At 36.2% G+C, this 72,089-nt stretch overlaps 2 protein-coding genes across 2 annotated transcripts; both read left to right on the plus strand.

Annotated features, from left to right (window-relative positions):
• Positions 1-7,751: 7,751 nt before the first annotated feature.
• Positions 7,752-14,395, plus strand: LOC129870604 (guanosine nucleotide diphosphate dissociation inhibitor 1). The gene is made up of 13 exons (XM_055945423.1): positions 7,752-7,950; positions 8,821-8,883; positions 8,960-9,043; positions 9,128-9,235; positions 9,334-9,506; positions 10,290-10,401; positions 10,496-10,576; positions 10,726-10,788; positions 10,878-10,979; positions 11,331-11,455; positions 13,035-13,245; positions 13,329-13,403; positions 14,124-14,395. Exons 1-13 carry the CDS (start codon positions 7,864-7,866, stop codon positions 14,172-14,174), a joined length of 1,335 nt encoding a protein of 444 aa, XP_055801398.1. The 5' UTR covers positions 7,752-7,863; the 3' UTR covers positions 14,175-14,395.
• Positions 14,396-22,180: 7,785 nt separating this feature from the next.
• Positions 22,181-22,738, plus strand: LOC129869698 (secreted RxLR effector protein 161-like). Its single transcript, XM_055944342.1, has one exon. It carries the CDS (start codon positions 22,181-22,183, stop codon positions 22,736-22,738), a length of 558 nt encoding a protein of 185 aa, XP_055800317.1.
• The last annotated feature ends 49,351 nt before the right edge of the window (positions 22,739-72,089 follow it).

Genomic DNA, 72,089 nt, shown 5'->3' on the forward strand with positions numbered 1-72,089 from the left:
AGAGGGATGAAGGCCGCCAGAGCAGGCTTCATCCGAGAAGAACACTAAGCGCATTCATGGCACCTCCCCACCCCCAAATCCCGAATTTCTTCAAAATTTTTGCAGATCAGAAATCCTAAGTATCATAACACCCTTATTTACAAAGGAAGTTGATTCAAAAACTCCAAATAGTTAGCATAATCAAGGTGTGGTCCAAGAAAACCTTTCAACTTCCTCCTCCATATTCTAGTCCGATTTGGATGAAATCCGTTGCTAACCTTACGCCCAAGACATCAGGAAGACATTATGGACATAAAGGAAGGGTCTATCATACATTAATTTAACAATGCAAGCAAGGTATTTCAAGAAGAGTTGAAAACTACCCTATGGGCCTTTGATTCTACTGATTCTTAGCATGTTATCACTAGAATGTAAGTAATAGCAATAATCTAAAGTTAAGAATAAGATTCTTACCGTATAGTAGAGAATTAGAATGAGGAATTTGAGAGAGTTTTGGGAGAATTTGAATAAGGGAATGTGAAGTATGGAGAGAAACCATTCTTCTCCACATCCTTTACTGATCACGTCCATCCCGCCAGAGCGGCCGTATCCCCACTCCAGTGGAAAGAATCTCGCTAGAGCGGGATGAGGTGGGGCAGTGTGGTTTGAAAAGGGGGTCGGCCTCATTTAAGTAATCCCTGTCGGGTGTGCATTCATGGTAATTACATTCGCATCGTAATTAGAAGTAGGTAAATTTTCCTTAGATTATGGGCAGTGGTCATTTCTTCATGCGCGCCCTAAATCGGCTCATGTCTTTCCTCATATGTCATTCGGAGATGAATGAGGGGTAAATTGGTATCTATTGTAACAACCCGGCTCGTCATTAATTAAGATTAAAAGAAATGGCAAGAAATTTTACTCAACTGAGTCCCACCATCCCACAGAGTGAGATGGTCTTGCTTTAGAGGCACCGCCAGAGCAGGAATGTCGCCGCCAGAGTCAGAGGACGTGGGTTAGATCTTAAGTCAATATTTTTGTATTTCCCCCCACTTTCCCAAGTGTAAGTAGAGGCCAGGGTTACTGCAAAAACCCTCCAAAGGTTGCTCCTAACTTGGAAAGAAGAGGGGAAGGAATCTCAGCATGGAAGACTTTCAACTGGTGAAATTCAATTCTGTCTTATCCGTAAAACATTTGGAACCAAGGATTTCAGCAGCATTGCCCCTCCACAATTGCTTGGCACTAGGTAGGCTAGGCTTCTCTTTTCTGAGTAGTAAATCTATACCTATTATATAGTATAGAAGAAAATTTAATGAGAAATCATATAATTAAGTTGTGGTCATGGGTCACGGGCAGAAATTCGATTGTGTTAGGGTTTAATTCGAATATGACTTAGGTAAAAAGGTGTTGTAGCGATTGGGGAAGTTTATTAGTTATGATATTATTGCATACAAACGGTTAAATTACAACGGGCATAGATTGTGTACAAAAATATAAAACATGTAGATATTGAAGATAGCCTTAAAGGTTTGGTAGTGTATGTGATGGTTTTGTTTCCCGTATGTGTTTCGTTTACTTGTTAAATTACTTCATGATGTGCATATATGTATGTGAGTAGGGAAACATGCTAGATTATATGTGAAATGATCACTTGTTGGCCTGTTGTGTGATGAACCTGTTTTTGGTGATATAAAGTGGTCTATTGTTGATAGCTTGTGGTTGGTTTGCATTCTTGGATAGGGTGTCACATTCCGACACGTATTTGGATCCAGTGTCATATTCTGATGCGTATTTGAATCGGGTGTCACATTCCGACATATTCTTGAATCGGGTGTCATGTTTCCACATGAATCTGACAGAATTAGGTCCCCCGAGATGGCCAAGTATGTGTGTGTGATGGTCCCATGAGAGGACCTGATGATATCTGTATTTTTCATGTAATAATAATGTTAGGGGTAATTAACCATAGATTAGGGATCTGTAAGGGATCCCTTGAGCTGAGGGGTGTTATTTATAAAGAATTGTGAGCAGGTATAAACTTATTGGTGGCTAAAAGGATGGACTGTATTAGGCCTTGATGTGACATATGAGTTAGATGAAGTATTCGATATTCGTAGACTTAAAGGTGGAGCTAGCTTGTTGACCGGGAGTGTTATCATTGAAGTTCCCACGAGTAACTGTGGGAGTAGTAGTGGTTGTCTAAAACCGGGTTCAGTTAGGAAGTGCAGTTGTGAGATGGATAGTCCTTATGTTGTGAGACAATTGGACCAAATCAATGAAGGTTGGGTTAAATCATTGAGAGGTTAAGGTTGTTAGGTGGAGACTGTTTAGTGAATGAGCAATAGTAAGGTGGGTCCATAACCCACGAGTCTTAAATTATAACTATAGTGGGTAGTGAATCTCTGGAGTGTAGAGTGGTAAAGACATTAAGGGTGAGGGTAAGGAGTGTAACTATTGGTTGGGGTGGACAAGTTAATAAAGTTTAATTATTATGGTCTCTCTTATTTTTCTGTTTATCTCCTATGCGGTAGGTATTCGATTGAACGATGATTCCTACCAGTACATGTTGTTTATAGTAATACTACTCTTGCTATGTCACTTGGCTTAGTCTGGTTGCAGGGTCAGTGGAGTTTCCTAGGTGAAGGCGAAGATGATCTTCCGACAGCTCCTACTTTTCCTTTCCTGTGGTTGGAGCTGTGTCTTTCATTTGTATTATATCTTGTTTTTGTAGAGCTCTTGTACTTGTTTATACTAGTATCCTTGGAGCTTTTGTATAATTGTATATGCTAGTTTTAAAAATAACTTTCTTTAGAATCTTGGCTTAAATACTCAAGTTTGACTTTAAATTCCGCAATGTTTTCTTAGAATGGTTAAGGATTATCCCACTTAGGATGTAGAGTGGGTGCCCGAACGGCCCGGTGGGTTGGATCGTGACATGCTGGGTCACACTCCACTCTCTCTTCGCGACACTCGCCTTTCCTCTTTTCTTTTATGTAAGTGCAAAATTATGTTGTACTTTCACCTTAAGTTTTATGTTGGACTCTACTTCAGACCTCTCTAGTTTTCCGTATGGGATGATCATCACTCGCATATGAAAGCAAATAATATTTGCCTATATGATTTTCCTCCCTTACTTATCAAACAATGTTATAATTCTAGGGCATTTGTTAGTATGGAGTACATTCGCTCCAATGATTCGTGGTCTCTCAAAATTGATGCTGAAAGAACCAGTGCCCCTTTATCTTTCAAATCAAAGTCCTCTTCTTTGTCTAGTTCCAAACTGTTAATGGACATTATAGCAAAGCTCTCAAAGATGGATGGAAAATTGAAATCTCTCTAAGATCTTCTTGTTGCCACTCACTTTAAGATGGACAAAATCAAGGATGCTACAAAAGAGACAGACACTGACATTACCAAAATGTGCCTCAAGCTTGATTAAATCATCAAAAAAAGGTGTCAAACTAGCACGTCGAGTTTAGACAAGCACTAAAGCAATCGCTACCTCCATGTCCACTCAATTTGTTGCCCTGAAGACTATCTCCATTAACACCCTGACATACTTTCTTCGTAATCAGTGTTGATTTACTTTTTTAAGACTGTTCGTTTGCTACAATATTTTGCTACTATTTGTAACTAGTGATAAGCTCATCTGATGTTTACTTTATTTTACTCATATTGTGTCTACTATATCACGTGAATGTTTGGTACACTTACTTAATTATCTTGCTCTTAAATTCTGTTAACATCATGTGTGTGGTCTAGTACAATTGTGTGTTTACTTTGCTCTATGTATACTCTTTCCTTTTTTGCTGATGTTAAAGGGGGAGAATATTCAATGACAGTTAGCTCATTCATAATTATGGGAAAGTCAACTGATTTACAAACTAATGGGGAGTCAACTAGTTCAGTGATTCGGATGAAGTCAACTGATTCACAAATTCACGGGGAGTCATCTGTCTCACAACTAGTTAATGCTAATTTTAATGATGTATGTGCAGGAAAAAAAATCCCAAAAGGATGAATCCAAGAAGGATACAAGCAAGACAACATAAAAGGAAAGAAAAAATCACCCTCAATTTAGTGAGCTATGAATGAATGTTATATACAAAAAATCAAAGAAAAGATCATGAAAATTACCAAATAAGGAAGATATTAAGCTGATTGATATCAACATTAATTTAGAAGATCTCGAAAAAGAGAAGCTGTTAAAGAACTTTGAATTCCTCAAATCACGCCTGGAAAGAATCAAGATCAACAATGATTCCAAAGTCAATCAAGAACTTTACCTTATTCTTGGAAACATGATTTCTTTTCCTTTTCCAAGGATCAAATTTTTTGGATTGCTGATACGCCCAAACATACCTCCAAAAAGAATTATAAAGCAATCGCTGCTCAAATATAAAATCCAACCAAGATTAGGATCGATTCCATAAGGAATATAGCTTGGACCTGCATTAATTATGGTTATTTATTCTCTTAGTCATTTTATTTTCAAAAGAGATATGTCGTGCAACAAGTAATCTTTGCATGTTGTAATTAAACTAGCTACCGAGTGTCAGTTTAAATTGTTATCAGTCAGTGAGAGAAGTGGTTAGGATTGTGTTTCCCACAAGTTCATAATGCAGTAGACTTTGTATTAACAATCTATTATGGTGCTTGACATGTAATATTGGTAAGTTAAACTCAACTAAATAATTGGCTCTATTGATGGATGAATATAACCACGTAACTTGATTGTCTATGGGTATTTGCTTTGTTAACCTTTACCTTTAATCCCAAATTAGCTATTTTCGGACAAGATCAAGCTATTAGATAAGGGTTGACAGCCTCAAATCTCTATTGTATAATTCTTTTTTCCATTCATTACCTCTTTGGTCCTGCTAATCAGGCGAGTTCTAAGATTTGCAAATCATTAAAAATAGTTAATCCGAAGGGAGAAGCAATGCATGTATGAACACCAATTAAGAATTACTAAGTACTTTGCCCTTTTTGCCAATTCTTCATAGTTTCTACAACCCTAGTTATGAATTTAGCTATTCATAATTGTATGAAAACAATTACGAAATAATAGAGAAATCATGATCATACACTTACAAGATGGATAGGAGAAATTTGAAATCTTGATTTATCAACTTGAAACTAATAGTCAAGAATCAACGTAGTATTCCCTCACAAAAAAAAATTGAGAACAAAGATAGAGTAATAGAGCGTAAAAACATAAAAGAGATCTAGAAAAAATATTTATAAACATTACAAAATCTATACTAATTAAACTAAGAAAACAAACTCGGTAACTTGCATGAACAAAATTGACTGGCCGTGGATGGTTTCATGATCTGTAGAAGTGGTCGTGGATCTCAGACCTTTTGTCATATTTTCAGATTTTTTTCACGGACAGGATCCACGATGATTCTACGGCTCGTGGAACTCAACATTTTTACCCTCTTGCAATATACTTCACCTTTAAGAAGTCCATTAGAGTCTATTTAAATACTGAAGAAGAACTGAAGAAACACGCAACATGTCTGAACCTTGTTATAATTTTTGTTCTACCCTTAGCAAGCATTATTTTTCTGAGTGAATCACTGTGTAATAAAAATAAAGAAGTGAAAGTTAGTGTGGTGAGGCTTCGTATCAAAAGATTGAAAACAAAGAAAAACAATTAAGTGTAGATTTTGGATCTATACTTGTTAGCACTGTACAACTTCAACTACTTAAAAGCTAGAAGAGAATACATTTGCAACCCAACGGGACTGAACTAAGATTTATTATAAATTCCAACCAGAATAAAAACATTGTTAAATTTCTTTTATGCATTTTATTTGTTGTCTTAATTGTTTACTGCTTTTCTGTTTAACTAGTTGACTGCTAAAAACAGTTAGCTGATTAAGAAAATTATAAACATCAATTCAGTCCATCTATTGCACTTTTAGGGTCTGTCCTGACTATGAGATATGATGTTTATTTGTAAAGGCTTGTAGATGTATGCTATATATTATGTTAGGAATGACCTTATCGACCTTGATATTAGTTGTCTACTCTGATGCTCTCTACGTATTGTCGGCTGCTTTATATTTTTACTATTTCTGAGCTTGACATTGTCGACTTTCTAATTTATTAAGTACTTTCTGAGCTCGTCCTTATCGGGTTCAGTTATTTATATGTTGTTGTGTTGTTAATGTTCTGATTGCTATACTTACGGACCTCGTTGGCCTCATACATCCAATAAGTTTATTAGAAATAAACTCAATTTCGACTCACTCGGCCTTTCGGGGCTCTGGATGTTGGGTGTGCCTCCCTTGATTTGGTCATGACAATTAAACTCCACTTGCAAGTAAAATCGATTAAAGTTTTGTGTTGATAACATGTTGTAAAACTAAATTAAAAGTAACAATATGAAACAAGAAAATAGACAAAACACGTGAAGAGCAAGATAGAGTTTTCTTTCATATGTTTCAAGAATATCCCAAATGCACTCTTCAAGTATTCAACTCCATACAATATAATCCTCAAGATCTCTATTTATAGCGATACATTGAGTAACTCAAAAAATGTCATAAACGTGACATTAACCTTTGAGAATATGAAAAGATTATGGGGTCGTAGAATATCAATGAAGAGGTAGAGAAGTTGCAGATATAACTATATCATAAAAGTGAAAATCACATCTAGGAGTTATGATCATCCACAATTACATAATACTCCATTCATTTCAAAATAATTGAATTATCGGGCCGTTTTTAATAGTTCAAAATAAGTGAATTGTTCAAAGTTCAAAAGAGTTATTGAAAATTTCTTTCATTTTTGCCCCTCATTTACATTTCCTAAATGATAATTTCAAGAGAGTTTATTGTTTATATTGTGATTTTACTTTGAATTATTTATATTTTCAAAAATAGTTTGAGAATAATTAAAAGAATAAAAGTGGAAAGTGGTATTCAAATTATGTCTTAATTTTTTTAATGTATGTATATTACCTCAATAATTCATTTATTTTAAAATGGAGAGAACAACAACAATAACAAGAACATTTCTTTTGTGATTTTTTTTAAATTTAATAATAATGGTCAAGAGCATCTTGGTTGCTTCAGCCACAATCCTTTATGTCTTGCTGAAGAATACTCTTTTGAATTATTAGCACTTTAACGCAATTTTTTTTAAAAAATAAAACAAAAATGAATTATAAAAACTAAAAAAAAGAAAAACTACACAAAATAGACAAAGAAAGAAATAAATTGAACCTACCCCAATTTATTTATTTTGATTGGATCAAAAGTTCAAAGTAATTACCGTACTGCCCGTTTCTTCTTCTGCCCATGTTTGTTTTCGAGTGCCATTCATGATACTGTCAGAGTATATATATAAATAATTGAGCAGTATTTTTACTGCAGTGTTTTCTCTTCATGATATTATCAAGGAGAGTTAAACATTTTATACTGCAGTGTTATTCAGATCTTGATACCTTCATGATATTGTCAGAGTGTATATATATACTATAATAGGATCAAGAAATAATTGAACTATGTTTTTTCCTTCATAATACTATCAGAGAATATATATACTCTGATGATATCAAGAAGATGCGCAAACTTTTTTTTTTAGGACATGAAAATAATAGAATATTCAATAATAAATAATTTCCTTTTTAAAAAAAATATAACAATAATTATCCCGTAAAAAAAATCACTTTCAATGGGTAAACAAATTTTTTTTTGACTAAATAAATAAAAGAGCCTTTGCTGGCGTTTCCGTGTCCCATCATCATCAAAGCAATACTTGTCTTCTCCTCCTGGGGAGGTAATACACTATATAATTTGTCATAAAAAATAGAGTACTCTCTTTGGCCCTGATTAAGAACCCTAATCAGAATATCGATCCATTCTCAACATGGATGAAGAGTACGATGTGATTGTGCTTGGCACTGGCCTCAAGGAATGTATCCTCAGTGGTCTTCTCTCTGTTGATGGTCTTAAGGTTTTTTTCTTCTTCTTGAGTTAGCTTTAAATAGGACGTTTGATTTCTTCGAGATCGGATTACTTGCTTTCATGTCTATCTGGTGCAATTTTGTGTTAATCGTATTGACTTGTAGTTTGCTTGATCACTTGCCATAAGTAGAATCACATCTTCTTACTTGAAACCCATATTTAAGTAAGTCTATGCAAGGTAAAAGTTCTTTTAAAACTTTCTTTTGAGAAATGTTGCAAATTTGTCTTAATTGTTTGTGTCTGAGGTACAAATAATAAAATAACAACAACATATCTAATGAAATCCCACAAGTTGGGGGAGGGGAGGGGAGGGGAGGGGAGGGGAGGGGAGGGGAGGGGAGGGGAGGGGAGAGTAGAGTATACACAGACCTTATTACTACCTCGTGGAGGCAGATTGGCTGTTTCTGAAAGATTCTTGGCTGAAGGGCAACAAATCCAAGTAAAGGAAGAAGAAAACAGTGCAGAAAAAAGCATAGAGATTAGTAAGGAAAGTTGTGCAGAGCCTACACGGAAGGAACAATCACAACAGCAAAATAATGTGATAATTGGAACACAATAAACACAACATATAATTTCACCTCATCGGCATCCATTGCGGTTTCCTCGAACTATTCACAAAGTTGTCGTTTAAGGTTTTCCAGAGGGAAAACCATACAAATAATAAAACAGCAGGGCAAATCAAATGTACACGTGAATGCCACATTATGTCAGTATAAAGAAAGAATGGGGGATAATCTCCATTAGAGCAGTTTATCTTTTTCTCTCGATGTCTTTTATTTGTTTCTTTACTAAGATATATGCTTCACGTTCCATTTAACTTGAGTTGCCTAATAATTACCGCTCCTTTCTTGTATAATAGGTACTGCACATGGACAGGAACGACTACTATGGAGGAGAATCAACATCTCTCAATCTTGTACAGGTAAGGTTCCTCGAATAGTTGAGAATTGTTACTTTCTGTTTCTGACATTTGTCTGATTGAGTTTTCTGCTTTCCAGCTCTGGAAGAGGTTTAGAGGAAGTGACAAGCCTCCAGCTCAATTGGGTTCTAGCAGGGATTATAATGTTGACATGATACCTAAGGTTTTCCTTTTACCCCTTTTGACTATCTGCTTCATGGAAAGCCTATGATTATGTACTGGTGTTCTAACTTATTGGCTGGAGCAGTTCATTATGGCTAATGGTGCTCTTGTACGAGTTCTAATTCACACGGATGTCACAAAATATTTGTACTTCAAAGCTGTTGATGGCAGCTTTGTGTATAATAAAGGAAAGGTACACTTCTCTCTTTCGGTGCTGTTGCAAGGTGTCAGCTTTTATTTCAAGATTATTCTTTGCTCTATCCTAAAGTTCTCATTTACTTGATGAAATAGGTCCACAAGGTGCCTGCCACTGATATGGAGGCACTTAAATCTCCTTTAATGGGCATTTTTGAGAAACGCCGTGCTCGGAAGTTCTTTATCTATGTTCAGGATTATAAGGAGAGTGATCCAAAGACACATGAGGGGATGGATCTAACAAGAGTGACAGCAAGAGAGCTTATATCGTATGCTCCTCACCTGAACTTCCTATTCCTCTTATTTCTTTCCATATGTTAGTTGTGGCTTTTCATATCAGAGATAATCATTGTTAAATTCTCTATTTGTCTTTTCTACCTGTTAGTAAGAGTTATGTTAGAAGAATCAAGTGAGTAAAATTTGGTATCAAAAATAGAAAAAGAGAAACTACTGAGTAAAATCAATGGAAGGTGCCTATGAAATATGTGGTTTGTCTTATGCTTTCTTAGCATGTGTCCCACATTAGTTGAGGGAATTGGTTGTTGTTTCTTTAATATGGTTTTGGCAATCCTTACATCATGAGCTAGTTTTTGTGGTTGAGTTAGGTTTGAGGTTCATTTTTCTTAACATGCTTCTTGTTACAAAATGTATATAGACGTCATTCTTAGTAATGTACATAGGCATAACTAGCTAGCAGATCTGTAGGAATCCCTCATAATTAGCTAGCAAGTTTGTAGGAATCTCTCTTTATTTTCTTTCCTAAATTAGCACCTTATGTATTGTATTTATATCTTGCTTACCTATTGGAATAAGACATCAACTTCTATTCGACTACACTTCTATAGTGGTGAGAGGATCTGATGGTTAGAAGATAAGAAATTGTTGAAGATGTAATATTTGATCTTCCTATGTGATCTCTTAATGATTTTTATGTTTGGAAATTATCAGTTGGTAGAAGTTGGCGTCAAAAAGTGTTGGTCAGCATTGCCTATTATGATAAGTTGTAATCTATTTATAGAACCAGGGCTTATGATAATTCTTCTTTTTATCAGAAAATATGGTCTTGATGACAACACTGTGGACTTCATTGGTCATGCATTGGCATTACACAGAGATGACCGCTACTTAGACAAACCTGCGCTGGATACGGTGAAGAGAATGAAGGTGAACCAAATTGTTTTGCTTTTAAATTCTCCAGCCAATGGTACTTAAAGTTCCATGTGCTTATCTCTAACTTTTGTTTCATGTAATGTGATAGCTGTATGCTGAATCTCTTGCACGTTTTCAAGGAGGATCACCATATATCTACCCTTTATATGGATTAGGAGAGCTTCCCCAGGTACCACCTTGAGTTCCTCATTGCATTTTGTATCTTCTGCTTTTGTTATTATTAATCATCCTCCATCATCTTGAAAGGTTCTTGAACTTATTAGGTTTTCTTTTTTAGATTGAATCATTTCGATTTGATATATGTTTTGCTTAACTTAGGCATTTGCTCGACTTAGTGCTGTGTATGGTGGGACGTATATGTTGAACAAACCTGAATGCAAGGTAAAGTTTATATTTCTGTTTTGGCTGAGTGCAAAAGGTATCTTTAATTTCATGTTATGTCCTCAAAACAATGTCTCCTCAAATTGCAGGTAGTGTTTGATGAAGAAGGAAAGGTCACTGGTGTCACTTCAGAAGGAGAGACAGCTAAGTGCAAGAAAGTTGTATGTGATCCTTCTTACTTATCCAACAAGGTAATAAATGCTCTAGCTGATAGTTTAATGACTTCTTAAATGTAACATAGCCAGCTTGCCTTATTTCGCTTTGCATTTGGTCATTATTAGCACAAGGAGAAAATACCACGTGATACGGGAGGTTTGTTATAACTTGGTGGAAGACAACAGATAACTCAAGTAGAGTCACATACACATCTTCTGCATAATTTTTACACTAATTTGGTGTTAAAATGAAAGGCCATTCTCCGTGTAAATCACAGTCATGGAGCATGTTGCTTAGGAGATGTCAAACTGCCTACTATTGGAATGTTTGACTTAATTGTTTAACTGGTATTGATTAATTAATAAACCCAGAGCATATTATTGCAGGTTAGAAAGGTTGGAAAAGTTGCAAGAGCTATTGCAATTATGAGCCACCCAATTCCAAATACCAATGATTCTCACTCAGTGCAAATTATTTTACCCCAAAAACAATTGGGCCGTAACTCTGATTTGTAAGTTCTCCTCCTGTATGCTGCAATTTTTTGTTTTGCAACTCATTTTAGAGCTAAATGCTAACCAAACGACTTGAAAACAAAGCTCGCTCTTGAGATAAAATTTATCTGTCATTAGAATTGTTTGAACCTTCTTTCTTGCTGGTGTATTATTACATGGTTAAGATTTATTTAACTAGGTAAAATTTATTCAGTTTCAAAGTCATCACTTTTTAGTTTTTACCTTACCCCCGGTTGCAAGAACACTTATTATGAAATAACAAAAAGAGAGTTTTTAAAATATTAACTAGACCAGAATTTTTTAATTAAATTTTCCTTGGAGTGGATGAAAGACTACCTTTCTAGTTACATTTTAAATTTCTCTATCCTAACTACAATGATCTCATATTCTAAGTTCTAAACATATGTGCTACATTTGCCATGTCTTTTGCTCCTCACTCTCTATCTGATATATCATGTTATGTTACTTGTAGTTTTTGATAGTTGATTTTAAAAATTTAAAAACAAAAAGTTTTTGAAATTTGAAAGATTTTCAGTCTTATAATGATGCACTCCAAGTTTCCATAACGAACTTCTCTAAGTTCATTCTCTTACATTCTGATACCGTTTTACTTCAGCATCTGAAAGCTCATATCATTTTTTTGATGACTGATTCCGTTGACTTGATGTCTTCTTTCGTCTGCTTTATTTATTATCAAGTGTGGGGGTGGGTGGCTTGATTTTTCTTATCGCATTTATTTGGATAACTAGCTCAAGTTTTCCAAAAAAAGAAGGGTGGGAGTTCGTTGGCTTCGGCACATTCCTTTTCTTGATAGATCTGACCATGTAACCCATCCCATCTTTTGCATATATTGTTGTGGAATTGGATAAGATTTTTCTGTGCCATTATAGGTAAAATGGTATTTGGCTGAGCTTGACATGGTTGATTTATTTATGAGTGGATCCTAAACAATGAATACTTGGCTGGGAATGGCCGGGTTTCAGCTTTCTTAGGTTTCAAATTTCAATACAAAGCTACAAATTTATTCTATCTACTATTGGGTTCACATCGTTAGGTCCTAGTGGGGGAAATTGGTTGGGGCTGACACTTGTTGGTAAATGGAACATTACTAGTGTTTTATTAAGTTGATTTCAAGTATTTATTGTATTTTTATTCAGGATCCAGAACTAGACTTCGACTGTGAAAAAGATCTGCTTTTGTGCATTGTTGAGCTATACCAACTGTAATCAGCTTTCTTGAGTATTAGAAACATGGATTATAAATACATGGCTGCTAACTAGTTATTGTATTAACAGATATTCTACAAGTAATGAATCATTGCTTGGAGTTCTGGTTTACCATTGAACTAACAACTAATGCCAAGAATTATGAGCATTATACTAAACAATTTGTAGATCTGAGAGATGGTCTTATTGCTGATTGCCATTAGTATTAATACTATTTCTACTTTATATGCTCCTAGAGAAGCTATTCATCCTTGAAAATGTTATTTGTGCTGACTTGGTTTTGCAAAGAACTCTTAACATTGTGGATATTAGAGGGGTATCACTTCTTACTAGGTTGTGTTTGGATTTTCAGGTACCTGTTCTGTTGTTCTTACACTCATAATGTTGCTCCAAAGGGCAAATTTATTGCATTTGTCTCAACAGAGGCAGAAACTGATAATCCGGAGAGTGAACTGAAGCCTGGCATTGATCTTCTAGGACAAGTGGATGAGATCTTCTTTGAAGCATATGACAGATTTGAACCTGTCAATGAGCCCTCTTTAGATAACTGTTTTATTTCGACTGTGAGTCTCTCTCTCAGTCACTTTGGAATCTGATTCTCATAAAGTCTACCTAGCATGACATGGCGAGCTTTTTTCTTGAACAGAGCTATGATGCTACAACTCACTTTGAGTCGACTGTGGATGATGTCCTCAATATGTATACCTTGATAACTGGAAAGGTATGTTTTCATTTTGGTCCTTGTTTGCATATTCTGGAAGACGTTGAACTTGCTAAAGAGGAGTTAGATGGGAATGCGGTTGGTTGAACACTCTAGCTGAATCCTTGATAAATAGTTTCTTTCTGACAGTGATATAACAAATTGCTATCTCAAGTGAGGACACAAGGCTCACTTCTGATAATAGAGTTGTAGATTGAAGGTTTACAATGGCATTGCTAATTTCTTGGAAATGCCCCCCAACCCCCTCCCCACCCACCTACCCACACACACATATCTCAATCATGAGTAGCATACACTCTATGATGGTGTATAGTTAGTTATTTCTTTGATTAATCTTAATAACTTATCGCTGATGGCTTATTAAATCCTGTCCATTTCAATGTCTCTGTTTATGAGGTGAGATGCGAGTCTAGGTAGAGAGGTTATTGTACCAGCTGTATATTTAGAAGAAAGTAGGATGCTGGAGGATATTGTAGGCACGATACTTTTACTTTTTGAAGGCGGTTATAATTGGAGTACCCTGCTCAAGACATCGGATATTGTAGTTTTGCCTCTTCTCATCGAACTTTCAATTAGTATACATTGTGACCTTCAACTCTTTTTCTCCCCACCCTTCCTTGAAAAGGGGAAGGGTGTAAGGAATGAAATGTGTACTATGTAAAGGATGTAGTTTTTGAATCTAGAGTACCTAACAGAGATGACTCAATTGTCTTCCTTCAGGTTCTGGACCTCAATGTGGATCTAAGTGCTGCGAGTGCCGCTGAAGAATGAGATGCTCTCGACTCCCGTATACTATGTACTTTTCTTTGGTCTATCCTTCATGTGTTACAAAATTGTTGTAGGATTTAATGAAGAAATGGACTCATTGTATTGTTCTCTCTGTTCTGAGTTAAAAGAGTTGTTGCCCTTTCTTATAAAAAATATGCTTTGTAATGCACGATGAGAAAATGGTTGTTGAAGTTGTTGATATGTTTACTGTTGGTTATCTTGCACTTTTGACTCCTTTTTCCCTTGTTGGCTATCCGAGTTTGATTTCCTCTTTGTAGTCGACTGTCATATCACTTTTCATATTTGATGTGATAGAACCGTGTGCCCACCTGCTTTCTGGGATTTCTTAGTTATTAAAAAATAAAATAAAAAAAAGAGATGGTTCCAACTTGGGAATTACTGTTTTAAGGTGAAAATAATATCCATTAATCAAGAAAACATTTGCCTTTTGAGTTCTATTTGCGATTTCTTGATCATATCAAGAAATAATCTTTTGCTTTTTTATATCTCAGTTTTACATCCATATACTTTGCAGGCTTATAAGATTAAGTTTAAAAGGAAAAATTACATAGCAAGGCAAACATGTACGATGTGTTTACTATACACAACTATAGTTTTAAAAAATTATATTACGTAGCTATATTTGGGATTTTATATCAAATATTTTTCTCTCAAACTTGGGCGCCTCTCTCCTTTCGCCTGAATTGAAATCCAATAAGTAACAAAGGACCTGGGGGTTCAGATGTGATATTAATGATATTTGTATTAGGTGAGAGATGGGAGACCTCTCTTCTTCCTCTTCCCCTCTTCTATTTCATACTCAAGGCTCTTAGGTTGAACAAGGAAGAGATACAATATTGTATCGATCGTATTTTGAAAGAGTACAATATATGATACAAATATATAATAAGAACAAAATACAGTTAAATATATTGAACAAATTAATGGTTAGTTGCGGATACACTCAAATACATTGAAACAAAATGAATACATAAGGAACGGATACACTTGATATAAGTGTATTTATTAATACAATTATATTCACATACACTTGATACAGAGTGCATACACAAGGAACAAATACAATATCAAATACACTAAAATACATTGATACAGAGTGAATACACGAGAAATAAATACACTTGATACAATTGTATTCATTGGTATGATTTGATACAATTATATTTATTGATAAACTTGATACAATGGTATTCGCTGATATACTTCGTGTAGAGTGAATACATAATGAACATATACACTTGACATAATTGTATTCGTTGATACAACCTAATACAACTTGATACAATTGTATTTATTGATACAAATCAATTGTATTCGCGATATAACCTAATACAACATGTATTCATCCCTTCTTTCCTAAATCTCACTTGCTTCTCTCCTCTCTCTCAATATTCGGCTTGCCTCTCTCCTCCTTACATGTAAGTACGAATTGTAATTAATCAAGCTATATTTATAAATCTTTAATTAAGTCCATACTATAGTCATTTTTGAAAGTTCCTAATAAGTTAATTCATTCTTTGTCCATTTGAATTACAAAACTCTCCGCTCGAGTTTTTCCCCCTGATTTGATCGATCAATAGCAAATCTTTCTTTTCTTGCTCACTTGCTTTTAGCAAATCTTTCTTTTAAAAGGTGAGGGTCGTAATATCATAAACAATGAATTGAGATGGGCTTGACATACTATACAAATTCTTCAATACTCTCAATTACATGAAAATAACTAGCAACAATATTATTTAGGGAAATTTTCAGATATGATAAATTTTTAAAGCATAATTACTTCATATGGGTATAGTTTTTCTAATTACTTATAATGACAAACATAAATTTTGCCATTATATAAATGTTGTATCGAATTATACAATTGCTATCCACGAATTATTTGTATACAGAAATATAAAAACACTGGTATACATATGTATTTGTATATCTGGCAAGCGAGATTGAGAGAGCAGGAGAGAGGCGAGCGAGATCGAGAGATGGAGGAGAGAAGCGAGCGAGAGGCGAATTGTATATGTATATCTATCTAACTATATATGTATATTTGTCAAAAAATGTATATATGTAACTGATATACATATGTATTTGTATATCTGGCAAGCGAGATCGAGAGAGGGAGGAGAGAGACGGATTGTATATGTATATTTGTCGAATTGTATATGTATATTTGTCAAAAAATTATATAATGGTAACTGACATACATACTATATATTGTATATCTGGCAGCGAGATTTGCCATACCGAGTAAATATGTTTGCTGCGAGCCGTAATTATTTTAAACTATATCCATACTGTGTAATATAGTAGTAAGGTTTGCCATACCACGTAATTTTTTCTATTATTTATAATAGTACATGACTTACTTCAGAGATGGTGACAGAAATCAAAACAGCCTTACAGGACAAACAACATACATTCCAACACATTCTCAGGGAAGGAAATCAACTAGCAGACTACTTGACAAATATTGCAATCGATAAATGAGGGTACAACTACCAAGATTTCAGTAGTTTGGAAGTAGCAGGAAGAAAGATCATTAACAGTGATAAATTAAAATGTTCCTATTTGAGAATAACTCTAGCGAAGGGATAGATGGATATGGAGGTTCAAAGTGTTAGGTGTTTTGTTTTTGGTTGTTTGTTTATTTTTTTCCTAATCGATTGGGCCATGTAGGGAATGAGCTTTGTCCGAGGTGGTGTAAGGTAGTGTTTATACTCATTACTTTATTAATAAAATATCAAAATTTAATCAAAAAAAAAAGGGCTAAATATTGACTAACACATTCTTGCATAGAATTCGATTACAAATCTTCTCTTAGATAAATAAATATCAAATTTCAAATTCTAAATAAATTTAATTTCCTATTTCAGTTCTGAATTCTAATATTCTCCCATACCTCAAATTTGTGTAAGCTTGCCTTTTTTTCTTTTTTCTTTTTTCCTTTTTAGTTGTTGTTCATGTTGTATTGGAACACTTCGCTCTAATTTTTCATTTTTTTTATTGTTGTGTTGAATCACTTTTCTTTCACTTTCAATTATTAATGCACTTCTCATCTACTTTTAATGTTAAAGAGAAGTGCTCTAAAACAAAAATTATTGAATGGGGATGAATTTGCTTTTGATATCATGGTAAAAAATAAATCTTTAAGCTTAGATTATTTTCAAAAGCTAATTTATGAAAAAAGAATTCTCGAAGATTATTTAAAAAATTCATGTTCCTATCCCTAAAATATGTAGGACTCCATTACCACTAGAAAATTAAGTAATTAAAACTTGCTGACTCCGTTTTGATACTTAAAATTCCCTTGAAATATCAACTAATAAGAAAATTGTCAGACAACATATATAATAGAGCAACTTTGAAGGAATTTTTTTAAAGAAAATCTCTTCAATAAAAAGCATTAAAAAGAATTAGTTCGAGACTGGAAGTTTTCTTTTTTTTTTTTAAAAAAGGGAAAGGGGTAAATATATTTTTTAATTTTGTGATTTAGAGTTAATATATTCTTCATTAAAAAATAAGCACAAGTATACATTCATCATCTAACAAATAGAGCATGCTTATCCTTTTCGTTAACAAATTAATATTTTACTAAATTAAAAAAATTAAAAAAAAATCCTAAAATTCATTTTATAATTTCAAAAATGTTACATCACTTTAAAAAAAATTACCTTCACCCATTTTTTAATGGGCCAAAAATCTAATTATACAAAATAAGCACCTAAATAACCACTATATAACAATAGTTTTAATTTTCACCAACATAACAATAGAATTTTTACAAAACACAAAACAAATATATGAAAAAATGGAAAATAAAAAAAGGACAACCCATGATTCCACATTTAATGATTTTCTAATCCCTTAATTTTCTTCCGTTATTTTCCTTCCACAAATATCTCAAACATTAGTTAATGCTTCTCTTCTCTCTCATAATCTAAAAAGAACGTATTGTATCAAAATCTATTGACATATTCTCCTAATCAGTTAGTAGTTAGTCCTAATCAGTTAGTGATTAGTGGTGTATTGTGTATATTGTGTAGTTGGTTGTGTAAGTGTATAATTAGTTAGTTGTTAGTGTAGGCCCTACTAATTTTGTGTGGCTGTTAGTAGAGTAAGTATATGTATTAATAATGTGAAGTAGGTGAAGAACACACTTCACTTTACTCTTTCTTCCTCACAGATGAAATGAAAAATTCCCAATCTTCTCTCTAAATCTCTTAGGTCATTTTCCAAAGTCATCCATATCTTTCAACCTCCATTCCAACATGGTATCAGAGTGGGTCATCGATTGAAGAACTTGCCGTTGAAGCTGAAGCTCTGCCATTGCCTACGAAGCTGAAGCCCGGTGCTGAAAATCATGGGTGACCGTTCACAGTCACAAACATCGAGTGGGAAGATAGTCATAGAACATGGCCATCCTTTGTATGTTCACCCATCGGACACATCAGGATGTGTATTGGCACCGGTGAAACTCACCAGATCTGAAAATTATGGAGTGTGGAGTCGAGCCATGAGGATCTCCCTTCTAGCTAAGAAGAAGCTAGGGTTCGTGACTGGTACATGCATGAAGGAATCATTCGAAAAATCGCTTCATGAACAGTGGGAGACGGTGAATGCGATTGTGCTTTCATGGATTATGAACACAGTATCAGAGAATCTATTGAGCGAAATCGTATATGCGTCAAATGCACATTTAGTCTGGGAGGATCTGAAGGAAAGTTTTGACAAGGTAAATCGAGTACGAATCTTTCAAGTACACACAACCATTACAAATCTCAAATAGGGAACAAGTCCAGTGTCAGTGTATTTCTCCAAATTGAAGGAGTTGTAGAGTGAATCTGATTTAATAGCTCATTCTCTGAACTATGGCTGTCCAAAGTCTAGGGACTATATTGAGTATCTACAGGAGAAGAGGTTAATGCAATTCTTGAGCGGATTGAATGAAACATACGACCAAGCTAAGCGACAGATCTTGATGAAGTCAAATGCACCATCTGTGAATCAAGCCTATGCTCTAATTGTGCAGGATGAAAGTCAAAAAATAAATTTTGAAAGGTCCAATACCATAGCAATGCAAGCCAAAAGAAATGATAACTATAAGGGAAACAATTCAATGTATTGTGAGAATTGTCATATGCAAAACCATACAAAGAAGGAGTGTTACAAGCTTGTTGGCTATCCTTCAGAAAGGGATGGCAGAGCCAACAGAAAAGGGGAAGGTACCTATGATAGCTACAAGAAGGATAACAACCATTGTGATGGATGGAGGAAGGATAGATACAGAGAAAGGTACAAGAGGGATAATAGTGAATGATGGAGAAAAGAAACACATATTGCAATGGCTAGTAATGCAGATTGCTTCCAAGGGAAATATGCAGGTAAGGATGATCAGTATGCTGATGAAAACAACAGAAGAGGCGATGGCAAGCTCAATCATCATGATTCAGAGAATCAATACAAGCATCAGGATATCAACTCTGAGGAGTATCAAGCACATATGACAGGTATTGTGACTTGTTTGATGTCCCAACTAGAAGGATGTGACTGGATAGTTGATTCCGGAGCCTCTCATCATGTTACTGCAAATGAAAAAATGCTCAAGAATATTCATAGCCTGCATAATAGTAAAGGAGTAAGAATGCACCTGCCAAATGGAAGCACAGTGCCAATTACACACACAGGAAGTGTAGAACTATTTGGCCAGGAGAGAATCACAAATGTGTTATTTGTGCCTGATTTTAAATACAATCTATTATCAGTATCACAATTAACCAAAGAGCTATGTTGCTCAGTCAATTTTTTCCCTGATCACTGCATCTTTCAGGATCTATATAGTGGCAGGGTAAAGGGGATTGGTAGATTGCAGGGAGGACTGTACATTTTCCAAGGGACAGCTGAAGACTCTAATGAACAAAGCATAGAAGATATGAGGCAAGTCTATCTAGCAGATGCTGATGAAAGGTGCAGCTTGTGGCATAGAAGACTGGGCCACCCTTCCATATCCACTATGAAGACTATGGAAGAATTCCAAAATAAGATTGGCAGAAATGTACATAACAAGTATAGAATATGTCCATTAGCAAAGCAAATCAGACTACAATTTTCTATAAGCATCTCTAGAGCAAATCAGCCTTTTGAACTATTGCACCTAGATTTGTGGGGTCATTATAAAACTCCCACTTTTGACAAAAAGAATTATTTTCTCACTATTGTTGATGATCATACCAGATATACTTGGATTCATTTATTGCAGCTGAAGGCTGAAGTAATTGTAGTTTTGAAGCAATTTCTTGTCTTTGTGAATACTCAATTTAATTGCAAAGTTAAGACCATTAGGTCTGACAATGGTACTGAGTTCTTTAACTCTCAAAGTTATGAGTTGTTGCAGAGTCTAGGGATAATTCATCAGAGCAGCTGTCCTTATACACCTCAACAAAATGGGGTGGTTGAGAGGAAACACAGGCAAATCTTAGAGATGGCAAGAGCCATTAAATTTCAAGCAGCATTTCCAACAAAGTATTGTTTTTTTTGTGTTAAAACTGCAGTTTACCTTATGAACATGTTTTCATCCAGTGTGCTGAAGGGATGTACTCCTTATGAATTGCTGTATCACAGCAAGACATCCCTTGATCATCTAAGGGTACCTGGCTGCTTATGTTTTATATCTACACTGCCCAGGTCTGGCAAATTTGCTCATAGAGCCAAGGAGACTGTATTCATGGGATTTTCAGAAACACAAAAGGGCTACATTATGCTTGACTTATCTACTAACAAATTTTTTGTTAGTAGGTATGTGGTGTTTCATGAGACTAACTTTTCTTTTAGCAAACTTGCAGACTCAGAGGAGAGCACATTCCTTCAACTGAGCCATGTTGATCCTCTATATGATTCCCCTACTCCTGCTCATATTTGCCAGCCTCCACCAGTAGCAGCAAGGGAGGCACACTCAGCTGACAATGATGATGGTGATGCTACTGCAGATACAGACATCTGTTGAAGCTGAACCATTGCAAGCAGCTGAACATCCATTGCAGCATGTCAATGCTACTCCTACTGTCACTGGCAACAGACCAATCAGATTAACCAAGCAACCTGGATGGTTGAATGATTATGTTGTCAACACTAGTCAGGATCACATCTATTCTATCAGCAAGTATTTGACATATGCAGGAACATCAGAAAACTATAAAAGTTATTTAGCAAAATTCTCTGCCTTAACTGAACCAAAAAATTTCAAGGAGGCTTCAAGGGATGCAAGATGGTTGGAAGCTATGCAACAGGAGATCAAAGCCCTTGAGGATAATCATACTTGGAAGGTTGTTGATCTTCCAAGTGGTAAAAATGTAGTTAGCTCTAAATGGGTATACAAGATCAAATATAAGGCAAATGGAGAAGTAGAAAGATTCAAGGCAAGGTTGGTGGCAAAATGATACAGTCAAAAGGAATGTCTTGATTATCATGAAACCTTCTCCCTAGTGGAAAAGATGGTCACTGTAAGATCACTGATTTCACTAGCAGCCTCAAAAGGATGGAAACTTCATCAAATGGATGTATACAATGCTTTCTTGCAAGGAGATCTTTATAAAAAAGTGTATATGGAGCTACCAGAAGGGTTCAAGAGACATGGGGAGACCAAAGTGTGCAGGTTGTTGAAATCCCTATATGGCCTCAAACAGGCATCAAGACAATGGAACATCAAGTTGACTGATGCACTGATATCTAGAGGGTTCACACAAAGCCTTCATGACTACCCACTCTTCATAAGGAAGTCAGGTAACAACATTGTCATAATACTTGTATATGTAGATGATCTTCTCATCACTGGAGATAGCAGTAGCCTCATAGAAGCAGCAAAATAGATTCTGCAACATGACTTCAGAGTGAAGGACTTGTGGGAACTCAAATATTTTCTTGGCATAGAAGTTCTGAGATCACAATGTGGCATCATCCTTAATCAAAGGAAGTACACACTAGAGCTAATATCAAAAATGGGCCTAGGAGGTGTAAAACCAACTGCTACACCACTAGAATCTAGAAGCAAGTTGACCACTGTGGAATATGACAAGGCTGTTGGAGCTGAAAGAGATGAAGCTTTGGAAGAAGTTTCAAAATATCAAAGGCTGATAGGAAGACTGTTGTATGTCACCATAACTAGGCCAGACATCAGCTTTTCAGTCCAAACACTAAGTCAATTCATGCAAGAGCCTAAGACATCACACTGGGAAGCAACTATTAGAGTAGTCAGATACCTGAAAAATGCACCAGTACAAGGCCTTATTTTCAGAGAAAAACCTACACAAGAGATAACTTATTGGTGTGATTCAGATTGGGTAGCTTGCCCCAATATAATAAGATCTATCACAGGCTATGCTATTAAGTTTGGAGAGTCACTTATCTCTTGGAAGTCGAAGAAGCAGCAAACAATATCCAAGAGCTCAGCTGAAGCTGAATATAGAAGCATGACAGCTGTTGTTGCAGAGATTACTTGGCTGCTGGGCCTGTTCAGTGAGCTTGGAGTGGAAGTTCATCAGCCAGTAGTTGTTTAGAGTGATAGCAAGGCAGCAATTTAACTAGTAGCTAATCCAGTTTACCATGAGAGAACAAAGCATATTGAAATCGATTGTCACTTCATAAGGGACAAGATAAAAGAAGGTTGTAACACCCCTCAAGATTTTTCCCTAAGATTCAGACCCTTCTTGTATTCGGGTAGGGTCAAACTTGAGTATTGTAGAGCATTTGCAGGATTTAAGACGAGTCCTTGAGAAATTGAGAAGTGCTAGAGGTGATGTGGGGTCACGAAGGACCTCTAGGACCAAGCTAAGTCCAAAAGATTCATCGTGGCTAAGCTTTAGGATGAGTTCATATGAGGGGTCGACTTCTAACAATCATATCTTTTGAAAGACAACAATCTGGGTGGCCCACGACCTATCAAATTAAAGGTCGTCGAGTCTTTTTTCCAACGCCACCAAGAATGTAATTTTTGGAGTTTGGAGTCAAAAGATATGACGATCCTAAGATGAACTAGCACAATAGATATTTTCAGGCCTAGGTTGCAATTGCTGGAAAACTGGGCTTGGCGCCGCAGTGGCGCGATGCACCACTATCGCGCCAGAAATATGCCTCAGTAGTTTGGGCTCTGGCGCGGTGCGTCACTAAAAGGTGTGTAGGGTTTTTTAAGCCAATTTCCATAACCCAGAAAATACTGGCCGTGGCGTTGTAAGGGCGCGATGCGCCACTATCGCGCTAGAAACATGCCTCAGTAGTTTGGTCCTTGGCGCGGCGTGCCACTACAAGATGTGCAGGTTTTAGGCGTAATCAGCCTGGCGCTTCAAGGGCGCGACGTGCCACTATCGCGCCAGGAACATTTTTGCCTATTTTTCAGAACTTTTGAGAAGGGATAATTTGGGAATTCCCCCAAATTATACATGTATCAACCTTAGCTCATTTTGGGATCATTTTTCAATCCCTCACTCTCTCTCTAAAAAGACCTAGGAGTTTCTCTCTCTCTCTCTTCTTCTTCTTCTCCATTTCCAACAAGAAGAGTTCCAAGAGCTTCAAGGTTTGAGTTCTCCATTGAAGACCCAACCACAAAGTTTTCTTCAAGTCTTCACTAAGGTATGTAAGGCTATCCAAAATATAGGTTGAGTCCACCCATGTGCCCTACTCTTGCTTTGAGGTTAGATGTCCATGAAAAATGAAGTTTCTTGGTGTGGTTTATGTTTGAATGAGTTTTGTTCCCTATTTAATTAATGCTATATGTGTTGATTTTGTTGAGCTAAGAAGTTCCTAAAACTTTCATGTTAGTAGGAGTTGATGGAGATGACTTGTTGTTATGTTTTGTTGAACTCTTTAACCATGTGATTATGTTGCATAGAGTTGAATTATTGAGCTAAAGCCATAGAGTTGTGATGAGTCTTGAGGAAATGTCATAAATGCTTATCTAAATGAGGCTTGATTGAGTTAATTGGAGGATAGAATTGATGAGTGGACGAGGTCCTAAGTGGAACTTGCCATTATGACTTAATTGAGTTGAAATAAGAATAGAGTTGATGAGTTGGCAATGTCCCACATGAAACTAGCCATGAGGGCTTGTTTGAGATGATTGGAAGGAGTCTTATGAGCATAGAGTCATGGGAAGAGTATTGAGCACTGAGGCGGACGAGAGTATAGTCCATACTCGAACCCCAGGAACTACGCTGCCAACATAGGTAGGGATGGAACCGTTAAAGTCGGATGCTTCCCATGGGATCGAACCGTTAAAGTCGGATGTTTCCCATTTATTAGTCCTAAAATGATAGAACTTGACTAATCAATGGTATCCATGATTAGGTAGGCATTCATGCCCTGGCAAGGTATGGACGGACCTGGCAACAACGTCTGATTGTTGTACTATCACCGGTTCATAGGTGATGGTTGTCGAATAAGAGAAACTCCCATTTACGTCTTGATAGTGCTCAGAGTCAGTTGAGTCTAGTGGCTTATGAGTTAGTCCCGTCTAAACTATTCTTGTTAGACTTAGGACACTTGAGTGAGTTGTCATGTATGTATGAGTTGAGACCCTGAGTTGATGTTGATGTTTCCTTGATATTTGTTTCATCCGGCCATTTTACATACTCGTACATTCTATGTACTGACGCCATTTGGCCTACATCGTTTCATGATACAGAGATAGGTACCAGAGATCATCAACTGACACTTCGTTGAAGATCCACATACACTCCCGGCTAGTTGGTGAGTCCTCATAGCTTCCGGAGGATGTTGAGCTTCCTTGTATGGTTTTGTTGTTGTTGTTTCCTTCATCTTGATTGTTGGTAGCCATGGGCTTGTCATTGACACCTCCCAGACTTTGATAGAGGCTTCATATACTAGAGTGTGGAGAGTTTGGACTGTTATTTTGGGGAGTTCTATTATACTTATTTTGTTGAGTTAAACATATTTGGCCTTCAGCCCCCATATTGTAAATATCATGTTATAATTGAGCCTTTCGTTGAGCATATATGACTAAATGATGGAGTGATTGAGCTAGGTGGTTCGCTTGAAGGTCAGAAATGACTTTCAAGTGTCGGTCACGTCTAGGGTACCCTTCCGGGGTGTGACAAAGGTATTATCAAAGCGGCATTTGTGAAGACAAATGATCAACAAGAAGACCTTATGACAAAGGGACTGAGCAGACAACAACATGTATATTTGATGGACAAGTTGGAAGTGTTGGACATCATGCACCCTCCAACTTGAGGGGGAGTATTGACATATTCTCCTAATCAGTTAGTAGTTAGTCCTAATCAGTTAGTGGTTAGTGGTGTATTGTGTATATTGTGTAGTTGGTTGTGTAAGTGTATAATTAGTTAGTTGTTAGTGTGAGCCCTACTAATTTTGTGTGGTTGTTAGTAGAGTAAGTATATGTATTAACAATGTGAAGTAGGTGAAGAACACACTTCACTTTACTCTTTCTTCCTCACAGATGAAATGAAAAATTCCCAATCTTCTCTTAAATCTCTTAGGTCATTTTCCAAAGTCATCCATATCTTTGAGCCTCCATTCCAACAAAATCAAACTTTCTACCTACTCTGTTCTGAAAGTTGGTTCAATGCAGATATGAACATTGTGTCAATTTTAATTTAGCACGACATAAGACGGGATGTAACATGTATGTAATAGAATTTATGATTCGATTATGACAATTTTGAAGTATTTTGTTGGTTTAATTGATTGATCTTTTTTTTATAAACATATGTTGTTAATGATGAAAAATAAAATCTATTTATAATATGATTATGGTAATATATCGTTAACTAATATTTCTTAATCTGACTATGGTAAAATGAATTACATAATTTTTAACGTACAAGTCAGTTTTTTTTTTGTTGGATTACAGAGTCATTTAACGATTTTTTGATTTTTTAAAAAGTTCATTTGATATTTTTTTGATTAAATTATGATTTATATGATAGATAATTGGTGTTTGGTGTTTTTGCCGTGATCTATACAAAATAGATTAACTTATAAAGTTCGTAATTCATGTCTACCGTATATATGTACTTAAAACGTTTGATATTTTTTTGTTTATTTAAATTATTTATTTTGTATCATAGTGTAATGTACGCCAAAGTTTAATCATAATGTAAACCGCCATTTAATTAAATTGACTATCTAACATATTTAGTGGTCGTTGGTAAGATTGTGGTGTATATCTTGGTGTAGGTCATATATTATTGATCATGTTGAACTGTACATTATTGTTTAACCATAATATGCATTATTTTGTATATAGTTTTTTGGTGATATAAAAAAGCTCAATCATCTATTTCGAATTTGTTTGTTAAAATTTGTGTTTAATATATTTTTTAAACTTTTCGTTGAAATTTATCACAGGAAGATATGTGGATTTCAAGATTGAAGGAGTCATTTATGATGCACACATTAATTACGATGGCGTAATTAAAATTGCGGAAAAAAAAGATTTCAATTGAATATGTTTTTGTGGTGTAAAATTATAATTTGTGTATGTATTTTAATATAATTGTTTGGTATGTTGGTATTGCTTTGTTTAAGTGTAATGATTTATAGCAGGTATGCAATTTGATTATATTTAGGTGTAAGTTATTCATTATGAATTATGATTAAAAGTGGACACCAATATTAATTCTTTCCTTTTTATAACTAAAATATATAAAATTGTAGAGAGGGAAGTAAAAAAATATTTGTCCAAAAAAATTAAAACAGAATCGAAGAGAGAGAGAGAAAGAGTGAGAGATAAATCTTTTTCCAAATAATAAGAGAGATTAAAAAAGGATAGAATTGAAGAGAAAGAGAGAGAATTTTTTTTTTTCAAAAAATAAGAAAGAAAAAAGGACGGAATTGAAGAGAGAGAGAGAGAGAGATAGATCTTTTTCCAAAAATAAGAGAGAGAAAAAAAATAATATTTTCAAAAAAAAATGTATCCAATAATAAGTGCAATTGGGATTCCAAAAGAAAAACACAATAAATCAATAAATTACGAGTCCCAAAAAATCAGCACACTATCCAAAAAAATAGTTAGTAAAAATGTGTAGACTTTAATATATTGTCATATTTGTAATAAAAAACTTAATGTTGTAAATAAAAAGGAGTATATTTTTATTTTGTAAATAAGATCTTAAACACAACATTTCATAATTTTTCCTTTTTTAGTTGAATCAGGTCTAGGTTTGAGTCGAATTAGGGTCGGATCTAGAGGGGTAAAATGAGTGAGGTGAGTTTTAAAAGGGAAAACTGTCACACCCCAAATCTATGCCCTGGATGTGGCCGTCACTTGGAAATCATTTCTGGTCCTAAGTGAACCACTTCGCCTGGCTAACTCACTCAGCGGAAGACTCAAACTCAACAAGGAATAACATCGAGTGGGAAATTCAAATGCGTCCTCATCAAACTCTAAATCAAGTTAAATACTCATTTAAAAGATAAAGTCAACTATCATAACTCAAATACTGAACATCATAGTTTTTAAAACAGACTTTGGGAAGACTAAAATGGACTCCACTCTACTCTGTCTATTAAGCCTCTACTAACTACTATGAAGGTGCCGACACAAGCCCACGTCTACCTCAATAAGGAAATAAGATGTCATAAAGCTGGGAATAAAGGAGCTTCTTGGATGCAAAGAGGTCTTACCAAAGCTATGAAACATAGATCCTCAATGGTGCGCCTGTTATTGATCTCTAACACCTGTATCTGCATCATATAACGATGCAGGTCGAATAATGTCAGTACATGAAATGCACGAGTATGTAAAACGGCGAAAGAAAACTTACATCAATACACTCAACTCAAAGAACTCAACACTGGAAATAACTCAACTCAATAAAGCATGCACTGAAGTGAATCAGTGTTTTAAAGGACATGCAACAGTAAACGCAACTCAGTATAATGAAAATATTGTACTTTTACTTCATTAGGGAGTTTCTCTAACTGAGAATCATCACTTACGAGTTATTGACGATACAACGAAGAGATGTCGTTGCCACATCCATCGATTACCTTGCCAGGGTAAAGGACATCACATCTCTGGATCATCAAAAGTCCTCTTATTTGGGACAAGATCAGAGGCTTTGCCTCTATCCTACGCTTTCTACGTAGTTTATGAGTTTGAGTTGCCTCTACTCTTATCCAAATCAGTGCTCAATACTACTCCCAAATTAGTTTATTATGCTTATATATGTCAAGTGAGTACAATAGTCAAAATACATCTCGTCTGGTCTTATTGGACTTTAAATCAATTAACTCAACTCCTCTTAAAATAGATGTTTTAAAATATATGAGTATTTATTCTCAAAATAATAATTAAGAAACTTCTCAAACTCATGTTCAAAATAATAATTAAGAGGCTTCTCAAACTCATTTAAACTCAATGCTCATCCTTTTTCAAAACTCAATAAATCTGCATAGACTTAGTTTAAATCATACTTCATTTAATGCATGAAACCATTCTCATCAACTCAAACTAAGTACATGTTAATATAATGATTATCGACTCAACTAGGATTTATGTGAATGAAACCATGAACAGAATCTCAAGAATTCAAGGTGTAGAATCAATAATAATCTCGATGTATAATTATATAGAACTTAATGATCGAAGAAACTACTCATCTAGAACTCAACTCAACTCTTTAATAATAGAATTTAGATGTAGGGCGCGTGGATGAACTCAATCCAACATTATGACTAGCCTTACATACCTGGAAATTGAAGAACAAACAAAACTTGACGAACGGAAGTTGAACGCTTGAACCCTAGCCTTTTTCTCCTCTCTAACCCTTGCTTTTAATTACTTCTAAGTGTTAAATAAGAGTTTTAATGTATAGGGTACTGATAAGGGACTCAAAATAGTCCCAAAACATCAAGGTTTTGGTTTGAAAAGGGTGAAAAAAGACCAAACTACCCTTCATTAAAGTCTGATCGGAGGGACCTATAAATAGACTTTTACGAATCTTCAATACCTCTACGGGTCGTAGACCCAACTCGTAAACCCTTGGTGCACAAAACACAAGCTACTGGAAATTGCACTTATCCCCTACGAGTCAAGTCTACGGGTTGTAAACATGTCTACGGCTCGTAGAAATGATTCGTATAAGACCTTCACACTTGGTCAAATATCAGACCTCATGACCTATCCTACGAGTCCATTCTACGATTCGTCAATATTCCTACGACTCATCATGTCGAGTTGTAACAAAAGTATTGAGTCTTTGTTATTCTTCATAAATCAGACATTGACCCTACGTCTCATTTCTACGAGTAGTCAAATTTCTTACGGGTCGTATATTGACTCGTAGACCCTCTCACACTTAGTTAAATTTTTCCTTCCTCAGTGCCAACCTTACGAATCCATCCTACGATTCGTAGAATCCTCTATGAGTCATAGGTCAACTCATTTAAACTAGCATAGTCTAAAAATCCTCAAATTTCCCTCGTTTTGAATTTTCAACTTTCGGGGTCTTACAATATCTTTTTCGTGGGAACATTCATCCCCATATGAAGACCAAGCTAAGGGTTTACTCAAGTCACGAATGCAATCAAGAACTCAAATACTCAGACACTCAAACATTCAAATAATCAAAATACTCAAACTCAAGAATACTCATCATACACTCAAAATCGGAATGAATATCGACTCAGAGATAGGAAAGTAAATATTACTATCAATATCGTTATTAGGAGTCACGAATAGATGGGGGTATATAGCTTTCATATCATCTTCATCTTCCCATGTAGTCTCTTCAACAAACTGATTTCTCCATAAAACTTTGACGAATGCAACCTCTTTGGTTCTCAACTTACGAACCTGGTGATCAAGGATCTAGATCGGAATCTCTTCATAAGTCAAACTCTCCCAATATTCTCAGTCGGAACAACAAGTGAAGGATCTCCCTAAATCTTCTTAAGCATAGATATGTGAAACACAAGATGAATAACTGCTAACTCTGATGGCAACTCCAACTCATAGGCTACATTACTAACCCTCTTCATAATCTGATAAGGACCAATGTAGCGGGGACTAAGCTTCCCTTTCCTCCCAAATCTCATCACACCTTTCATGGGTAAAACCTTCAAGTATACCCAATCATGCACTTTGAACTGCAAATCTCTCCTCCTAATATCAGTGTAGGATTTCTGGCGACTCTGAGCAGTTCTCAACCTCTCTTGGATGATTTTCACCTTCTCCATGGCCTGGTGAACTAAGTCTGGTCCAATCAACTCAGCTTTACAAACTTCAAACCAACCAATTGGTGATCTACATCTCCTCTCATACAGAGCTTCATACTGAGATATTTGAATACTCAAATGGAAGCTATTATTATACTCAAACTCACTAAGAGGTAAATGATCGTCCCAATTACCTTTGAAGTCAATGACACAAACTCTCAATATATCCTCTAAAGTTTGAATTGCACGCTCTGCTTGGCCGTCTGTCTGCGGATTGAAAGCAGTGCTAAGGTTCACTCTTGTACTCAAACCTTTCTGGAGCGACTTCCAAAACTGAACTCCCTTATCTGAGATGATAGACAAAGAAACCCCATGTAGTCCGATAATTTCTCAAAGATACAATCTGGCATAGTCCTCTGTGGTGTACGTAGTTTTAACAATTAAGAAATGGGATGATTTGGTCATCCTATCCACAATCACCCAAATAGAGTCATGCTGCCTGTAGGATCATGGTAAACCTGTAATGAAGTCTATATTGATTTTATCCTACTTTTATTCTTGAATCTCAATGTTCTGAGCCACACTACAAGGCCTTTTATGTTTAACTTTAACTTGTTGACATTTTAGGCACTTAGACACGAACTCTGCTATATCTCTCTTCATTCCACTCCACCAATATACTTCTTTCGAGTCATGGTACATCTTTGTAGAACCTTGATGGATGGAATACCTGGAGCTATGGGCCTCTGTCATGATTCTTTCTCGAATGCCATCAACACTTGGAACACACAACCTCCCTTGATACCTCAACACTCCATCTCCCCCTTTGAAAAAAACCATTACCTTTTGCTTGTGAACATCATCTTTCAATTGGAGGAGAATAGGATTTTGATCTTTCTTTTCTTTCACCCCAGCAACTAGAGATGATTCATCCCCATTCTGAACAATAGCACCACCCTAACTAGAGTCAATAAGTTGAAATGTGCAAGCCTATGCACCTCTTTAGCCAACTCTTTATTTCCCTCCTCCACATAGGAAGTGCTCCCCATAGATAACCTTGTAAGAGAATCAACAACCACATTAGCTTTACCTAGGTGGTAGAGGATACTCATGTCATAATCTTTGAACAATTCAAGCCATCTCCTCTGCCTCAGATTCAGCTCTTTCCGACTAAACACATATTGCAGGCTCTTGTGATCAGTAAACACATCAATATTCATGCCATAGAGATAGTGACGCCAAATCTTAAGGGCAAAAACTATGGCTGCCAACTCAAGGTCGTGAGTTAGGTAGTTCCTTTCATGAATCTTAAGCTTCGGGGAAGCATGTGCAATAATCTTACCCTTATGCATCAACACACAACCCAATCCAACTCTGGATGCATCACAATAGATAACAAAACCATTTATTCCCTCGGGTAGTGACAAAACTAGAGTAGTAGTCAACCTTGATTCCAACTCATAAAAACACTTCTCACAAGAATCAAACCATTAAAAATTTGTCTTATTTTAAGTCAATTTAGTCAAAGGCGGTGATATGGATGAGAATCTTTCAACAAATCTCCTATAATAGCAAGCCAAACCCAAGAAACTCCTTATATTAGTAAGGGATGTGGGTCTTGTCCAATTCTTAACCGCTTCAATCTTCTGTGAGTCAACTCGGATACCATCTCCAAAAATAATATAGCCTAAGTATGCCAAAGATGCAAGCCAGAACTCACATTTGGAAAATTTAGCATATAACTCCTTTTTCTCGAGAGTTTGGAGGAAACTTTTGAGCTAGTTAGCATGCTCCTCCTCATTTCTCGAATAGATTAATATGCCATCGATAACTACGATCACAAACATATCCAAATACTATTTGAACACTCGATTCATCAAGTTCATAAATGCTACAGAAGCATTAGTCAAACCAAAAGACATAACAAAAAATTAAAAATGATCATATCAGGTCCGAAAGGCGGTCTTTGGGATGTTACATTCTCTCACTTATAACTGATAATATCCTGATCTGAAGTCTATCTTTGAGAAAAAAGTGGAACCTTAAAGTTGATCAAATAAATTATCTATCTTGGAAAGAGGATACTTATTCTTAATGGTAACTTTGTTCAACTAACGATAGTCAATGCACATTATCAACGATCCATCTTTCTTTCATATGAATAGTATAGAAGCACCCCAAGATGAGACACTTGGCCTAATTTAACCCTTATCTAATAGATATTTCAATGCCGTTTCAACTCATTAGAAGCCATTCTATATGGCAGAATAAAGATAGCTTGTATATCAAGAAGGACATCAATCCCAAAGTCAATCTCACTATCAGGAGGGACTCCGAGAAGATCTTTAGGAAAAACTTTAGAAAACTCATTAACAATCGGGACAGACTTAAGTGATGGAGACTCCACACTATTATCTCTGACTCGAACTATATATTAGGTGCAACCCTTGGAGATTAACTTTCTGGACCTAAGGTATGATATGAACTTACCCTTAGGCACTGCTGGGCCATCCTTCTACTTTATGACAAGCTCTTTCGAAAACTGAAACTTGACTACTTGAGTTTTACAATCACCTGAGGCATAACAGGCATAAATCTAGTACATGCCAAGAATAATATCAAAATCAACTATGTCTAATTTGACTAAATCAACCATGGTTTCTCTATGGTAGATGGATACATGACAATCTCTATAGACCCTCTCAGCTAGAATAGGCTCACCAATAGGGGTAGTAATACTGAAAGGATCAAGAAGATGCTCAGGAAAAATCAAGAAGATGCTTAGGAAGGATCTCAAACTTATTAGCCACATATGGGGTCACAAAAGATAAGGTGGCACCCGGGTCAAGAAAATCATAGACATCAAAAGAAAAGACTCGAATCGTACTAGTGACAATATCTGGCGAGCTCTTTTGATCATGGTGATTGGCCATAGCATACAAATGGTTTGAACCTCCGCCAGTTCCTGAATTAGCACCCCTCTAATTACCTCTCTTTAGCGGTGCTGCCGATAAAGATTGGACTGCTTCCCCCATCACTCTGTCTTCTCATAGGGTATTTCCTATGAAAGGCCATACTTGTAACAATTATTTATGCCAACGCGACACTATCCCAAGTGGACCCTACCACACTTACTACATGGTGGTGCCCGCATAAGACCTTGGGCTAGACTCCCTTAGGACTAAGAACCCTGTGCTCTGAAATTCTGCATCTTCAGTTCATTCCTGTTTCTAGGTGCAGGTGCACTGGCTGATGATGGTGCTGGCCCAGATGACCTTTGCTTAAAAGATGAGCGGTTACCATTGTCGGTTCCTTGTTTGCCGGAATCATGGTTTGATGTTTTAGCCCTCTTGTTGTGAAATTGCTGCACATGAATCATCAATCTAGATATATTTATGTCTCCAATCAACATAGCAACCTTACCCTCTTTGTTCGATAGACGGGAAAGCCCTGACACAAACAAGCTCATTCTGCTCCTTATATCTGCTACCATTTCCAAAGCATAGCGGGACAACTGGGTGAACTTGAGGTCGTATTCATGTTCACTCATAAAATCCTACTTCAAGTTAAGAAATTCTCTTACCTTGGCTTCCCTTAGTTCTTGGAGAAAGAAACGTCCTAAAAAGGCCCCTTCGAACACATCCCAATATAAGAGTGGTGCATCAACTCCCCTTGTCTCCTTTCACTAGTCAAATGACACTCTTGCAATACCCTTGAGGTGATAGGTAACTAATTAAACATGCTCCTCATCAGTAATATGCATAATCCAAAACACATTCTACATCTCATACATGAAGTTCTCAGGATCTTCATTGAGTGTAGACCTAATAAACTCTAGTGGATTCATCCTTAGGAACTCATGAACTGTGGAAGTATCTGGGGCATCTTGTCGACCTGCTCCCTGTTGGCCGACATGTGCTATCATATCTTAGGCCAATATCTGGATGGAATTGCAGAATTCAACATTAGTAACATTATCGTGAGGTGTCTTCTCAATAGGTTCAGCTGGGCCCCTTGGTCCCTCAAGAATTTGGGGCTTTTGTTGGTTTCTATTTTTCCTGGTAGGACGTCAGACTACTCTTCTTAGAGGCATGATTTGAAATCGTTAAACACACGAATTAGAAAAAGATTTCATATAGTTAAACTCTATAGTACAAGGTAAAATATGAAAGAAGTAAATCAGTTCCTAAAAGTCCTGTAGCTTTCCTATAATAGATGTGGTGCACTTCACACCGATAAGAATGACTCTACTAGACCTGTCTTCATAGACACCTTAGGACTCTTGAGCTTTGGGAGCTGATACCAAGTTTACCTTAGATGTGGCTGTCACTCGAAAACCATTTCTAATCCCAAGTGAACCACTTGGCCTGACTAACTCACTCAGCGAAAGACTCAAACTCAACGAGGAGTACAATTAAGTGGGAAATTCAAATACTTACTCATCAAACTCTAAATTAAGTTAAATAATTATTTAAAATATAAGTCAAATATCATGACTCAAATACTGAATGTCATAGTTTTTAAAACAGACTATGGGAAAAATAAAAGGGGCTCCTCTACTCAGTCTATTAAGCCTCAACTAATTAGTATGAATGTGCCGAGACAAGCTCTCTAGGAAGACTAAAAGGGAATCCACTCTTCTCAGTCTATTAAGCCTCTACTAACTGCTATAAAGATGCCGAGACAAGCCCATGACTACCTCAATAAGGAAATAAGACATCATAAATTAGGGAATAAATGATCTCCTTTGGATGCAAAGAGGTTTCACCAAAGCTATGGAAGATAGATCCTTAACGGTCTGCCTATTACTGATATCTATCACCTATATATGCATTATAAAATAATGCAGGTCGAATGACGTCAATAAATGAAATGTACGAGTATGTAAAACAACGAAAGGAAATTTACATCAAGACACTTAACTTTGGAAACAACTCAACTCAATAAAGCAAACAATGAAGTGGATCAGTGTTTTAAAGGACATGCAATGGTAAACGCAACTCAGTATAATGAAAATATAGTACTTTTACTTCATTAGGGAGTTTCTCTAACTAGGAACCATCACTTTTGAACTATTGATGATACAACGAAGCGATGTCATTTTCACTTTCATCCAATGCCTTGCCGGGGTAGAGGACATCATATATCTGGATCCACATCAAAAGTCCTCTTATTTGGGACTAGAGAGGTTTTGCCTCTATCCTATGCTGGCTACGTAGTTTATAGGGTTTGAATTGCCTTTACCCAAATCAGTGCTCAATACTACTCCCAAATTAGTTTATTATGCTCATATACGTCAAGTGAGTACAATACTCAAAATACATCTCATCTAGTCGCATTGGACTTTACATCAATTAACTCAACTCCTCTCAATTCATCTCAAAATAGATGTTTTAAAATATATTAATATTTATGCTCAAAATAATAATTAAGAAACTTCTCAAACTCATACTCAAAATAATAATTAAGAGACTTCTCAAACTCATTTAAACTCAATGCTCATCCTCTTTCAAAACTCAATAAATATGCATAGACTTTGTTTAAATCATATTTCTTTTAATGCATGAAATCATTCTCATCAACTCAAAGTAAGTACATGTTAATATAATGATTATCAACTCAACTAGGGTTTATGTTAATGAAATCATGAACAGAAATCTCAAGAATTCAAGGTGTAAAATCAATAATAATCTCAATGTATAATTATATAGAACTCAATGAATGAAGAAATTACTCATTCAGAACTCAAGAAAAATAGGGCTAAAACTCAACTCAACTCTTTAATAATAGAATTTAGATGTAGGGCGCGTGGATGAACTCAATTCAACAATATGACTAGCCTACATACCTGGAAATCGAAGAACAAATGAAACTTGACGAACGAAAGTTGGACGCTTGAGCCCTAACCTCTTTCTCCTCTCCAACCCTTGCTCTCAATTACTTCTAAGTGTTAATGAGAGTTTTAGCGGATAGGGTACTGATAAGAGAATCAAAATAGTCCCAAAACATCAATATTTTGGTTTGGAAAGGGTGGGAAAAGATCAAACTACTCTTCATTAAAGTCTGTCCAGATTGACCAACAAATAACCTTCTACGAATCGTCAAAACCTCTACGGGTCGTAGACCCAACTCGTAAACCTTGGTGCACAAAACACAAGCTAGTGAAAATTGCACTTCTCTTCTACAAGTCAAGTCTATGAGTCGTATACATGTCTACGTATCATAGAAATGACTCGTAGAATACCTTCACACTTAGTCAAATATCAGACCTCATGACCCATCCTACGAGTCCATTCTACGATTCGTCAATATTCCTACGACTCATCATGTCGAGTTGTAACAAAAGTACTGAAGCTTTGTTATTCTTTAGAGATCAAACATTGATCCTACGTCTCGTTTCTACGAGTTGTCAAATTTCTTATGGGCTGTAAGATGACTCGTAGACCCTCTTACACTTAGTCAAATTTTCCCTTCCTCAGTGCCAACCTTACGAATCTATCCTACGATCTGTAGAATCTTCTACAAGTCGTAGGTCAACTTTCTTAAACTGGCACAGTCTAAAAATTCTCAAAGTTTCCTCATTTTGACTTTTCAACTTCTGGGGTCTTACAAAAACAACACAAATTTGACCAACTAGAAAAATTATTTATCTAAATTGGACTCAAACCCAATATATTTACCTTTGTTGGACCCACTGTCCATATATTTTACCAGCCTACCCGTTCCACCCTAATTATAGCGAAATGAAATTTTTCACCCTGATTTGTGGTCATTAAATTGTGCACCAACAATGCAGTTTCTTAAATTATGCAACCAACTTCTTATCTTATTCTTTTTATTTTCATTCATTGTTTATCTTCTTATTTTGGTAAATTTATGTTGTTTCTCTTTTCATCTATTTTTATTTTTGTTGTTTGATAAGATTTTCTCTTTATTTCATATTCCTTTTCTTTCTTTTTCTCATTTTCCTGATTATTTCTTTATTCTTTGTTATTTTTCTTTCTTTTCCTTTCATTTTCTCAAATCATAATATTCTTTATTTTATTACCACAATTTAATTTCATATTTTCGGTCATTCTATATTTTATTTTTCAAATTTATTTGTGTTTAATTTTTCTCATTTCATTTAAGAAATTAATTTTTTTATTTTTTATTAATGATACCATCATATTATCTATATATTGTCATGCTATGATTTTTATTAGTTGTTTATTTTTGTCCCTTTTTCTCCTTTTTAATAATTTTTCTTGTTTTTAATTTTTCTCTTTTTATATTTTGATTTTTTAACAAAATCAAAAATAAAAACACAAAGACAAAAATATTAGATAACTACTTTAGATTAATAAAATAAAAAACAAGATTAAATTCACTAATTTATGTATAGAACTACTCATTTCTTAATGATATTATGCCAGTGTATGATATGTTGTGATGGTATCATTGAGAAATGAGTAGGTTGTACATGAATGACTATAGGAAACCTTAATGATATCATAGTAGTATATGAATATGATGTTATGATATCATTAAAGAATGAACAACTTTGTAAATACCCCTACATTATGAGATAATGTAGGCAAAAGTATGCATTAGTATGTTGGAATGTACTAAGTATGAGGGTGTGACATACAATGTAAATTATGGAATGCAAGGGTCAAGTAAAACACATGATAAGTTGGAATACGTAAAGTCATGAGGAAATCATAATTGACCAAAGCATTTAAAAATATAAATTCAAGTCATAACATACTTAAGAAATAATACATATGTGGGATAGGAACCGTAATCGATAATAAGACCATGCAAGCTATAACATGAAATTCGATGATCCCCACATCGAGAAAGGGGAGGCTACTTTGCCAAGGTAGACTCCTAATCATGAACATGTGCTATTTGTGGATCCACTAGCTAGGACAAAAAGGCAATCCTATGGTGGCACGTTGTTATGAGACAAGAGACTTTATATAAGGACCCCTTGATTTGAGCCCCTACCTCAAGTCCACATTTGGTGCTAAGTCAAATTCCACGGAATACATACATAACATAAGATCATAATTTCATATAAGAAATATAGTATATCAACAGAAATAACAACTCAAGAGAATGAGACTAAGGGATATAATTAATCTACCAATTCCCAAATGGATTACAACATAATATCGTCTAAACATGCCTCTAGGATAATCTTTGATGGGGTCTTAGGAAAAGCTTCTAGCTCTCCCAAACCAAGAAAAGTTTGTTATGACTAGGCCCTCAGTCGGGTCGTGGTTGGATCGCACCACAAAAAGAGTGAATATGGTCAATCAATGCAAGCATGTCATCACCATCATCGAAATAGGACACATACAATCCAAATAGTAACATCAAGCTAAACCATACTATCAAGGCAAATAAACTAACATGGGATCCAATCACTCCTCAAATATGGCCTCGATCAAAAAAATAGATAATTGGTAAGATGGCATAATAAGCCTACCGCTAAACAAAAGTAAAATAATGAGACATGGCTCAGAATAAGATTGTCACGACCCGAACTACGGCCAAGCCGTGACACAACAATAGGGAACTCGAAGGATCCAAAATAAGCCATGTTAGCATATATCACATACATAGGGTAAAATAAAAATTATAAGATAAAAAGAACTAACAACTCAATGGAATGGGTCTAAGGGATAGAATTACTAAATTAATGTCCGAATAGATTACATCAAAATATCGTCTAATTATGCCTTTATTCTAGAATTTGATGGGGACTTAGGATAAGATCCTAGCTCAGCTGAAACATATGGAGAAGTCATAGTAAATGACATAAAAGAAAATTCGTGTCCTCAATGAATGAGGACTCACAACCTCTTTGATAACTACAACACTCTAGCCACAAATCGGATGAAAGGCGTCTGCCCTTAAATTATGAGACAATGTAGGAAACATATGTGTTAGTACATAAAAGGTATTAAGTATGTGAGATATGCATGAACAAGTAAAGTAATGTGAGAAATATGACATATGATGCATGACCAACATAATGAACATGAAGAAGGCTTAAAAACATTAAAACACATGAAAACTTATAGCGAATGCATCATAAAACTTCATAGTAAATCTTGTATTTTTATGTTCAACTTGTGTGGGATAAGACTTTTAACCAACATCTTAAGACCATGCGATCTATAACATAGAATTCGATGTAACTCCCACATCAAAAAGAGAGAGGCTACTTTGCCAGGGTAGACTCCATGAGAAACAACTTTAACTTTGTGAGCTATATGTGGATCCATTAGCTAGGCCATCAAGGAAACCTATGTGGGCAATGTCATTTGGGACCCTAGGTTTCTACTAGGATTCCCTTGGGTAACTAACTACTTTACCAGACCGAACCCCACCTAGAATTGCTCTTGGTTCTTAGTCAATATCTCAATGAAATTCATTAAAACATGATCATAAATATCATAGGGAAATATATTAACTGACGACATATGTAGGAAATTTCCAATAGACCGTATCTCACTTTTGAAAGAGAGTCTCATCAGAAAGAATTGCTATGCTAAAAGCTCTAAGACAAGCAAATGGAAAAGCAAAAGTGGAAACATCTAGCTTTTTATGCAGAATCAGTCTTTTCTGGTACCAGCGGTTTCTGTACCTTCTTCAATGTCTTCGGCTTTCACGCCGCATCTCTTGATGAAAAGGCCAGTAAATAAAATCAACTTATCAATCCATATTTATAAAAATATTAAGAGTAGCTCATTAACTTTCGTGATTCATAGGAATCCATAAATTCGATGTGAATTGTGCTTATCATAATCTTTATATAGGATTATATGAGAATTGTACTTATCACACCATAATAACTATCTTTGATCATAATTGATCATTTTCATAACTGTCATTATTAAATCATAACCTTAACTTCATTCATAAAAACGTTTTTTTGGAAATCATTAAATTCATAATCAACTCATGAAAATCATCTTTGAACCTCAAAATCATAGTTCAGATAGGATTATGCACGAACATTCATAAATCAACTTAAAAGCATACAATTCATGTAGAAACATGCTTAAAATAATAATTGGTAACAATTAAAAATGTAATTGAAACAACCCAATGCAATTCATCAAAACTAAGTTTAATACTCTATTGAAAATTGAGGAACACATAGAGGAAACTTTGGGAATCCATGGGTGAAAGGAACCCATGGATCAATCCACACATACCTTGATTGAAATCACTTATAACTTGGAGAAGAAACCTTGATGAAAATATAAAACCCTACCTTGAAACTTGGAGAGGAACCATGAGAGAATTTAGTTCTTGCCTTAAGGAAGATTTGGATGAATACTTTTAGAATAAGGGAAAATTCAAGGAATTGGATAGATATAGGATTGAACTTAGCCATAATTGTGACTAGATTTATTGAACCAAACTTGAAAAATAACACAAATACCTTTTATTAAAACTCAAATTTCACCTCATGAGTTGAGTTTGGCAAGGTTTCATGAAAACTTAAAAGGAGAATTTAAAGAACGAACTTCATTGGTCATTGAAGGACATTGTACTAGGCATGTGGAGGGTGGAAGAATCATGTTTTGACAAAGTATGCACGCCAAAACAGCCACCACGGGCCGTGGTGTGCAATAATGGTCATGAAGAAGCTCCTCCATCTGTGAAGAAGGTTCTCAAGAAGGCTGCCAAGAAATTGGCTAAGGCTCACACAAAGGAAGCCTTAACACCAGCCGTGGTCCTCACCACTATCCATATTAGGAATCATGGTGGTGTGGCCAGCCATGAAAATTCCAAGGTAAGAAGTGACAAGGACAAGGAAAGCACCAAGAGGCAAAGCAAGGAGCAACATGGCCAAGGCATCCACCAATGGCCTCACCATGAGCTGTGGTCCTCACACAAGCCGTGGAGGGTGCCGTAGTTGGATGGAAAGTGGTCAAAGGCTAAAAAAATGACCAAGGAAGTCCTCCAATAGTCGTGGTTCCCACCACTGGCCGTTGTGTCTCCCGTCCAACACCATCCGAGTCCACAACCAATTTAGTTTCCTAGTTCGTTTAGTATTAGTTTTAGGTTTCTATAAATACCCTCTTGTGTTATACTTTTTACATGTTTTTCCTAATGTTTAAAGGCCAGAATAGATGAAAAAAACTATAATTTAGATTTTGATTCATTGATCAAAAGTTGCTGGACAGATTTTGGAGAAAGAACACACAACTCGGTTTGTTTGAGTTCTAGTTTTGTGATTTGAATCTAAATCTTGTTATTCAACTGTTAGTTTGATTTATTATTATTTGTAAGCCTTATAATACATGTATTTTTTTATTGACTTTTCCATCAAAATTATGCAAGGCTAAACCTACAACTATGGTTATGGGAACCACGATGACTTAACTAGAATAGACAAATGTAGGATTGATATTTTTGAATTGTTTTTGTATGTATTGTGATTTGTTTATTCAAAAGACTTTCTTAGTTAGTGCACACATTAAGAACTTGCCTGTATTCATTGTTTTCTCGGGAGGGGTAATTATTAGGAAAATAATATCACAAAATTTCTAAGATTCTGGCTTTGAAAGAAGAGATAAACTTCGTCTAAGTTACTGGAGACCCAAAGGAGATAGTACTCTAGGATCAAGGGCGAGGGTTGGTAAAGTATACATTCTGAGACTGGGAGAAGATGAATGAGATATGTTTAAGAAGGACCGGGAGGTGAATTATATGTTACCTAACTTCCTAGATTTTGCATGCAATACATTGATTGATATCATGAATAAGATTAGACTATTAACTTACAAGTCATGGGAAACACAATCCTACTCTAGTCTTTATATAGTTTACAACTTCAATCTTTTTTATTTGTCAGCGCATCATTATTTTGTTTCCGGAACACAACCAAACCCCCATCATTACTTTATGCATCTTTATTTTTAGGAAGTAGTAATTACATCTGAATAGTGATAGCTAATAGAACTTGTTTCAAGTTATTCCTTATGGGTTTGACCCTGACTCTTAGTTGGGTAAAATATACTTCTAATAATTGTCTATATCTCTTTCGAAAGGTGTAATTGAGCATTATCAGGAAGTCTAAGAGAGCTAGATCCACAGGGCAGTTTGCACCATCCCGAAGTGAGTTTAAGCCTCGGTTTTCTAAAAGGTCCCCTAGGCCATCATTTCCCTACTGTATAGCTAGTGCTCCACCCCAATTTTAAGGGTCTACGGGAAATTAGTTTGCGCAAAAAGGTGAAATCAAAGGTGCAAGAACATCGAGGTACTAAGAGCATAGAAGTACGAGCCAATCAAGACCTCCTCAATAACCTTGTAAACAATGTGGAAGAAATCATCTATGTGCATATAGATTTGGGACATATGCTTGTATTCGGGGTGGTACACCAGAACATATGATGAGGAATTTCCCTCAAAGGGACAAGAGTGGTATGGAACAACCTGTTAAATCATTGTTAGATTGTCATCATCAACCATTTGTTTAAGTAGGGGTTTATAGATGCCTATAGGTCATGGTAGAGTTGTTAGAGGAGCAGCTTATTCTAGTGGAGTTCTGCATCGTACATATGCCTTAGGGGATCGATAAAATTTGTAGGCTTTGCTCGATATGGTTACAAGTACATTGTCCATGTTTTTACATATTGTATATTCATTCATTGATACGGGATCTACACAATCATATGTCACTATATTTATTGCTGGAAAGTTCAAAAGAACACCAGAATTATTTGTTAAACCATTTGAAGTGCCCACATCAGTTGCCAAGTCTGTTATAGCTATAAAAGTCTATCATAATTGTATAGTTACTACTTGTGATCATGATACATTTGCTGACCTTGTTGAGTCAGAATTGGTAGATTTTCATGTTATAATGAGTCTGGATTATTTGGCTTCTTCTTATTCCACAATAGATTGCCAGTCCAAAATAATATATTTTTAATTTCCAAAAGAGCGAGTCCTTAAATGGAAAGGTAATGTTGGTGAACCAAGATATGAGTTTATTTCATATCTTAAGGAACAGTATATGATGTCCCAAGGATACAAATATCATTTAGTGAGAGTAAAAAATATAGATGTGGAGACACCAACTCTTCAATCTATTCCAATGGTAAATGAATTTCCCAATGTATCACATGAAGATCTTGCGGATTTGTCTCCTGAACAAGAAATAGAGTTTGGTATTGGTGTGATTCTAGATACTCAACCTATCTACATCCCTCAATATCGAATGGATCTGATAAAATTACGGGAGTTGAAAGAGCAATTAAAAGACTTGCTAGAAAAAGGATTCATAAGGCCTAGTATGTTCTCTTGTGTAGCACCAGTTTTATTTGTATGTAAGAAAGATGGCTTGTTGAGAATATATATTGACTACCGGTATCTAGATAAGGTAAAAATTAAGAACAAATGTCCCCTCCTTAGAATTGATGATTTTTTTAATCAATTACAAGATGCTAAGTATTTTTCAAATATAGACTCGAGGTCAGGTTATCACCAAGTGAGGGTCAAAAATAAGGATATCCCTAAGATAGTTTTTCGAACATGGTATGGTCATTTAGAGTTTTTAGTCATGCCTTTTGGGTTAGCGAATATACCAGAAACTTTTATGGATTTGATGAATAGGATTTTCAAGCCATTTTTAGATGTTTTCATGATAGTATTCATAAATAATATTTTGGTGTATTCAAGATTGGAAGAGTACCACGCTAATCACTTGAGGTAAGTGTTACAAATTCTTTGGGATCGTAAGTTGTATGCAAAGTTCTCTAAATGTGAGTTTTTGTTAAAATCTGTGGCATTCTTGTGTCATATTGTATATGATGAAGGAATAAGGAATGATACCCAAAATATAAAAGTTGTGAAGAACAGACAAAGACCTACAACACCTACGGAGGTTCATAGTTTCCTTGGGTTGGCAATTTATTATAAAATATTTTTTGAAGGATTTTCTTATATTTCTGCACCCTTAAAAATGCTAACACACAAGGAAACCAAGTTCTAATGGTGCAAGGCATGTGAAAGATGCTTCTAAGAGTTGAAGGATAAATTCACTTCTACACATGTATTGTTCCTTTTGGATGGTAGGGAGGGGTATGTGATGTATTGTGATGCTTTAGGAGTGGTCCTAGGTTATGTATTTATTTAGCATGGTAAATTAATACCTTATGCCTCAATTGCGACCACATGAAAACAATTATCCAACCCATGACTTCGAGCTAGCAGTAGTTGTATTTTCTATGAGAATATGGCACCACTACTTGTATAGAGTTCATGTCGACATATATACTAATCACAAGAGTTTGCAATATATCTTTAAACAAAAGGTCCTGAATCTAAGGCAACGAAGAAGGCTTGAGCTATGAGAAGTACATGGAAAGACAAACTATAACTAAGGATCTATACCAACTAGCTATCTTGAGGGTTCACCTTATTGAATCTCTAGATAAAGGGGTTAACATGCAAAATGCAGCAGAATCATCATTTATAGAGGAAGTGAAAGAGAAGTAGTACACAAATCCTATTCTATCATAGCTTAAGGAGAATATACAAGAACGTATGACAAAGGCATTTGAGCTTACATAAGAAGGAATACACCAGTGTCAGAATATATTATATGTACCTAATGTAGATGGACAAAGAAAGAGGATTATGGCGGAAACACATCATTCAAGATATTTTGTCCACTTAGGCTCGACTAAAATGTAGCATGAATTGAAAAAAGTATATTGGTGGAATGACATGAAGAAGAACATTGCATCATTTGTGTCTCATTGTCCAAATTATCAACCAGTTAAAGCACCAAAAGCCTGGAGGTTATATGAAGCATATAGAACTTGCAATTTGGAAGTGGAACATGACCAACGTGGATTTTATCACTAGTTTACATCGCTCATTTAGGAAGTTTGATTCCATATGGGTAATAGTTGAAAGACTAACCAAATCAGTGCACTTCTTGCTAGTCAAGACTACTTATAAGGTTGAAGAGTATGCAAAATTATATATGAAAGAGATATTTGGCTACATGGAGTACCCATAGCTATTCACTGTAAAGTTTTGGAAGTCATTTCAAAAGAGTTTGGGAACACATTTGAATTTACTCATAATCTTTTATCATCAAACGGAGGTCCAAGCAGAACCCACAATCCAAACAATTGAGGATATGATTTAAGCTTGTATATTAGACTTTAAACGTAGCTGGAATGATCATTTGTCACTTATTGATTTTGCTTAATACAATAGCTACTATTCAAGTATCAAAATGTCACCCTTATGAAGGTTTATATGTAAGAAATTCAAGATCACCAATATGCTAGTTTGAAGTGGGCGAAACTGTATTATTTGGGACAGATCTTGTTCATCAAGCCATGGAAAAAATCAACGTGATACAACAGTGGCTAGCAACAGGACAAAGTCAACACAAATCATATGCAGATCTTAGAAGTAGAGGACTGGAGTTTTCCATAGAGGATTGGGTGTTTTTGAAGTTATTCCCAATGAAAGGGATAATGAAATTTGGTAAAAATGGAAAGCTAAGTCCATGCTACATAGGTACTTCTAAGATTATTTGGCTACATGGAGTACCCATAGCTATTCACTGTAAAGTTTTGGAAGTCATTTCAAAAGAGTTTGGGAACACATTTGAATTTACTCATAATCTTTTATCATCAAACGGAGGTCCAAGCAGAACCCACAATCCAAACAATTGAGGATATGATTTAAGCTTGTATATTAGACTTTAAACGTAGCTGGAATGATCATTTGTCACTTATTGATTTTGCTTAATACAATAGCTACTATTCAAGTATCAAAATGTCACCCTTATGAAGGTTTATATGTAAGAAATTCAAGATCACCAATATGCTAGTTTGAAGTGGGCGAAACTGTATTATTTGGGACAGATCTTGTTCATCAAGCCATGGAAAAAATCAACGTGATACAACAGTGGCTAGCAACAGGACAAAGTCAACACAAATCATATGCAGATCTTAGAAGTAGAGGACTGGAGTTTTCCATAGAGGATTGGGTGTTTTTGAAGTTATTCCCAATGAAAGGGATAATGAAATTTGGTAAAAATGGAAAGCTAAGTCCATGCTACATAGGTACTTCTAAGATTATTAGAAGAGTTCGCCAAATTGCATATGAGTTAGAGCTACAACAAGAGCTTTCAACTATTCATACAGTGTTTCATGTCTTAATGTAATGATCTTGAGGGTGATTTTCGAAAATTTGTACAAAACACGCGTGAACAGTAACACGCGTGAACAATAACTTTTTGGGCAGAAAATGCCCCTTTCTTCCCATTTCAATATTTTTCATCATTTGTTCGAGTTCTTGAACTCCTTGAGGTGATTTGAGAAGAGATTTTCGAGGAAAAGTATTGGGTAAGTGATTTTTGACCTAAAACTTTCCTTTTTCATTAAGTTTTTGATGATTTTAACTTTTAAATTTTAGTTTCAAACCCCAAAAATCTTTGTTTCTTCCCAAATTCGAATTTAAGGAAAATTGTGATTTCCAACTCGTTTTGAGCTCTATTTTTATGGGTTTTTCAACCATGAGTTCCTTAATACCATTAGAATGAGATTGTTCAATAAATTTCTAGATTTTACCCTTTTCGAAAATAGTTAATTTTTGGACCATTTTACCCCCGGTTCCGACACCTATCAATATGGGTGTCATTGGACTCCTTGTGACGTGTATGTTTCATTGTTGATAGTGGGTTGTCATTCTAGGCGCTGAATTCGAGAGTTGCTTGTCCGGTGGAGGTATTCGAGTGCGGTTTCGGCAATTGAGGTAGGTTTGGCTATCTTTCTTTGAGATTGAGATAGTATAATTAGTCATTCATATGTTATAGACTTTGGGATGGGGTTGTAGTATGAGTTGAGAATGTTATATATATTTTGATGCCTATGTGGGTGCTCATTTATTAATGTATTGCCGTGTGGGGGTTTATTCATATTACATAGCCCGTGTGGGGGCCTTATTTGTTATCTTATTTGCTTTGAGAGTATGTGAATAGTGATTTGCCTAAGAGAGAGGCTTGAGTATAGTATTTGAATTGTGATGCCACCTGAGAGATTGAGTTGGGGGTTTTGAGCATACTTGAGTATTGAAATATTGTTGAGAAAGGGGTGAATATTTAAATGAAAGTGTGTTCTTCCCGTTACCATTTATTGAGGGTGAATATCATGTGTAGGTTAAGTTTTGAGAACTTTAAACCTTATACCACATGTGAGTTGATTATTACTTCCATGCATATGTGTTTTGATGCATTCATCCTCATTCATCATATCATGAAACATGAGAAGTTGAGAAATATGGAAATTCTTTTTGAGAAAGAAAATGAAACACCTTTAAACCTTTGTATCTTAAGTCCCTGACTGAGGCAGTTTTTCGGCAGGGTAGTGGATGCATTGTGATCCTAACCTTTGTATCTTGAGTCCCTGACCGAGGCAGTTTTCCGGCAGGGTAGTGGATGCATTGTGATCCTAACCTTTGTATCTTGAGTCCCTGACCGAGGCAGTTTTCTGGCAGGGTAGTGGATGCATTGTGATCCCTTGACCACGAGGAGGTGACAAGGATAATGAGATATTGTGATTGAGGTATATGGTCTGCGAGACCCCCATGGGTCCTGCTTGGTAGCACAGCTCGGCAGGTGTATACAACAGGCTGTGCGACAGTCTTGATTCCACCGTACCACCACATCATTGCATCATCATATTGCATTGCATTGCATTGACATTTGTGCTACTTGAATTATTTGATTAATTGTGATTATGAGTTGTTATTATGGGTTTACTTTATTCGTGCCACTATATATATAAACTGGCGGCACCAATGCCGAAGTGGGACTTTTCTGTATGCAGGTGGATGCGTTCCTTAGTTTATTTCATAGAATTGATTAATTCCTTATACGCAGTCAGCTAAAACCTACTGAGTACATGTGAATTGTACTCACCCCTACTTCTGTGTCCCTTTTTGATGTAGATACTAATTGGGGTACCCCACATGGCAGTTAATATTCTAGCGGATTGTGTATTCTCATATTAGTGGTGAGGTCCCAAAATTCGGATCGTCACTAGTCTATCTTTATTTTTCAGTCTTTTGTATCATTCAGAGACTTATGTTATATCTTCAGATTCAAACCTTGTTGCTCTTTATACTTATGACACCAGGTTTTGGGATAATTTCTTAATTGTTTTTTTCTTTTTATTTAAATCATGGCATCACTTTCCCCTTTGGGAGTCTTGTATGAGTTTTATTTTTAGGATTACACATCAGATTAGGTTTTGAGATGTGTGTCATCATGACCTCAGTTTTTGGGTCGTGACAATTGGTATCAGAGCACTAGGTTCACCGGTCTTATAAGTTAAAGAGCAGGGTGTCTAATAGAGTCTTGCAGATCGGTACGTAGACGTCCATACTTATATTCGAGAGGCTACAAGATACTTAATAGGAGAATTTCTTTCTTTTTACTCCCTTCGTGCGATTTATTCATATCAAGTGTTGTATACCTCTGATCTATTTCTTCTGCGCATATGGTGAGGACTAGAGCCACAATTACTGAGGGTGAGGCTGCACCTGCTGCCTGAGCCCTAGTATGCAGGCGAGGTAGAGGACGTGGTGGAGTCAAGGGATGAGGCCGAGCAAGGGGAGCGGCACCTGCTCGTGGACGAGCTAGAGAGCTATCACCTGAGCATATGTATGAGCATGAGGATGACTTAGAGCAGAAGACTGAGGAGAAGAGGCCATCCCAGCCTCCTGTGGTTCCCGATAGTACTCCAATGCTTCAGGAGCTATTGGTTCGACTATTGGCTAGACTGGATGGTGCTCCTACCTCTGGTATTATTTCAGGTACTATAGGTTCTCCTATCACAGTTGGCGCTACACCGCCAGTTCAGGGGCCTAGTGTAGGATTTCAGACTCCTAGTTCATCTTCAATGCCTTTTATTGCACCTCCGAGATTTGCAGCTCCGCCAGTTTCTGCTAATGCTGCCATGTCGGTAGCTGAGCAGAAGAGTTTCGAGAGGTTCGTTCGATTGGCACCTCCAAGGTTTGATGGTAAAGCCAGAGAGAAAGCCTATGACTTTTTGACTGAGTGTCAAGATAGGTTGTTCAACCTAGGCATTTTAGAGGCACATGGAGTTGCTTACACTTCATATCAATTTGCGGGAGTGGCCAAAGAATGGTGGAGGTCATTTCTTGCTCGTAGACCTATTGGTTCTCCTATGATGAGTTGGGAACAGTTTACTGAGGTATTCCTTGAGAGATTTGTGCCTTATAGCCTTCGTGATCAGCGTAGGGATGAGTTTGATAGATTGGAGTAGGGCTCTCTATTTGTATCTGAGTACGAGACTCGCTTCCATGAGTTATCTTGTTATGCTATGTCGAGTATTGCCACCGAGTTCGAGCGGATTCGCAAACTAGTGAAGGGATTCGCCAGTTATCTCCAGGAGGCTACAGCCTCTTTTGTACTGTCTGGGGGTACGTTTCAGAGTATTATTGATCATACCAGGATGATAGAGAGTATCCGACGTGCTAGACAGGGCGAGGCCAAGAGGTTCCGTCGGCAGGGTCAATTCAGCGATCATTCCTCCAAGGGTAGAGAATATTCGAGTTCAGGAACCCATGGTTATCAGGGCAGACCAGTCCAGGCAGCTATTCAGGGTTCTTCGAGCTCCGGAGGTCATTTTAACACTTCTAGTTATTCCCCACGGAGTTCAGGTCCTCGAGGTTGTTATGTGTGTGATGAGTTTGGGCATAAGGCCCAAGATTTCCCCAAACGTGCTCCTTCTAATGGACAGTCTAGGGCACTAGTTGTTCGTTCTATAGATGCTCCAACTGTTCGAGGTTCTTCACAGAATACTAGAGGTGGCACCCATGGTGCTAGGGGTAGAGTACGAGGTGGTGCTCATGGTGGTTCGCAGGCTAAGGGTGACCGTCAGTTATGCTATGCTATACCGAGTAGATATGAGGCAGAAGCCTTTGATGCAGTTATTACAAGTATTGTTCCAGTTTGCCATCGTTCTGCTTCAGTATTATTTGACCCAGGGTCTACCTATTCTTATGTGTCGACTTATTTCGATGTGGGTATTGATTATGTGAGTGAGTCCCTTATTGTGCCTATTACTATTTCTACCCCAATAGGTGAATCTTTAGTAGTGGATCGGGTATATAAGGGATGTTTGGTGATATTTTTGGGTAGAGAGACCCGTGCAGACTTGATTTTATTAGATATGCTTGATTTTGATGTGATACTGGGTATGGACTGGTTATTTCCTTATCATGCTATATTAGATTGTTATGCAAAGATTGTGACCTTAGCTTATCTCGATTTACCTAGCTTAGTATGGAAGGGTAATCCAAGTTCGTATTCTAAGGGGGTGATATCTTATATTCGTGCTCGTCGCTTGATGGATAAGGGTTATTTGTCTTATTTGGCTCATGTACGTGATGTCACCACGGAGTTATCTCATATAGAGACTACGAGGGTGGTGAGAGAGTTTATGGATGTATTTCCTACAGACTTGCCGGGAGTTCCTCCTGATCGTGATATCGATTTTGTGATTGATTTGGAGCATGACACTAAACCCATCTCTATTTCTCCTTATCGGATGGCTCTGGCAGAATTGAAAGAGTTGAAAGATCAATTGGAAGATTTATTGAAGAAAGGGTTTATTAGACCTAGTGTATCACCGTGGGGTGCACCAGTTTTATTTGTGAAGAAGAAAGATGGTACTATGAGGATGTGTATTGACTATCGAGAGTTGAACAAAGTCACTATCAAGAACAAGTATCCTCTCCCTCGCATTGATGATTTATTTGATCAGCTTCAAGGTGCATCAGTGTTCTCAAAGATTGATTTGAGGTCGGGTTACCATCAGTTAAGAGTTCGGGAATCTGATATCCCGAAGACTGCATTCAGGACTCGTTATGGGCATTATGAGTTTGTGGTTATGTCCTTCGGGTTGACTAATGCCCCGGATGCTTTTATGGAGTTGATGAACCGGGTATTTCGACCTTATTTGGACTCGTTTGTGATCGTGTTTATTGATGACATCTTGGTTTATTCCAAGAATGAGGCGGATCATGTTAGGCACCTGAGGACAGTCCTTCAGAGATTGAGAGAGGAGAAGTTGTATGCAAAATTCTCCAAATGTGAGTTTTGGCTTGAGTCCGTGACATTCTTGGGTCATATAGTGACCAAAGATGGTATTATGGTTGATCCAGCCAAAGTTGCAGCAGTTCGTGATTGGGTTAGGCCTACTTCAGTTACCGAGATTCGGAGTTTTATTGGGTTGGCAGGCTACTATCGTCGGTTTGTTCAAGGATTCTCTTCTATTGTAGCCCCATTGACTAGGCTAACTCAAAAGACTGTGGCATTTTAGTGGACTGATGAGTGTGAGGCGAGCTTTCAAAAGCTCAAGGAATTATTGACTTCAGCACCTATTCTAGCCTTACCCGAGGAGGGCATGGCATTTATTATGTTTTGTGATGCTTCGGGAGTCAGCTTGGGTGGTGTATTGATGCAAAAAGGTAGAGTTATAGCTTATGCTTCTCGACAGTTGAAGGTACATGAGAAGAACTATCCTACCCACGACTTAGAGTTAGCAGCGGTGGTGTTTGTTCTGAAGTTGTGGAGGCATTATCTCTATGGAGTGCATTGCGAGGTCTATACTGACCACTGTACCCTGAAGTATATCTTTTCTCAGCCAAATCTGAACATGCGGCAGCATAGGTGGTTAGAGTTATTGAAAGACTATGACATTACCATACATTATCATCCGGGAAAAGCTAATGTGGTAGCGGATGCCCTGAGTCGCAAAGCATCTAGCATGGGTAGTTTGGCCTTTCTTAAGGCTGTGGAGAGGCCTTTGGCATTGGAGGTTCAGTCATTGGCTAGACAGTTGGTCCGACTTGATATTTCTACACATCATGGTATTTTGGCCTTTGTGGAGGCTAGGTCTACTTTGATGGACCAAATTCGTACACACCAGTTTGAAGATGAAAAGTTGAGGGTCATTTGAGACAAAGTGTTAAGTGGTGAAGCAAAATTAGCCTCTCTTGATTCGGAAGGAGTTTTGAGGATTAATGGTCGCATTTGTGTGCCCAAGGTTAGTGAATGGGTACGTATGATATTAGAGGAGGCTCATTGTTCCAAGTATTCGATTCACTCGGGAGTGGCAAAGATATTTCATGACTTGAAACAACACTACTAGTGGTATGGTATGAAGAGAGACATTATTGGTTTTGTGGCTAAGTGTCTAAATTGCCAACAAGTGAAGTATGAGCATCAGAAACCAGGTGGTCCTATGCAAAGGATGCCCATTCCTGAGTAGAAATGGGAGCGTATCACTATGGACTTCATGTCTGGATTACCCATGGCATTGGGTAAGTATGACTCTGTCTGGGTGATTGTGGATCGATTGACCAAATCAGCCCATTTCCTTCCGGTGAAGACTAGCTACAATGCGGATCAGTTAGCTAGGATCTATCTTCGTGAGATTGTTAGGCTGCATGGGGTGCCTATCTCTATTGTATCGGATCAGGGTTCAGTGTTCACCTCTCACTTTTAGAAGGCATTACAGTGTGGTTTGGGTACGCGGCTAGAGATGAGTTCAGCATTTCATCCCCAAACCGATGGTCAGTCCGAGCGGACTATTCAGGTGTTGGAGGATATGCTTAGGGCCTGTGTGATTGATTTTGGTGCCCGATGGGACCAACACTTGCCCTTAGCAGAGTTTGCCTATAATAACAGTTATCACTCCAGCATTCAAATGGCACCATTTGAGGCATTGTATGGTCATAGGTGTCGATCACCCATTGGATGGTTTGATTCTGTTGCAGTTGATGCATTGAATACTGACTTACTTAGGGATGCTGTGGAGCGGGTACGTTTGATTCAAGGTCGACTATTGACAGCTCAGAGTCATCAGAAGAGTTATGCTGATAGGAGGGTTCGTCCCTTAGAGTTTATGGTAGGTGATTGTGTGTGGCTTAAAATATCGCCCATGAAGGGTGTAATGAGGTTCGGAAATAAGGGAAAGCTTAGCCCAAGGTTTATTGGCCTGTTTGAAATCCTGAGGAGAGTAGGTGGAGTAACGTATAAGTTGGCCTTACCCCCTAAATTGTCAGTTGTCCATCCGGTGTTTCATGTTTCCATGCTTCGCAAGTACATACCTGATGAGTCTCATGTGATTTCTTATGGTGCGGTAGAGTTGAGTCCGGATTTGACTTATGAAGAGGAGCCGATAGTTATTCTAGATAGGCAGCTTCGTAGACTCAGGACCAAGGTGGTCGCTTCGGTCAAGGTGTAGTGGCAGCATCGGCCTGCTGATGAGGCGACTTGGGAGTTAGAGTCTGATATGCAGGCTCGGTACCCTCAGCTTTTTGAGACCCCAGGTACTTTATTTTATCTTATGTTCGAGGACGAACATCCTTTTTAGTGGTGGATATTGTAATGATCTTGAGGGTGATTTTCGAAAATTTGTACAAAACACGCGTGAACAGTAACACGCGTGAACAATAACTTTTTGGGCAGAAAATGCCCCTTTCTTCCCATTTCAATATTTTTCATCATTTGTTCGAGTTCTTGAACTCCTTGAGGTGATTTGAGAAGAGATTTTCGAGGAAAATTGTTGGGTAAGTGATTTTTGACATAAAACGTTCCTTTTTCATTAAGTTTTTGATGATTTTAACTCTTAAATTTTAGTTTCAAACCCCAAAAATCTTTGTTTCTTCCCTAATCCGAATTTAAGGAAAATTGTGATTTCCAACTCGTTTTGAGATCTATTTTTATGGGTTTTTCAACCATGAGTTCCTTATTACCATTAGAATGGGATTGTTCAATAAATTTACAGATTTGACCCTTTTCGAAAATAGTTAATTTTTGGACCATTTTACCCCCGGTTCCGACACCTATCAATATGGGTGTCATTAGACTCCTTGTGACGTGTATGGTTCATTGTTGATAGTGGGTTTTCATTCCAGGTGCTGAATTCGAGAGTTGCTTGTCCGGTGGAGGAATTCGAGTGCGGTTTCGGTAATTGAGGTAGGTTTGGCTATCTTTCTTTGAGATTGAGATGGGGTAATTAGTCATTCATATGTTATAGACTTTGGGATGGGGTTGTAGTATGAGTTGAGCATGTTATATATATTTTGATGCCCGTGTGGGGGTTTATTCGTATTACATAGCCCGTGTGGGGGCCTTATTTGTTATCTTATTTACTTTGAGAGCATGTGAATAGTGATTTGCCTAAGAGAGAGGCTTGAGTATAGTATTTGAATTATGATGCCGCCTGAGAGATTGAGTTAGGGGTTTTGAGCATACTTGAGTATTGAAATATTGTTGAGAAAGGGGTGAATATTTAAATGAAAGTATGTTCTTCCCGTTACCATTTATTGAGGGTGAATATCATGTGTAGGTTAAGTTTTGAGAACTTTGAACCTTATACCACATGTGAGTTGATTATTACTTCCATGCATATGTGTTTTGATGCATTCATCCTCATTCATCATATCATGAAACATGGGAAGTTGAGAAATATGGAAATTCTTTTTGAGAAAGAAAATGAAACACATTTAAACCTTTGTATCTTGAGTCCCTGACCGAGGCAGTTTTCCGGCAGGGTAGTGGATGCATTATGATCCTAACCTTTGTATCTTGAGTCCCTGACCGAGGCAGTTTTCCGGCAGGGTAGTGGATGCATTGTGATCCTAACCTTTGTATCTTGAGTCCCTGACCGAGGCAGTTTTCCGGCAGGATAGTGGATGCATTGTAATCCCTTGACCACGAGGAGGTGACAAGGATAATGAGATATTGTGATTGAGGTATATGGTCTGCGAGACCCCCATGGGTCCTGCTTGGTAGCACAGCTCGGCAGGTGTATACGACAGGCTGTGCGACAGTCTTGATTCCACCGTACCACCACATCATTGCATCATCATATTGCATTGCATTGCATTGACATTTGTGCTACTTGAATTATTTGATTAATTGTGATTATGAGTTGTTATTATGGGTTTACTTTATTCGTGCCACTATATATATAAATTGGCGGCACCGATGCCGAAGTGGGACTTTTCTGTATGCAGGTGGATGCGTTCCTTTGTTTATTTCATAGGTTTGATTAATTCCTTATACTCAGTCAGCTAAAACCTACTGAGTACATGTGAATTGTACTCACCCCTACTTCTGTGGCCCTTTTTGATGCAGATACTAGTCGGGGTACCCCACATGGCAGTTAATATTCTAGCGGATTGTGTATTTTCAGATTAGTGGTGAGGTTCCAAAATTCGGATCGTCACTAGTCTATCTTTATTTTTTAGTCTTTTGTATCATTCAGAGACTTATGTTGTATCTTCAGATTCGAACCTTGTATTAGATGCTCTTTATACTTATGACACCAGGTTTTGGGATAATTTCTTAATTGTTTTTTTTCTTTTTATTTAAATCATGGCATCACTTTCCCCTTTGGGAGTCTTGTATGAGTTTTATTTTTAGGATTACACATCAGATTAGGTTTTGAGATATGTGTCATCATGACCTCAGTTTTTAGGTCGTGACACTTAATGATTCTAAAGTTCATAGGTAACCCATCTCGTATCACTCCTACTAAAGATGTACAAGTTATGGGGGATCTCACTTATGAAGAAGTACTTATTGCTATTCTGGATCGACAAGTTAAGAGATTAAGAAATAAAAAAGTAGCTTCCGTAAAAGTACATTGGAGAAACCAACAAGTAGAAGAAGTTACATGGGAAGCACAAGAAGCATTAAAATCCAAGTATCCCCATTTATTTCAATTCGAAGAGAGGAGTCAAAGTGTTGAGTTGAGGCATTGATAAGTAAGTATAACTTCTATTCGAATTATGTGGCTAATTTTAAAATTTAGCATAGGCTAGATTGAACTTGATTGGGGCTGGCTAATTATGCTAACATTCGAGGAAAAATGTGTCAAACCTCAAATCTTAATGAGATGGACAGACACTAGATGCCTTAATGGCTAGGTGAACCAAATTATCATATGTGCTTACCATACAAATAGCTGTGATAATAATAAAGTTGTGACAATCATATATAGAGTATAGTGATAGAATACCAACATAGATAGGCCAAAAACTTATGTCCAAGACATGGCCGTTAAGGTTACAATTGCTAAGAGACAAGACAAACTTAGTTTATATGGGGACCATCCACGCCTTACCCCTAATTACTATACAATAACAAAAGAGATTCTAAAAACTCGGTAAAGCCCCAAATCAACATCGAGCTCACCAATAGCAACTGAGTCTCTTTTGCTCATAATGGGGAGGTCTACTAGCTGGAGTACCTATTACTGCAACAAGAAACACAGTGTCTCCCATGAGGGAAGTCATTACTAAAGAATGTATAAAATATGTAAGGCAGTAGCATATGTAAAACAAGAACTCAATGTATAAATAAGAATAAAAGACCATGTTTGTTTGCTCTTGTGGGATCATGCACGTTATATTCTTTTATATATTTTTCTAGGATTTTGTATTAACCCAAGCCTGGGTCCAAGACAAGAAACATTGAATGACACATCTGGAGGTACCTCACCCAAGCCTCTTACCATTCACTTAACTTTTCATAGGTAATAACGTTCAATAATAAGAGGGAATAAAGAAAATGATAGGACTAAGGGAAACAACATCGAATTAAAATATCATACATTTATGTCCTACTAAAGACTTGGAAGGAGCTAAGACATGTCCCTATCACACCTCGTAATAGATGAAATAAATATAATTAAAGGTATCAAAAGTCTTTACATAACGTAAGCTAGAAAAGGAAAGGATGTTATTCCCAGAAAATGGGAACTCACTTATAAGGTAGCCTTCAACGTAATCAACTATTTACATGGAGGTGAATGAGGGGAAAAACTGGTCCCTATGTGATGATATCATATGGGTAAAACAGTATGCATTAGTGCTTTAAATGTACTAAGTATGTAGGCATGCATTAAAATTAAAGAAATATTAGAACATTTACATAGTATGGAACATAGTGCAATTCATGCATGATCAATCAACTAAATAATATTTGAAACGTTCATTTATGGAAGAATTACCGTAATAGACATTTAAGACCATGCGAACTATCACATGAAATCTAAGGTAACCCCCTACGTTGGCACAAGGAGACTACTTGACGTGTAGAACTCCATCAACTTTATTCATTTCTTTAATATTTAGGGCTATTTATGGACCCTCTAGCCTAAGCCTACAAGGGCTCCTATGTTGACAAATAGTTAATGAGACAAGGAGTTTCTATTAGGATTTCCTTACCGAATCCCACCTCAATTCCCCATTCAGTGCTAATTCAATCCCACAGAATAGTTTAATTTAACATAAGCTTATCATCATTTACATACCTTAAATCATCAAAGTATCATTAGGTAGAATAGCTCATTAAAACTCTTCTTTTATTCATACTTTTTAGAATTATTCTTTCACAAGTGGAATACATTATTTTATAATTATTTCATCATTCTTTAATTTCATAAGACTCCCTTTAATCATAGACATTACTTTCCTAAACATTCATTTTGAAGTCAAAGCTTTCAATTCAAACTTCATTGAAACATAGTGAAATTTGGTGGGTTCTATTCAATCAACTTTTGGATCATTTAAATCATTGATAGCATGCATGATAGTAATGTAATACATCAATTAAACAAGCTTGAGACAACCCACTAATTCACATTACAATCCTTTTCATGCTTTCCTCTAAAGACATTTGGTAAATAATCCATCTCATGGAATTAAGAACCAATATTAACTAAGATAGGTAAATAAATTTTAAATATTCAAGAATCTATACGTTTGAAATCATAATATGAAAACTCATAAAATTCACCATTTGAAATTTAGTTGTTATGTTTACAAAATACTTGGGCTCCATGGGTGGAAGAACCCATGAATGAGACCCACATACATTGGGGAAATAAATCCATAATGCATGCTTTGAAAATGGAGAATTGGAGATCTTAGAATGAAACCCTATTTCACGATCCAAGCATAGGGTCTAGATGGGACACGATAATTGGAAGCCTGAAGGATCCCAACGAAGACATCTTATCATACATCGCATTCATAAAGTAAAAAACACAACAAGGTAAGTGGAAGAATCAACTCAAAAGTGCAATTCCAAGGATTAGAAATACACAATTCAATGTCCAAAATGGACTTACATCAATTCAAACATCTAAACATGCCTCTATACTAGACTTTGATGGTGTCTTAGGACAAGCTCCAACCTCACAAGAAATATAAGAGAATGTCAAAATAGCAATATGAAGGAAAAGTTATGTCCCCGATAATTGAGGACTCAACAACTTTAGACAACTTAAACAATGAATAGGAGGGTCTTCGTCCACTCCTACATTATGTGACAATGTAGACAAAATATGTGTTAGTACATAGAAGGTACTAAGTATGTGAGATATGCATGAAAAAGTAAAGGAGCGTGAGGAATATGACATAAGGTGCATGACCAACATAATAAGCATGAATAAACTCAAAGTATTTGAAATATCATATAAACTATGGTCAAGCATCATAAAACTTCATAGTAAATCTCATATCTTAACATTCAACTTGTGTGGGATAAAACCTTTAACCGACATCTTCAGACCATACGAGCTATAATATGGAATCTGATGTAACTCCCATATTGAGAATATAGAGGCTACTTGTCATGGTAGACTCAACAACTTGAACTTTGAAAGCTATATGTAGATCCACTATCTAGCTATGAAGGCCACCTACGGGGGCAACATAGTTAGGGACTTTAGGTTGCTACAAGGATTTTCTTGGGTAATTAATTACGTTACCATACCAAACCCCACCTAGAAGTTCTCTCGGTGCTTAGTCATATCCCAATGGAATTCATTAAAAATGATCATAAGCATTATAAGAAGAGATGGTAACAATCTATCTATCTTTATAAAACAAAATAAAAATATCTCATTAACTTTGGTGATTCATAAGAATCCATAAATTTTCAGTGAGAATTATCCTTATCACCATCTTAAATATGATTATGTGAGAATTGTACTTATCACACCATAATAACTTTCTTGGATCATAAGCGATCATCACCATAACTTTCTTCATTAATTCATGTATCTTCACTTCATTCTTAAAAGCTTTCTTTTGAAAATCATTTAATTCATAGTCAACTCATGAAAAATCCTCTTTAAACTTCATAATCATAATTGAACATAAGCTTGTAATCATAATTGAATATAATTTTATGCATGGAAATTCATAATTTAACTTAAAACCATACAATTCATATAGAAACATGTTTATAATGATCATAGATAATATCAAAAAATTAATTTAAAACAACCCAAGGTAATTCATCAAAATTAGGGTTAATAAATAATTGAAATTTGAAGAAAACTTTGAGAAAACCTTGGGAATCCATGGGTGAAAGGAACCCATGGATCAATACCCACATACTTTGGTTAAATCTACTCAAAATTGAAGAAAAAACTCAATGAACTTTCAAACCCTAGCTTGGAATTTGAAGGAGAGATTGAGAAAATTTGTGATCTTGCCTTAGAGATATTTGATGAGTGATTTAGAATAGAGGGAATTTCAAATGGTTCTGTAGTTATAGGCTTGAACTTGGCGATAATAGTATCTAGATACATTGAACCGAACTTTGGAAAAAGACTAGATTTCCCTGCATTAATTTTGTATTATGATCCAACGAATAGGGTTCTACGAGTCATTCTCAAATCTACTACTCGTAGACTTGAGTCATCCTGTAGGTTTCTGAGAAAATCTTGATTTCAGGGTCTCTAATCTTTTCCTACGAGTTGTGTCTATAACTCATCTCAAGGATTACAATTCATCAACTTGACTCATCCCACAGGTCTAAAAATCTATAAGTTTAATGGTCTTTGATGTTTTGAAAAGATTCGTCCTTACCACTCATCAACAAGATGATAACTTATCATGTTGAGTCATAGGAACTCATTCAGAGGTTTGTCCTGAATAATTTAAAGGACTCCCTCTACGACTTGTCCCTATAAGTTATAAAATTACTCTGAGTCATAAAAGGACTCATAACTCTTAGGTCAGTTAACATTTTAGGATTTTCAATTGGTTCCAACTTTCTGACTTCTGGGTCTTACAATATCTTTCTCTTGGAAACATTCGTCCTTGAATGAGATCAACTTATCATAAGAAAGAAACAGAAAGAGGATAAGCAACCCATCATGAATATAATGACACCTTAAAATATGTAGAACATGAAAATTTCAAACTTAACATATGAATGAAATAGGAGGAACTGAGTACATAGGAGTTCAATTGTCTTGAATAAGAACAACTTATTAGTTTAGGCTTAAGTAGAGAGAAAGAGATACGGGAATTGTTTGATCATATCCGCCTATGCTTTCCAAGTAGCAATCTCTACTTGTTGATTTTTCCACAATACCTTAACGAACACAACTTCTGTGTTTTAGCTTATTCACTTGCCGATCTAAGATTTTCATCGAAACCTCCTCGTAAGATGAATTATATTTAACATAGACACATGAAATATTGGGTGAACCATAGCTATCTCAAATGGAAAATATAACTCATAACCCATCTTGCCAATACATCTCAATATTCTATAGGGTCCAAGATTTCTAGGACTCAATTTACCTTTCTTACCAAAATACATTACAACGTATATGGGTGAAACCTTTAAATAGAACCAATCATCCACCTCAAATTCAAGCTCTCTTTTCCTAATATCCAAATATGAGTTATGATGACTTTGAGCCATCTTCAACCTCTCCCTTATGAGCCTCACCTTCTCTATAGTATCTATTACTGAATCAGGACCAATCAAAGCCATCTCATCTACTACAAACCATCCTATCGGGGACCTACATCTCCTCCCATACAATACCTCAAAAAGAGCCATTTGGATGCTAGAGTGATAACTACTATTCTAGAAAAACACAATTAATGGCAAATGTTCATCCCAACTTCCTTTAAAATCAATCACAGATGCCCTTAACATATCTTCGATGTTTGGATTGTTCTTTCGAATTGACCATCGATTTGAGGATGGAAAATTGTACTTATCTTGACTTTTGTATCAAGACCTTTTTGAAACAACTTCCAAAAGTGCAAAGTGAATTGGATACCATGATCTGAAATAATCGACAAGGGAACAACATGTAGTCTTACCAACTCACAAATATACAACTTAGCATAATTTTTGGCACTATAAAACGTCTTAACCGGTAGAAAATAAGTTGACTTAGTCATTCGATCTATAACAACCCAAATGGAATCATATTGTTTCTTAGTACGAGAAAACCCGTTACAAAGTCAATATTCACATCTTCCCACTTCCAACTAGGAATTTCAATTTCTTGAGCTAAACCTCCTGATTTTTGATGCTCAACTTTAACTTGTTGTCAATATGGACACTTAGCCATAAATTCCTTTATGTCCTTCTTCATGTCGTTCTACCAATACACTTTCCTTAAATCACGTTACATCTTTGTGGATTCCGGGTGAATTGAATACCGAGATCTATGGGCTTTATTTAACAACAACTCTCTCAAACCATCCACATTAGGCATACACAAAAGACCTTAATAGCGAACAACCTCATCACCTCCTTGGGAGAAAGTTTCAATGGATCTTTTGGCAACCGACTTATTTAATTCAACCAACACCAGATAACTATCCTCCTTAGCCTTGACTCCGCTACACGAAATAATTTCGAACTATTTTAAATAAGGATACCTCTATAATTGGAATCAACCAACCGATCTACTAAACTAGCCAATCTATGTACGTCTACAACCAATTCCTTCCTACCTTCTTCAACATGGGAAAAACTACTCATGGACAATCTACATAGTGCATCGACAACCATATTAGCCTCACTCGGATGATACAATACAGTCATGTCATATTTTTTAAATAATTCAAGACATCTCCATTGTCGAAGTTTCAAGTACTTCGGCTTAAACACATATTTTAAAATCTTATGGTCGATAAACACGTCCACATAGACTCCATAAAGATAGTCTCTCAAAATCTTTAAAGCAAACACAATTATTGCTAGCTCTAAGTCATAAATCAGATAATTCTTTTCATGCAACTTAAGTTACCTTGAAGAATAGGCTATCACTTTACCATGTTGCATCAAAACACAATCAAGACCAACCCTTGAAGCATCACAATACACAACAAAACCATCAGACCCTTTCGGCAAGGTCAAAATAGGAGCGGTAGTAAGACTATCTTTAAAATCTTGGAAACTCTTCTAACAAATTTTCGACCATTGAAACTTTACCTTCTTTTGAGTAAACTTGGTTAAAGGTGATGAGATTGATGAAAACCCTTCTAAAAAGCTTGTATAATGTCTAACTAGGCACAAAAAACTTCTAATTCCCAATGGGGACAATGGTCTAGGGCAATTCTTAACCACCTCGATTTTCTTAGGATCGATCATAATCCCTTCATCGGACACAATGTGACCAAGGAAAGCAGCCTCCCTTAGCCAAAAATGACACTTATTGAACTTGGAAAATAGTTACTTATCCCTCAGAGTTTACAATACAATCCTTAAGTGATTAGCATGCTGCTTCTCATTCTGAGAATAAAATAAAATGTCATCAATAAACATAATTACAAATGTGTCCAAATATTATTTGAACGCCCTATTCATCAAGTCCATTAATTCCATGGGGGTATTGATCAAACCAAATGACATAACTAAGAACTCATAATATCCATACCTCATTTGAAATGCCGACTTGCAAACATCACACTCCCTAAACCTTAGTTGGTGATAATTGGAACCGAGGTCGATCTTAGAAAAATAGCTTGCTCCTTGGAATTGGTCAAATAAATCATCTATACTTATAATTAAGTATTTGTTCTTGATAGTTACTTTATTCCATTCTCGATAGTCGATAAATATATGAAGCAAACCATCTTTCATTATAAAAAACAAAATAGGATCACCCTATGGGTATATACTTGGTCTAATAAAACCTTTGTCTAACAAGTCATTCAATTGATCACTTAACTCCTTTAGTTCTGTTGGAGCCATTCTGTAAGTAGGAATAGAAATGTATTATGTATCCGAAAGAAGGTCTATGTCAAAGTCGATTTCCTAATTGGAAGGAACACTGGGTAGATTATCGGGAAACACATTCGAAAACTCATTAACAATAGGGACTGACTCTAGAGTAAGGTCTCTAGAATTAGTATCCCTAACCCTCACAAGATGGTAGATGCAGCCTGTAGATATTATTTTTTGATCTTTAAGGTACGAAATGAATTGACATTTTAACATAGAATTACTACCCTTCTATTTTAGGACTGGATTGTTAGGAAATTACAATTTAACTACTCGGGTCCTACATGCAATAGAAGCATAGCATGTATATACCCAATCTATTTCAAGGATAACATCAAAATCGTCCATCTCAATTTGAACAAGATCACATAGAGTAACTTTATCAAAATTCGAAACCGGAAAACTTCTATAGAACCTAGAACCTCTTAGCCACAACCCACTCACCTAGGGGAGTTTAAACGGAAAAGTCTCTAATAATATTTTAGAGCTAACATCAAACTTCAGGACCATATAAGGAGTAAAAAAAGATAAATTTACACCAAGATCAAGTAAGGCATAAACATCAATGTGAAATACCTCATAATATACCAACAACATCATGATTCGCCTCCACCTCTTGCCTACCCTGAAGAACAAAAAAACAATTCTTTTATTGACCACCCTTTGGTGGTACTTGATAACCTTGTTGAACTTGGCCTTCATGAGCAAATTGGCCTTGAGGATGACTATTTTTGACCTTACACTCCTTAACATGATGACTCATATTGCCACATAAATAGCACACATTCAAGCCCATTAGACATTCTCCTTTTTTATTCTTTCTATATTTCTTGCATGCAGGGGTAACTCGGCCAATAGGAGCACCTCCTTAAGGCTTAGGGCTGGGCACCATATCTTTGTTAAACCTTGGAGTAGCAGTGTAATGACCAATTAGGTCATTTTTAAATTTAAGCATTCATTCCATCATTTTGAGTGTTCTTGTAGCGACCCCAAGTCATTTATGACATGCTGGCACTGATTATTTGGTCGCCTGATCGTTCATTGGGGGTTTAAGATCGTTTCCCTATTTTGAAGCTTTTATAACTTGAAAAGTTGATTTTGGTCATAATTTCAAGAAAATGACCTCATCATGGAATTCTGACGGTTCTATCTACTCTAAAATAAATTTATCTAGTAGGTTGTCGGCATGAGTACCGAGGCAATCCGTACAAATTAGGACCATTTGGCGCTTTTGCTTTTAAAATTTAGCCTATAGTTGATTTTGTTTAATATTTTTGGAAAATGCGCTCAAATAAAAATTCTGAATGCGCAGTTAGTTCCAAAATATCTAGTTTGATCATGAACGACCCTTTGTTCACTTCCTAAGGCTTCCGATCTAATCCTGAGGCCTATTATGGAAATTAGCTTAAAAGGACAGTTGTGTATGGGATCCACTTTTCATTAAAATAATCTCATATGGAAATTTTGAATGCGTCATTGAGTCCAAAACATCAAATTTGGTAGGATGGCATATGTCATTTGCACGCATGGGGTTCTGAACAAATCCCTAGCACCTCTTTAGAGAATTTGGCATGCTAAGCTCATTTTTGCACCAGTTGGGTCTACTTCCATCACTAAAGCGACCCCTGTTCATTAAAGTGAGTGTTGCTAAAGTTATAAGGAGTTCTCTATAGGGACCATCCCTCTTTGGTAGGTGTAACATAAGTGAATAGCCTAAGTTTTATCTAGGTAGTAACACCGTTTGTGACCTTACCTCCCTAATGACCTATTCCCCTAATGGTCTTGTATCACTCGGTTCTTGATTTTGGGAGTCTTCAGGATGATATTTGTTGTATATGGTTTGGGTTGGAGTGATATATTAGTGGTAGTAGGTTTGGGGTACTCTCCGTGATTCTCGGTCGGTCGCTGATTCTAATTTGGTTCAATACCTTAGCAACAGTTATCTGGTTTAAGCCCGCAATCTAGCTTACTTGCGTTAGGTTCCTTTGTTATAGTTACCTGGTTGAAGATCGTGGTCTAGCTTACTTAGGTTCTAGCTTCTTAGCTATAGTTATCCAATTGAAGTCCGTAGTCTAGCTTACCCGTGTTCAACCCCTTGGCTACAGTTACGCAATTGAATTACATGGTCTAGTTTACTCGTGTGGCTCATTAGCTACAGTTACATGGTTGGAGTCTATGGTCCAGCTCATACATGGTTCAATTCCCGATTCCTTATGAATCTTTGGTTCAAGTCTTCATCTACTCTCAACTTTAGGTTGAGGTATTAGTGTTTGGGAATGGTTTGGTTCAAGTCCAAGAAATGATGATATTATTGGAATTCTTTTAGGTCCGTTTATTTTACTTCAGCTATTCTTGCAACTATCAGGCTTATGGGAGTTTGTGCAGGTGGTTACCTTATACTTGTGCACGAGCGCATCCATTGAGTTTGTAGGAGCCCCGCGGATTTAGTTACATTCTTCCTTTTTTATTGTTAAGTACACTCATGTACATACTTATATTTACTTTTTGCCCTATCTTTTGTTGTGATCATTTACTCGCACTTCAATTTACTTTTGATTATCTTTCTCGGTTGGCCTATGATGCCTACTGGGTACTAGTTCTTTTGATACTCATACTATACTCTTTATGTATTTTCATGATGCAAGTCAGAGTACTAGAAACCGATGTTTATTTGAGCCAGCTGCGGTCATGATCAGAGGCGAGGTTAAGCAAATTGCGTCCTGGATTTACCCGTCTCCCTCTGTATATACACGTTGATGATATTTTGCTTTTTGAGATAGCTCTATTTTTGTGGTCCACTTTTGAGGCTTGTACTATTTTTTACTAGTACCTTTGTACATGTGACTTTCAGATTCTCGGAGGGATATTTTGTTTTTATATATATTTAGTTGCTTTCGCCCGTTCATGTATACTCCTATTATTTCTTTACTATTTTAGATTGATTTGCTGGTTTTCTACCTTGACATTCCTTTACTCACAATTCTAGTACATGGGTTGGCTTGCCTACAGTGGGTCGTAGTAGGCACCATCATGAGTTTAGAATTTGGGTCGTGAAAAGTAGCATTTCATTATCCTTATCTGGAATACTTTTGGCAAAAATGAAAATGTCAACCACTTCTGGACATAACATAACAGGAATCACCATAATTGGTCCTTTTTCTCTTGGACTCCCTAGTTTTCTCCTTTAGCTTCTTACCTTCTATTTGCTCCGCTCCTCATAGTTCATAATTCTAGATATATCCATTTCTCGAATCAACATAGATGACTCACACTCCTTAGAAAGCACATCAGACACAAACTTGCTCATACAAGATCTTGGTTCGGCAACCATAAATGGAGCATATTTTGATAATTTAGTGATCTTGAGGGCATACTCTCTCATACTCATACAACAGTGCTTACGGTTGATGAACTCTTGTACTTTGTGGTCCCTCAACTCCTATTGGAAAAAAAGATCAAGAAACACTCTTTTGAATTTCTCCCAAGTCACGGGATCTGCCTCTCTAGGCCTCTCACTTTTCTAATGATCAAACCAAATATGAGCAACCACCGTCAATTGGTAAGTATCCAACTCCTCCCTCTTAACTGGACTAATCCTTATAATCTCCATAATCTCTTGAATACTATGAACAAACTCTTGGGGATCCTCTTCCATCTTAGAACCCTAAAACTTCAGAGGACTCATTCTCTTAAAATCACAAACTCTTATTGTTGTGGTACACATATTTGGGTTCACGGGAGATGCAATATCGTGATTGGCTTTTGACGTAACAACTTCAGAAAGCATTTGAAAGGCCATCAAAACTTGGTATTGGAGATTTAGTCATTCAAGGGATCATTTGGAGCTTGTTGCTCCTCTTCAACCACAATCCTTCGAGCGGCATATCTTCGTGGAGGTATTTTCTGAAAATCATAAAGAACAAGCGTTAGAGCAAGATATTTAGAATACCACTCTATAGCATGACATAGATCATGAAATAAGTGAGATTTTTCTAAGACGCTTCATAGCCTCCTATTCATAGATGTGGTGTGATTCACACTAATGAGCAAGACTCTACTAAATACGGCATGTTAGACTCTCTAGGACACTCCTAAACCTTTTGCTCTGATACCAAGTTTATCATGAACCAAGCCTAGGGCCTAGACGTGACACGGTGATCAAAAGCCTGAAGGATATCAACCAAGCCATCTTAGAATACATCGCATACATAAGGTAAAGAACATAACCAGCTAAGTGGAAGAATCAACTCAAAAATTCAAGTACAAAGAATAGAACATGAGCAATATGATATATGATTGACCAATATAATGAGCATGACTTGACTTAAAGCATTTGAAATATCATGTAAACTATGGACAAGCATCATAAAACTTCATAGTAACTCCCACATCTAGAAAAGATAGGATACTTGCCAAGGTAGACTCTGTGAGAAGCAACTTTAACATTGTGAGCTATATGTGGATCCACCATCTAGACATGAAGGCAACCTATAGGGGAATGTAGTTTGGGAATTTAGGTTACTACTAGACGCGCAGATCGAGTGAGTTTTCGCCGATCCAGATGTTCCAAAGATTGAGCTTCTACTAGATCCTACTATTCCTGATATTCCTACTGGATTTGAGCAACTCGAGTATGAACACTGTATCGCTATTAGGATTCCCTTCGATAACAAACTACATTATCAAACTGAACCCCACCTAGATATCCTCTGGGTGATTAGTCAATATCCCAACGGAATTCATTAACATATGATCATAAAAATTATAGGAAGAGATAGTAACTACCTATAAATCCATCTTTATAAAACATAACAAGAGTAGCTTATCAACTTTGGTGATTCATAAGAATCCATAAACTTTGGTAAAAATTTCCCTTATCACCATCTTAAATAAGATTGTGTGATAATTGTACTTATCACACCATAATAACTTTCTTGGATCATAAGTGTTTATCATCATGACCTTCATCATTAGTTCATGTATGTTAAAATCATTCATAAAAACATTCTTTTGAAAATCATTGAATTCATAATCAAGTCATGAAAAATACAATTTAAATTTCATAATCAAGATTCAAAGTAACTTTAGGCATGTGAATTCAAAATTTAACTTGAAATCATGGAATTCATATAGAAACATACTTATAATAATCATAGATAATATCTAAAAATAAATTTGAAATAATCCAATCCAATTCATCAAAACTAGGGTTAATAGACAATTGAAATTTGAAGAAAACTTTGAGAAAACCTTGGGAATCCATGGGTGAAAGAAAACCCATGGATCAATCTCCATATACCTTGGTGAACTCTACTCAAAATTGAATAAGAACCTTGATGAATATTTAAGCCCTAGCTTGGAATTTGAAGGAGAGCTTGAGAGGATTTGTGATTTTACCATAGAGAAATTTGAAGATTGATGTATAATAGTGGGAATTTCAATGGATTGGGCAGTTATAAGCTTGAACTTGGACGTAATAGTGTCTAAAAACATTGGACCGAACTTTGGGATAAAACAAGATTTCCCTTCTTTAATTTAAGATTTTGATCCTACGAATATGGTTCTATGAGTCGTCGTCAAGTCTACAACTCGTAGACTTGAGTCATCATGCAGGTTTTTGAGAATACCCTAATTTTAAGGTCTCTGATCTTTTCCTACGACTCATGTCTATGACTTGTCTAAAGGATTATAAGTCACCAACATCACTCATCCTGCAAGTCTAAAAATCTGTAAATTTAAAGCTCTCTAATGGTTTGAAATGAGTCGTCCTTACGACACATCAACAAGACGATGACTCGTCCTGTTAAGTCATAGGAAATCCTTTAGAGGTTTATCCTGAAAAAGTTAAGAACTCTCTCTACGACTCATAAATTCTGAGGTCAGTAAATATTTGTGGATTTTCTCTTGCTTCAAACTTTTCAACTTTTTGGGTCTTACACCATATATTTTCTTGGTGAAGAAGAAAACCTTGAGAGGAGGAAGGGTTTTGTGGATTAGGTCTGTAGTAAAAATAGTAAGTAGGGAAAGGCTTAGGTTCATTTAGATATGTTAGATTTAGTCTACAAAATGACCTCACTTTGCCGATAAAATTCAGGAAAAGACAAAAATACCCTTCTTAAACTGGCCGGACTAGGGCTTCACAGAGGACTCTTCAAGGTAAGTGATCATAACCATGGTGGTGTTTCATCATAATTGACTTAGAGGATTAATTTTGGGGTTTGCAGGAAAAGTTTTAGTACTTCCTCCACAAAGACCTTCAGGGTCCGTGAAGGGCATCACGGTCCGTGAACTATGGACGTGGTGGACCTATAGGAGTGTCTACATAAGTGACCACCACGGAACACACCATAGTTCATGAAGAGCTACATGGCCCGTGGTGGTCAATAGTGGTCCCTGCCTTGAAAAGTTTCCTGAGGGCCTTTCACCACGTAGGGAACTACGATTCGTGTTCCTGACCACGGTCCATAGTCCCTTCCCTACAGGAATGGATTTCATAACCCCCACCACGGTTGCTTACCACGAGGCGTAGTGCATACCACGGACCATGATGAACTTTGTGGTCATCACCTGGTAAAAGTTTTATGCATTTTTCTAGAATTTCGTCCCTGTTCCTCATTTTTGGGACTTTTCTATTTTCAAGTTCTTAAAATATATCCCCCTTGGGAATATTTTTCCTCGAATAAGATTTAACTAGCATACAAAAGGACATGGAATAAGAACTAGTAATCCAACATGAATACATTGTCACATAAATATGCATTAACCATGAAATTTTCATGCTTATCGTAAAACATGACTTTAAACTCAACCTTATGAACATGCATGCATATGAAAGACTTAGGAAAATCTGAAGCGTAGAAGTCTTAACAATTTGAGCATAATAACTTATACCTTAGGCTTCAGTAGAATGAAAGAGATGAAGGTATTCCTTCACCAAGGTTTCTTCTCAATCCTATGTGATTTCAATCAAGATATGTGGGGATTGATTCATGGATTTCTTTCACCCATGAAATTCCAAAGTTTTCTTAAAGTTCCTTTAAATTTTCAATTGGTTTATGAACTCTAATTTTGATGATTGCATTGGGTTGTTTCAATTTTATTTTGAATTATTATAAATGATTATTCTAAGAATGTGTCTACATGAATTGAATGATTTTAAGTTGAATTATGAATGCTCATGCGTAAAGCTATTTCCAAGTTATGATGATGAAGTTAAAGATGATTTTCATGAATGATTATGAGTTCAACAATTTTGTAGTAAAGTTTTCATGGTTTACAGTTGAGATTATGATTGTAATGGTGAAGGTATGATGATGATCAAGTTATCATAAAACAAAGTTATCATGTTGTGATAAGTCCAATTCTCACACAATCGTATTTAAATATGGTGATAAGTACAATTCTCACCGAAGTAATGGATTCTTATAAATCACTAAGTTAATGAGCTATTCATACGTTATTTTATAAGGATGGATTGATATGTAGTTACTATCTTTCCCTATTATGCTATGATCATGTTTTTCAGGAGTTTCAGTCTGGTAACGCAGTTAGTTATTCAAGGAAATCCTAGTAGCTACCTAAAGTACCAAACTACGTTGCTCACATAGGTTGCCTTCATGACCTAGCTAGTGGATCCCTATATAGCACAGTTGAGTTTAGTTAAGTAACCTCATGAAAGAAGGAAACTTTAGTGCTACCATAACAGTATATTGATATATTGTGATGGTTTCATACATGATCTGAAAATTATTACAAATTATATGAAATAGTCCTTAATAATACCATATTAGTATATGGCATGTTGTGATGGTATTTAAGAAATTATGAGTTCCTTCCTTGAAGGAGAGCTCATTCTTTTATCTTTTTTATTTTATTTTATTAATCTTAAATTTTATTATATTAAGATTTTAGTTATATGATCTTATCATCTTAATCATTGACATATATTCTTGGCTCAAATCAAATTTATCAGCAATAGTATATGAAATTATATTCTTCGCTCAAAATTTTAATTGGTCCATTTTTCCCTATATTCTCCTATTTCATGAGACATATATCTTATTTTCATACCCAATTGCCATTATCCTCACCTTGGAAATACAATCCTCTATTTCTTTTACAACTTGAAACTGATCATAAATTACACCATTTCATTTAGTGGATAAAACTAATTCTTCAAATTACTCCCCCCCCCCCCCCCCCCCCCTTCCCAGTTTTCTAAAATTGAGATTTAGTGTTACCACACGTTGACTTCTATTTGACAACGATGGTGTAAATTTGATTATGATAATAATAAAATTAGTTTGATAAATAAATATTGACAGCTTCAAGCTAGTTTATTTCATATAAATTTTTAAAAATGTAAAAGTCATATATTATAAATATTATCAATTCACATTTGTACCCAAATAATTCTAGTTAAAAATTTCATAAGAAAATGAGAGTATTGGATATTAAAATATGAAATTAAAGAGTTTAACCACATTAAGATAACTGTAAGTCTCTCATCATTGTCCATCTTCTTACTCACAATTCATTCATAAAATATCACAATCATACTAAAACAAACCACA

The sequence above is a fragment of the Solanum dulcamara genome, chromosome 10 (genome assembly GCF_947179165.1).
Source record: "Solanum dulcamara chromosome 10, daSolDulc1.2, whole genome shotgun sequence".
Lineage (NCBI taxonomy): Eukaryota > Viridiplantae > Streptophyta > Magnoliopsida > Solanales > Solanaceae > Solanum > Solanum dulcamara.

Excerpts from the sequence above, each read along its gene's own strand:
- LOC129870604 (XM_055945423.1), top strand. The coding sequence starts at position 7,864 with ATGGATGAAGAGTACGATGTGATTGTGCTTGGCACTGGCCTCAAGGAA. Across the intron at positions 10,980-11,330 it reads CTTCTTACTTATCCAACAAG|GTTAGAAAGGTTGGAAAAGT; the intron begins GTAATAAATGCT and ends ATATTATTGCAG. Across the intron at positions 11,456-13,034 it reads TTGGGCCGTAACTCTGATTT|GTACCTGTTCTGTTGTTCTT; the intron begins GTAAGTTCTCCT and ends TTGGATTTTCAG.
- LOC129869698 (XM_055944342.1), top strand. The coding sequence starts at position 22,181 with ATGGGCCTAGGAGGTGTAAAACCAACTGCTACACCACTAGAATCTAGA.